The following is a 72,089-nucleotide window of genomic DNA, read 5'->3' as shown; positions in this document are numbered from 1 at the left end:
AATTGGATTAGGAAAAGGGATGACCGAGGCAACTAATGTCTCTCTCGATGCTAAACACAATCTGAGATGGTCACTGATTTTTTTCCATGATATGTCTTCCAATATATGGACTTCATCAGGATTCTAAAGCTACCAACCAGTGTTTGGCTAAGGATTGTGGCATTGCAAGGGCACACATAGTGAAACCAAACTTATTTGGTGGGGGTCCTAATTGCCTACAGCCTGCCTCTATACAGAGCTTGGGCATGCATGGATTTTGAGGGTTTCTCAGGCCAGCCTACTGTGCTGAGGAGGTACCCTGGAGCTAGGGGCCACCCTGCACCGCTGGGGCCTGTGTTATGCCACTGGGTTTACCCTTCGAGGGCTTGCTTCCTGGGCTACTGACTGAGACTGGGGTCTTTATAACCTCAGCCTATGACAAAGACCAGACCAGCAGCCTCCTCCTCCCTTCTCCTGCCACAGCAGACCTGATTCAGGACATAGGAAGCAAAGGCCTGATGTTGTCCATATCTACCTTTTGTAAAACTCAACGTCTAGCTTGTTATTGCACCTAATAATAGAGGTTTCACCTGCCCCTAAGTTTACCCAGCATTTCATGGGCAAAAACTCAGACTCCACCTTTATGCTTAGCAAACTGCACAGGCACTTTCTATCTCATTCGGATATGACCCGAAAGCCACATTTGTTCTCTATAAAGCATCAATTTAAAGAAAAAAGATGTATTCATTATTAATTGAAGATAATGATGTGCCCCTATTTAATCTGCAAGAGTGAAAGGGTGGAGAGGGTCAAGATTAGCAAAATCTGTAGTCTTGGGATATTAGTGTAAAAATAATACCATAGTTTTTGACTCTTAAAGATGACCTACATGACACCTTAACACCATTGATGGGATTTGAACCTTTGTACTGGAGGTATCTGTGATGCAAAAAAAGCTTAAGACCTTGACTCTTATCTACAGTTTCTGCTAGGTTTAGCCCAGTGCAGAAGACACCATCATCAACATACAGGACTTAGGCCCTGATTTAAGAAAAATAATGCACAACTGTACTAGCGCAGTTGTGCTTCAAAAAAATTAACTCCGGCTAACGCCATTCCTTAGCACCATATTTAAAAAATGACGCACCAAGGTGCTAAGGAAAGGGTAGCATAAAAAATTAATCTAACCATTGCGACATGCCGGAAAGAAAAATTACGCTAATGCTGTAAAAGTCGCATTAGAACGTTCTGCAGCAGGTTTTTGACGCTAAATGTATTAGCGCCACATTTAACAGCATTAGCGTAAAAAACAAAACTATCAAGCAAGAAAAAAAATTGGAAGACCAGATGGAGAATGCAGGCCAGGAGAGACCCCCAGAGAGATACCAATGAGCCCAGTACGAGCTCAGAGGGACCAAAAAAGTCCCAGGAGAAGGGGAAGAGGAAGCGGAAGTGTCACTTTAGTGAGAAGGAAAATTACATCTCGGTCAGAGAGGTGATGGAGCACCAACACCAGCTCTTCGTCACCTCCAAATTGCCAATGGGTTGGAGTGCAGGCAATAGTAGATATACGGCCAGATGTAGCAAAGGTTTTTACCCATTCTGTGTCTATGGGAAAAAGTGTTCGTACATATGGCCCATAGTCAACAGTGTGGCAGAGGTGAAGAGGACTGTCATCGACTGTAAGAAGCACTGGCACAATTGCAAGTGCAGAACTGAAGAGAAGCTGTCCAGGACCCGAAAGGCAGCCCTGCAGACTGGAAGTGGAGGTGGACATTCTGCACCCCAGAAAGCCCTGGATGAGCTGGAGGAAATGGTGGCAGCCAACTTCCTGAAGGAGCTGGTCACTGGAATTGCAAAACAGGACAGCGCAGACTACCGAGACCTGCCACAAAGGCAGAGTAAGCTGCAGGGGGGAACTATCTGGAATTTTACAAATGGCAGAAGGGGGGTGCACATAGGACACACTGAATACATGTAAAAGGATTTCATTGGGACACACAGTGCCAGAATCGAAAGGTCCCATCGCAACCAGAGCCTAACTATTAGTGATGCTGTGGTGGTGCTCTGCCATATACACAAAGTGATGTTAAGCCACTTACTGTGGCTTAAAACCACCTTGTAAGTATGGCCCCTTAACATGCAGCACTTTGCCTGGAAGGTACGTGCAATCAGTGTGGCTGTGGCCATGCCACAACAACACCCATTGCATTTTGTTGTTGCCCCAGATTTAAGACTAAGGGGGTTATTCTAACTTTGGAGGAGGTGTTAATCCGTCCCAAAAGTGACGGAAAAGTGACGGATTTACCACCAGCCGTATTACGAGTCCATTATATCCTATGGAACTCGTAATACGGCTGGTGGTATATCCGTCACTTTACCGTCACTTTTGGGACGGATTAACACTCCTCCAAAGTTAGAATAACCCCCAAAATGTAAACTTGAGGCTGCAACCAAATCCAGGGGTGGTGGTGTTAGGTTGGCACAGCAAGGCAAAATGCTTTCCTTCCGCCTCGTGTCATTGCCCTTCTTATGTATTTAGGAAAAGCAAAAGAACGAGGAGGAATAAAAGCATTCCTCCTCGATTAGCCATGCTAATGCTTCCCCTAGGGTGGAGTTAGTTTAGTTTTTGCTGGAGCCACAGATTTATGATTTCTCGTAAATCTGGGGCAACGTCAAAAACAAGGAGTGTTGCTATGGAATGCCCACTGCAGCACTCATAGCGCACCCCTCTGACGCAGAAACACCTCCTTGTAAATAAGGAGCAGTGAGAAGCGCACCTTTCAGTGATACTCCAGTGGTGCTAGGGCTTTTTAAATCTGGCCCTCAATGTGCAACATGTCCTAATCTAGTTGCACAGGGTGGTCCTATAACAACTCTCACGTGCCTCCATACGCCATTTGGGAATTGGCACAAAAGAGAACATGTACAACTTATGGGGCATGTCTGTGATCATCATTTGTGCTGCTGTACAAGTAGCTTCCATGTCACCATGTAACAGGGTTGCCTGTGTTGTGGGAATGGTGGACATTGCGCACAAAGGGACACCTTTATGCGTAATAACAGACACAACTGGCATCAATGTCTTACTATGGGCCCAATGTCTCTAGCCCGTAATGCAACAGTACAATCATACAAATAGTTGCCAATGTGGATCCAAGCTGCCCATTCCCCTCGTGCCAGATTAACAATTTCACAAATTGCATGCATTGATCCACATTGTACATCCTTACACCAACATATACCTGTGGCAGATATGCTGCATGCAGGGAGGGACAAACTAATTGGGCTGACAATCCATAAAGGTTGCACTGTGCCATCTAATTACCACGTGTGAGGCCTGCTAAAGGCAGATGACAAAGTGAAAAAGTGACACAAGCATGTAACCTGTGCTTTGCTGCACTAGTGGCATAATTCATGGTATCAATGCAGTAAAGCACCAAAATAGTGACAAAACTCAAGTAGACTACTGTGGGAATGTCCACCATGGTGAACAGGAATGTAAATGATGTGCTACCATGGTGCCAGTGGCTGGGGCAAGAGGCCTGCAAGGAATATGGTGGCGTGGGATCAATGCACCAAATACCTTGAAAAGTTGCCGTATGTGTGATGCACAATGCAACACGTAATCAACAACTACAACCTGGGGTCTGTAACATGTCACTGAGCCACCAGTAGCAAATAAATGATAAGCCATGTCAACAGCTGCTATATTCAGAGATTGACCTTGCACTATCCCATTGCAGAGGATGATGCCTTACCTCCCGCAGACCTGCCTGTCCTGGATTTTACAGATGACATGGATGACCAGCTACTGACCATCAATGAAGAGACTCTCCAGGATGTCCTAGGTTCCTTCCAGACACCACTTCCGGGGGGGGGGGTGAACACATAGCATTGCAGGGTCTCCACATGAACCACCCAACTACCAACACACAGCACCAACCAGTCCTGCCACAGCCCTTGACTTTGAGGACCCAGACATCACCTTTCAGAGGCCAGTGGCAGGCATGCAGTGGGAGCTAGCACAGCAGGTGTGGGTATGGATGGAGATCATAGCAGGCAGCCTACTGGGAGTGCAGAGGTGCCTCAGTCCGAATAAGGACAACTCAGTTGCCATCAAAGGCACCCACTACTCTGCTATGTGGACTCCAGCAGTCCCTTGCTGACATAGCTGCTGTCTTGAGCCAGAGGCTTGAACAATTGCCCTCCCAAAGTGGCAGCAGCATGTTAGATAACAGGCTAGTGGCTATACAGAATATCCTGGAGTCCATACAGCAGGAAGTGGCCTCCCTCAGGGAAAACATGGCTGCCTACCACCATGATGTAGCTGCGGTGTTGACAAATCAGCAGTTCCTCCTTGCTGCAGTTCCCACAAATGGCAGCTGCCAGGACTTTTGATTTCACATCTCCATCCCCTGATATGTGTGTGGCCTCCTCAACTTCAACAACAGCACCACCCATGGCACAGGAGCACCAACACATCAGAGGATGAAGATGTGGAAGAAACAACATTCACAAGGAAAACCACCCGTTAGCACCAGTCTGTGCCACATGGACAGTACCTCCTTATTTTTGTACTTAAGATCATGCCAGTGTTGTGACAGCTGGCAATGTGCCCTCTTCACTCACCCACTGTTGACTTATCTTCTATGGACTATCATTGTCTCTATTCACACCTATTGTCAATTTGTACACCTCCTCACTAATGCACAGTTCTCCTACACGTTGCATGACATGCCCCAAACCTTTGCAATCAAATGGCTTAGGATCTCTCATGAGGTCAGTGAACTGGACATTGTTCTGCATTGAAAACTAAACTGCTGCATGTAAATAATCACCATAACCACATGTATCATGCTCTTTTCTCAGTGTTTAGTCAACTCATATAAGTGTCTGCATTGTGTGAAGCAATATCAATGAGAATGTGGCTGCTGTGGTGGTGTTTGCGGTTGGTGTGGTGGTGCTTGTGGCACTTGGTGGCGGCGCTGTCATCTTCTAGGGGTACCAAGCTGTAGAAATAACACTTCCATGGTGTCCAGTTGCTTTCCAATGCTCCTTCTGTGTGTTTCCATTATGTTGAAGTGTGTGGGTTCCATTTTAACGCCTAACCAGACATTAAAATGTTGATGCTAATCGGACTTAGGGGGTCATTATGAACATGGCTGTAAACACCGTTGCCATAAACAGAATACCACCATTGGCGGTGAACAGAAACCCTCCATATAAAGATGCCGAAAACAGAATCAGCCAAAATTTCTGTTACCACCAGCCACCGTCAGGGCCTTGTCAGCGAAAAAGCTCCACATCCCACCCCGCCACCGCTGAGAATACAAATCTCCTGCGCTCAAAATAATGATGCACAAATCACCACGGCGGTCACTGGATGCCGAACGGCCAATGGCGATGCAGGCCGCCACGGCCAGCAATGGGACCCAACAGCAAGAAATGCACACATTGGCAAGTTTGAAACCCACACACCTGACATACTTCCACAACACTATAAAACACAACCACAGACACACCCCACAATCCTTTGCATCACCAATAGGAGAAGCCAGACTGCCAACACTACAAGCAGGCTCTGAATGCAACAGCACACAACTAACACACCGACCACACAACAGCAACCTCACCAATATCCACACAACACACCACCCACAACACACACCATGGCACCCCCCTAAGCACCCACGCTTCACAGAAAGGGAGATAAGAACAATGGTGGACGAGATACTCCAGGTCGAGCCACTAATATTTGAGGCACAGGTCCAGCACACACCCATCGCCAGGAAGATCGAGTTATGGCAGACAATAGTCAACAGGCTCAACCCAGTGGGAAACTGTCCACGCACAATGGACGACATCCGCAAGAGATGGAACGAACTGCGCGGGAAGGTGAGGTCCGTGGCATCCAGGCACCACATTGCTGTCCAGAAGACTGATGGAGGACCCCCACCCTCATCCCCCGAATACACTGACTGGGAGGAAAAGGTACTGGCCATCCTGCACCCTGAGGGCCTCACTGGAGTCACTGGAGGAATGGACTCGGGTAATTCATCTACAATTACCCCATATCCACCCACCAACAGGCCCACATCCCTAACCCTGTGCACAGCCACCTACACCTGCAAGGAATCACAATGGCACTACACCACCCACAATGCACCTCCACATCCCATGCTAAATGCAATGGCAACCCCACAATAGGTCCCTGCATGGCCCAACAGGGGAAAACCTGCACAAAATAGTCCTGCTCTGTGCACCCCATCTGAATATGTAAATGTAACATACATACCATTCCACCCCCCACAGGCACCACCCACCCATGCCACCTTGACGGAAAGGACAAGGAGTTCCTGTGCCCCACATGGAGACAGAGGCACCACTCAGGACAGCTGTGAGGGTAGTATGGACAGTGAGGAATACCCTGGCCCATCACACAGCCCTGGACTGTCACCATCTAGCATCCCCACCCAGGACACAACTGACACCCTTACCACCCATCCTCTAACATCAGCTCTGGCCAAAGGACCCCACACCAGTGTATCCACAGACTGGTGGAACACAAGGACAGAGGCCGCAGTCACCACCGACCAACAGGCAGGATGACGATGGCCCCAGTACAAGTGGTCCCGCCAGACCAGTGCAGGGGACACAGGCACAGGGGGCTAGGCCCAGTGGGAGGGCATCAGTTGGCCCGGGGGAGGCCAAAAGATGGATGCTGCAGCCCAGGAGGTGATCTCTGAGGTCCTGGGAGCATACCACCATACCTAGGACAGGATGGGCCAGATCGTGGCCACCCTGGAGCAGAATCAAAGGCCTGCAGCTAGCACACCACCAAGAGGCCATGGAGCAGTGGAAACAGCACAATGCCACCATGTCTGCCATTGCAGGGGCACTGCTGCACCACTTCCCAACCCGGCCTGAGACCCCCACAAACCAGGAAGCCCCTACTACAGACCACGATACAGACCAGCCATCAACATCAGTAGCAGCAACTGGACTGGTGCAACTATCTAAGGACACACAGGAGACCAGCACCCCTACCAGTACAGTCCAACAACAGGCACTCAAACGGTCCCTCAGGCCTAGATATGGTACTGGTACACCTGCCAAGACCAAGGCACAATCACAAACTGCCTCCTAAGTGTGCCACTAAACCACGATCCCCACCGGCCAATAACAACTCCACAACCTGCAAGGTACAGATGGACACATTACCACAGCCTCCAATCTGTGAGACCATGTAGCCAGTATAGACATCCACAATCAGCCCACTATCATCACTGTAGGGAGCACCATGTCATCCCTGACACCTATTAAAACACATGTACACCACTGTCAATGTCCCCTGTCATTATGTTGAATCAAATTAAAGTGTGAATGCATTTGCCTTTGAAATCAAATAATCAGACCTTTATTGCAGGAATGGCACCCCACACACAAAATGGTGTGGAGTTAACAGAAATGTCTAACTAGTTGTTCCTCATGTCACATAGCACTTGAATACCTTGTTACAGTGTAAATTTCTACAGACCCACCACCACTACAGAGAATAAGTCAGACCGACAGTATGCAGCACAGACAACAACATGTGCAAACAGAACCTCTTAGTCACTGGAAGTATAGTTGGATCCGTTGGTTCCTGAAGTGTACATCTTCCCCATCTTCAGAGGAAGCTGGTCTGGATATACAGCACCCTCCTCCTCCAAGAGGGGAATAGATTTCATCACAGCCACGTCGTGTAGCATGCAGCAGGTCACCACTATTCTACACACCTTCTCAGGGTCATAGCAAAGGGAACCCCCAGACAGATAGAGGCAACAAAATCTAGCCTTCAGGAGACCTATACTGTGCTCAATCACCCTCCTAGGAAGTCCATGGGCCTCATTGTAATTCCTCTCTGAATCAGTTCCAGGACTCCTCACTGGTGTCAGTAGCCAATGCATGTTGGGGTAGCCAGAATCTCCTGCAAAAGTGGGAAAACATAACTTTAACTAACTACCGTCAGTTGCAGATAGCCTGGCTGTCAGCAATGTACAGTAAAAATGTTAGCCACACTCACCTATGATCCATCCTCTGTCCCCTTGTAGTTGTTCCATCATGTCTGGCACACTGCTGTTCCTCAGCACAAATGAATCATGGACTGATCTGGGGAACATGACATTCACATGGGAGATGTACTGGTCTGCAGTAAACGCCAATTAAATGTTCATAGAGTGAAAGTTCTTCCTGTTTCTGTACACCTGTTCACTTATTCTTGGGGGCATGAGAGCTATGTGGGTGCCATCGATGGCGCCTATCACATGGGGAATGTTGGCAAAGGCATAAACATCAGACTTGATGGCAGGTAGTGCAGCACTTTGGGGAAACCTCACACATGACTGCAGGTGTTGTACGATTTCATCCAGGAATCTGGACAGGATGAGGCAAAACATTGGCTGTGAAAATCCTACACCCATGCCCACTGTCACCTGTAATGAGCCTGTGGCCAGGAAAGGGAGTACAGAGAGCACTTGCACTTCAGTAGGGAAGGCATGCTGATTCCGATTAGCCGGTCTCAGTGCTGGATCCAGTAATGCACAAAGTTCATAAGTTGTAGCATGAGTGAGTCTGTAAATGATAATGATGTGACGTTTCACCATGGTCTCCAAATCAACAAGTGGTCTGTACACAGATGGGGCCCTCCCTCGCCACATGGTTCTGTACCTAGGAGGAGTGGAGAACACATGTGAGGTACACACATTAATTTGCACAACATGTTGTGTAGATAACACTGCTGTCATACAAGTAGGGGACACATAAGCAATGTAGGATGTTAAACTGTAGTGACATGTCCTAACTGATTCATCTGGACTGTTATGGAGGGTAAATTCTCTTTTTGCCATGCGTTTTGGGGCTGGGGTCCAAAAGGGCCAGCATGGGGCCAATGACCAAATAATAATTGTGTATTTTTTTGCAAAATGTCAGCCCCCTGTCATCCAGATATGTAGCAGTGGAAGTGACCTCATACTGCTAGCGGTTGTCGTAATAACACAAGGCGGTGTTCACCGCTGTGCACTCATTCATTGATTAACATGGTTGTCAATGGGGAATAGTGGCCTATCATGATTTCCGCCAGCGGTGACGGTGCACACCACCGCGGAGCATACGCTATTTCGTCACCCCAGCTTCACTTGACTCCCGGATTCCGTGCATGCAAGTACTCCACTGAGTGTGTTGCTGCGTCCTGACTCTGGTCCTGGAAATGGCATGTGTCACAGGGGAAAGGGCCCACATACAAAGGCACACACAACAACATCAACATTCACTTCCCCCACTGTGTTCACCTCTTCTGCCTCCCTGTCTGTCACCTCTGCATGCATGCTCACAGGCACTGCACCTTCATTCACTGTTTCTGGCCCCATTCTTGCAGTCACCACAACATCAGAGATCCAATCATGCACCCCAGACACCACACCTGCACTCACCACAACGACTCTGCACTCACCACAACGACTCCGACTACCACTTGCATCACACTCACCAAATGTGCAGACATCCAGACAACATCCATTTACACTGGCAGCCTGTCTTGTCCCACTGTGTCCACCCCCCTCCTCCCAAAACAGTCAAACTTTCCCAGACACCCACCCAACACACATCCATCACACCTCAGCATACTTTACAGTCACCTGAATCCACGTCATGCACACCTACACCTGTTACGACCACTCCCTCTAACTCTACTCCCACACCTTCCTCCAGGTACACCCCAACTGCTCCTAAGAAACCTTTCCTATCCTGTGCAGACCTTTTTGAATCCACTGGCCCACCCCGTCTTGTCCCTAAACGAGCACATCTCCTTGCCCTGCCCACTCCTCCCACATCCAAATCTGCCCCTGTCTGCCCTTCCCATTCCCGTGCACCTTCCCCTGTGAGCAAGAGGCCCGTGCTGGCCCAGGTACATCTGCCGCCCCCAGTCCAAGCCCGCTCCCCCACCTTCCAAGGCTAAACCCAAACCCCCTCCACCTCCGAAACATAAGCCCAAGCACCCCGTCCCAGACGTAAGTCCCCACCCCCGCCATCCCCTGCCCCTGTTCCATGAGGTGCCTGGCTGCCCCATTGATGCCCCTTTATGGTGGAGTACCATGTGCACAGGTGGGAGTCAAGTTCGGCCCATTTGGGCCCATCTGCCTTTTTGTTATGAACTTGCTATTGGCCTAATGTGGACAATCTGTTGCTCCTGGAGCTTTATTAAAGTTTGTGTGGCCTGTGTTGGTGTTGGCCCATTCTGGATCTGTGGTTCCTTGTTCCATTGTGGGTGGGTGTTGTGCACATGTGGGTACTTTAGGCAGGTTGTCTTGGGCTTGTGCCGGGTAAGTATCTCTTGCTCAGGTGTGTATGGCTTGTGATGTTGTGAGGGGTTGTGGGTGCTTTGCGGGTTGGGTGGAGTGGGTGGGTATGTACCTGTGCCCTTTCTTCCCTTCTTTAGTAGGTTGAGTTACTTAAAGTCGGCGGCGGCGGTCTCGGTCGTGGAGGTATATGGCAAGGAGAAGCAATGGCATGATTTGCAACTCTCTCTCCATGTCTGCTTCGGCGTGTTGTGTGAGCCTCCGGTGAATGTTTCCTTTTAATTGGTTTGTTTCTGCCAGGCTTTGCATGGCAGTGGTTCCTGCCCCAGAACTGACGGCGGTCTAGTGCTTCATTATTTGTTGGGTGGGTAAGGCCTTTCTGTCGGCCTGTGGGCAGCCACTTCCGTCGTTGTCGACACTCCTCTGCTGGCTGTGGGTGTTTTTCAGGCTGCCTGATTTTCATGTGCTTCATTCTTTGGCAGCCCAGACTGCCTGACTGTTGGCAGTAGTTACCGCCACCGTCGGAGGTGCCGTCTTTCCCTCCGTGTTCATAATGAGTGTCATTTTTTGGACCCGGTACTTTGCGTGCTTCATTTTTCCATCAGGTTCTAAATTTGTCACTAGCTGCCTAGCGTCATTTTTTGGGAGGGAGCACCTACCTTGCATATCATTGTAATTTAAAGACGCAAGGTGGTGTTCCCACAAAATTATGCTAACTCTGATATTTTGATGCTAGACTGCTCTAATGTCAAAATATGTAAATATGCAGTTAAGTTAGGTCCGCTTTTGCATCAAAAAAATGGCGCAAACACAGCGCTAACTTTTCTTAAATCTGGGCCCAAGTGTCATTTCCTACAGGTCCCGTTGCCCATCAAAGAGGATGGCCATGATATAAGGAAGCTTTGACAGACTACTAACATGTAAGCCAGTGTGGCCAAGTGGGTAAGTTCCTGACTGCCAACCAGGAAGGGGTTGAGAGGAGCAACATTTGTGCATTAGGACACTGTTGCAAACAAACAGACTGGCTGAGATTACTCTTCTGTTTTCTCAAGTGAAAATAACATTACTAAATTTAAAAAATGCTAGAAATATTGGATGACCTAGATTACAGGATATAAACCTTCATATGGTGTTGGGGAAAATAGATATATCCATATGTATGTACTGCATGGTTATTTCCAATTCTCGAAGTTCGTACACTGTTCCAAGACAAAAGGCATGCAGAATAGAGGCGTACCAGTATTTACAGGAGAGCTCTGAAGCATCCACTAGGATGCTGAGCATCATCATTGGGCAATGTCAAATGGTCGCCCCTCCCATGGAAGAGAAAAGGCATCATAGGCGCACGTCAGTCTCAAACCAAAGAAGAATTATTGAGTCTTCCTTCGGTCCCACGTTGAACCTACCCGGAGACGCATGCCTGGAGATCACCATGGGAGGGGTGACCATTTGACAAACTGACGGTGACAAGTAGTCCTCGGTCAGTAAGTGACTTTCCAGCACTTGTTCTTTCATTTTTAGGAGAAGTAGTTGCTTAGGTCCTGATGAAGCGCCAAGGGATACATTTTTTTACCGTAGAGGCGCAAAACATGTTGACCACTTTATGTTAGGATTGGGTACTCTACCTTTTCTCCTTTCATGGCGTATAATGGGACATAGTTCCCTGTGTTTACTCCTCCAGTTTCCCTTTTTTAATCTTGGCCTGTGCCTTCTTTCTGAGTTATTAAAGTATGATGCCTAAGTCTCAGAGCCAATTTTAAATCTTTCATCTCTCCTACACTTTTTTCTGTTTTTCAATATTTTCCGCAGACCCATCCACATCTGCTGGATTATCCTCGGTTGAGTACCACCACCTTGATTGGGGTGGTCCGCCAGACATTGCAGTGCTGGTCTGACAAGGAGATTGCTCAATGATGATGCTCAGAATCCTGGTGGATGCTTGAGGGCTCTCCTGAAAATACTGGTACGCCTCTATTCTGCATGCCTTTTGTCTTGGAACAGTGTACTAACTTCGTTTATATGTTCAGGTTTTGGGAGATCGTACACTGGACCACAATTCTCCCAGTCCCTCTCTTTTTTGATAGTTGCAATTCTCACCTGCACTGTCTCAACCTACTGAGCTATCCCACTTCTTCCTGCACAAGCTGGCAGCCAGGTCCTCCGTGGCACAACCTCCTCTCCTTCTCAGAAAGTATTCCAGCCCTGGACCAAGGCTCCCACTGTCCCTGACTGACAGCTCCAGCAGCTATTGCAGACCACACTTAGAGGCTCCTCTCTCTTTATCGTACCATGCACATCTGGTACCAATTACTTCATAGACTGAAGAGAGGCAAAAGCATGTGCGATACTGAGAGGATGTAAATAGATGGCAAGAAGAAAGTTGTCTGGGGTCATGAAAGGGTTGAAAAGGGGTTGGTACAGTAGCGATGTTGGGGCATTTGGAGGAAACATTTGAAGGACAGAGCGATAGGGATACCAAGAGGTCAAAAGAGGTGTCAAAGGCACATTGGTATGGAGCACTTGGTCCAACAGAGTGTGGGTCAAAGGTGTCTACTAGAGTTAGATGTACCATCCTGACCATCTTTTCTGTAGCCTAGCACCATCTATATTTTCTTCTCCAGCCTTTTTGTATCCTGCAGATACCTGGAGCAAGTTCACAAATGTTTTCTTGGCCTCTACCCCCAGTGGAGTGCCTGAAAATGATCTTCTAAGGATATTATCAAAGGGTGTGCTGCTGTCCATTTAAGGAGACATGTGACACACTCATTTAACCTCTCAGCAAAGTTCATATGCTTTGACCCTATCATCTTGCTGTATCCCTTCCAAATGCCCCCCTTCACCGCAAATACAGGTAAATCATTCCTCCTTACTCATTCACTAAGTTGAGGCAGTCCGACACTCTGTAGGCCCACCAAAACCCACATGAGCAACAGGTATGCCAGCAAGCAGGATCAGACTGGCACAGAAAATAGATTCGAGCACCAAAATAAACGTGGCCCCGGTTAGTAAATTAGACAGCTAAAAAAGTGGCCTATGGTTTCAGATCTGGCCATTTTGAATTTGTAAAGATATGCTGTATAATGTGTTTTGGAAGTTATGGGAGACTGCATGCATTTGTGCTTTCTGCAGGCAACGTTTGCTGTAAATCAAGGAAATCAGCAGGAAAATCCAGCCCCCATACATTAAAACAAGCCCACAAACAGCCAAAAAATGGTCTGCAAACTGAACTATCAAACCAGCGGTTCGGGCACTGACTGACTGCCATATAGACCAGTCTGACCCTGGGCACGATTTGTCTGCGTCCCTTCCAGTCAGTACTGGGTCTACCACGCCTAATTTTCTTGATGCTTCATTTGCAATTTTCCCATAGGTGCTTCAAAGTTTTCAAATGGTCTTTCATCGGGAACTGTGCTGTAAATGGGAAGTGTACTTTACAACTGTGACCGAAATTCTGGAGTAAGAGTGCTGGAGTTATAATCATGTTTATGTTTTTCTCACTACTTGTTTGATCTCTTATATTGTCCCAACATTGAGGAACAGGTTTCAAAGAATAAAGGCCTGAAGTTGATGACAGCTTAAACAAACAACACCCGGATTGTGTGCACAGAAGCAACAAGCTTCTTTGCCAGACTGAGTATCTTCTAAATAAATAAATGGAGCTCAGAGGTTAACACTTACCTTCGGCTAGGCAGTTGACAACTTGGCAGTTATACATATCTTTGGATGGGCACCAACACTATTTTTTGCTATGATGTAGTAAACAACGATCCTGTGTGGTTTTGAGCCTGCTACAGGATGATTTCTTTTATTTTTAGCACTTATTCCATGCGTTCATTGTCAACTCAAGTACATCACATTAACTTATGTTGAAGTAGGGGATGATTTAAAAGGGGAAAAGCTAAAACTGCATCATTTTGTGCTTAAAACCATTGGAAATCTCCAGCCTAAACGAGGAGCGTCACCATCGCTTTGTGGGTCAGCTGTAGCAATCTGCCAGACCTCTTGTACATAAAGTACAAAAAGTGGACTTTGAGTCATTGTCCTTCATCAACTCATTGCATTGAGGGGGTCCACTTCAGCCACTGATTTGGGCCAGTGTCAGTTGCAGCTAGGATCAGCCCACAGGAGTATTTCTCTCTCACTGTTATGCAACTGGCCACTGAGTTCTTTATTCCAACTACTAGTGAGTGATTCCAATTTAATGCATAAGATGGATTGTTTTAGGAGCACTAAGAGCAGTCAGGAAATATTTGGTGAATGCAAAAGCCACTTCGAGAGAAAACTTCTCCCATTAAACGCAACACGTTGTGCAATTTAATGAAATGTTCATAATATATGAACTAGATAAGCAAATAAATGACCAATAATACGAGGGATTCTGTAATCCCTGCATAAATGTCAGTCTCTGATTTCTTTATAATCACCTACTTGTGATGCACCCCGTCGCCGATTATAGAGAAAAGATGTAAGAACTCGTCTATTATAGGTTAGTACGGTCAGGTTCTAAGGTGACAATGTCTGCTGCCACAGCCAGCAGCCGTGGTGAAAGGCAGGTCTGGTCACAGAGCATTATAGATGCAGCTGTTTAAAGCAACAAAAACAAAACATTGCTTTTCTTCTGCTCTATTTGAATAATTTACAATGACAAGTAAAGCGAACATTTTTACTTTTTGCACTAAGCTAGAATCTTTCTGCCTGTTTCTACACATTCCTGAGCTACTGTAGCTGTTTTTTTAATACACAAAACTGACTCCTGTTGAACTTTTTCTAATGTCTGTTTGCCACAAATATCTAACAGGTTTTGTATGTGTTTAATTTTGCACTAGAGGTTTTATTTTATTCTTCATGTGGAAGGTGATGGCGTGACCATGTATTATATGGGACAGAATACCCTCTGGCGTACATAATAAGGATATTGCAAGTCCTTATAAAGAAGCTCAGCCTTTGGTCTCATTCCTCTATATGGCTATGGAACTCTTCAGTGGCTTGCAATATCCTTGTAATGTATGGCAGGGTGTATGTCATCACTTATACAATGCTTGACAGTCCTATTTTCAAGAAAAACATGTTTATTTGCATGAAAGTAAATTGAATATAAAAAATGTTAAACATCGAGACCTGGCAAATATACTGTGTTTGCAAACTTGTATTGATCGTAAAGTAAATGTGCATTTCGTATTGTACTTGTGGTATTTTTAATAGTGAAATCCACTTTTCCATTATTGCTTCTGTGTTTTTTTAATTGCACTTCGTAGTCTCCGAGAGGAATATTTTGTCCCTTTGCTTTTAAGAGGCCGAGCCTTTAGGGGTCTTACTCCTATCCTGCTGTTAGGTTCCTGTATGTATGGTCAATCTTCGAGACCCTGAAGGAGCTTGAAATTGTAATCCTTTTTCTATATCTTACCCTCTTAGGAACCTAGAATTGTATTACTTCATCAAGCACAGAGGCTCTTTTCCAGATGGCTTTACAGAGCAAGGCGTTCAGCCATTTTGTAAAGTTATTTGTGATCAAATATTTTTTTCTGCAAAACCACTATATAAATAATAGAAAAGAGATGGCTTTAAAAAAAAAAGTCCTGACAATTATTATAGAGTGATTTATACTTTTCTTTATTTCACTTTAAGAAACAAGCTCTTTTCCAAGCGTTGCTCTCAGTGTTGGAAGTCAGATTTCTAAGAGTTCGGTGTTTCTGTTATTTGAACTTCACTCTGATCCCCCTTCTACATCGTCTGCCTTTTGTAATCCTACTATGTCTTCCTTCTCCTCTGCCTTGAACTTTGAAGCCTCATGTACTAAAGTTTTGTGGCTATTGAGCTTGTGAATCTGGCTTAGCGAGGGCAAACACGTTTTCACATTCCATAAAACCCATTTTATTAATTGAAAAAACCTTTCCCCCTTCTGTAAGTGGTAGTATGGCCATTTGAGAGTCATAAACAGGAGGGGGTTGTAGCTTCCTCTGCGCCTGAAGGTACACCTGGCTGGGTGCAATTGTTCTCACCGCCTTGTCTTCTTCTTCACCCTCAGCATCTCCTTGACTGGCTGGTGGACTGCAGTTGTGCACTCCGTAACCGGGGACCTTGAGGGACTACTTGACAATATATTCATGTGATGTGAGGCCAGATCAATCACAAAAACGAGAGTCTGCCATTGGTAACCTGGGGTACACTCTTCATCACATGCAATCACCGATATCTTGATAACTCCCACTGTTGATTTCTTTCATGACCTGCTAGTAAATTCAAATCCTTGCCATCTCTCTGGCTGGTGTCTTGGTGGCTCTACTTTGCTTGGGCTGATGTCGCCGGCCAAACACAGATCACAAGTGCCACCTAAACAAAGAAAAATTAATAAATACAGTCAGCCGTTTATCACTATGCTGAAGGCTGCAGAGACAATTACCACTTTAGAGATTGAAAAGTCACAACCTCAACAAGCCTCAACCTCAGGTATCCTCAAAAATAGCTGTCAAAACTGTTATGTTTGGGAGGCCTGGTGCATCCCATGTTGTTCATAATTAAAAGGGGTCACCAGCGTAGAGCGCTTACGAAGCGGTAACTTGTTGGTCCAGACCGCGATGTCAGGACTGATCAATAAAAGACAAAAGCTTCCCGCCAGGAAGTGTGTTGTGCATCTACCAAACTAAGGGCCAGATTTAAAGAAAAATGGCGCAGGGCGGTGCCGCTCTGCGTCACTTTAGCAATGCAGGGATGCTCTGTATTTAAGTGAATACGGCACACCCCTGTGTTGTCCCCTGCGCTGGTGCTAAATTTAGCTGCCAGCACCAATGCAGGCTTCCTTGCACGATGTCTGTGTAGGGGGTGTGATTGTTTATGTGTGGGAAGGTGTCACTGCACATAAATAATCACTAATGGTGCTTCGGCACTTCTGTGTGTGCTGCACAATGCAGCACACACAGAAGTGTCAAAGCGTCTTTTTCAAATGATTGTTTATGTGCAGGAAGGGACACCTTCTCGGACATAAACAATCATTTCTGGCATTTTGCTTTTTCTATGCGTGCAGCGGAATTCAGCATGCATAGAAAAAGCAAAAATCGAGGAGGAATAAAAGTATTCTTCCTCGTTACGCTTTCCCAACGCCACCCCTGGGGTGGCGTTCGATTTTGGCACAGCCTCAGGTTTACGAGATTTCATAAATCTGAGGCAGCGTCAAAATGCAATGGGTGTTACTGTGGCACGCCTACAATAACACCCATTGCGCGCTCCTTCCACGCACAGTGATATGTGGGAAGGGGCCGTATTTACAAGGTGGCTTAATGCCACCTTGTAAATACGACTCTGTGCTTAGCCCCACAGAAGCGCCATGAAAAGTGACGCTACTGTGGCGCTAGGGCCTATAAATACGGCCCTACGTGACTGGTGTCTCCTGTATCCAGCGCTGCCACATCCTGCACCTGCGTATGGCGCTGCCATAAGATTACTGGGGGCATACAATGTTACAAAAACCAAAGTCAGGGAGCTGGGGGCTGATGTAAGCTCCCTTAGGCAAGCTCTTTGGAACGTTCGCCAAGCTAGAAAACGCAATAAAGGAACTTCACTCCAAAGTAGCAAGCCTCTCGGCTGAATCCAAGGAATTTACCATTCGGGCAGAGGATGCAGAGGGCTGCTCTTGCAGAAACAACTTTTTTCAGAGAGGTCAGAGGGAGCCAATCCTAGACTTCTCCTGGCTACCTGGCTGCAAACCATTATACCACTGCAGGACTTGTTTTCAAATGGGTACACCAAGCCCAGCACAGCCCTCTACCAGAGTTCCCGCCTGCCCAATTGTCATCAGATTCCTCAACTTCCTGCATATGACAAGAACATGCTGTGATGTCAATTATGAATCCCATACCATAATGATATTCCCTGACTACACTAATTTTGTTCAAAAACAATGGAAAACATTTGGCTCTGTCAAACAAAAACTTAGAACAATGGAAATATAATATATGATCCTCTTTCCCATTAAACTCAAGGTTATTCACCAAACTAAGGCCCATATTTATACTTTTTTAGCGCTGCAATTGCGTCATTTATTGACGTAAAAGCAGCGCAAACTTACAAAATACAATTGTATTTTGTAAGTTTGCGCCAAAATTGCGTAAAAAAACAACGCAAATTTGGCGCTAAAAAAGTATAAATATGGGCCTAAATCCTTCTTCTTCGACTCCCTATAATTGTCTTGGAGATGAATAGAGTAATGACCGCTTTTGACAGGCAATCATCATTAAGGAAGAAGAGAAGCAGGGGATAATGTCTGCTCCTGAAGGATTGTTTGCAGACGGGCGCCCTATGCTCTCAGGTGAAAGAGAGATCGAAAGATCAAGAGATCGAGTTCCCTCATCTGAATCATCTGACAGAGACCACACACTCACAGTATACACAGAATCTGAATATGTGACAGACAGATCTCTGAGACACTCCTCTGGGTGAGCCTCATCATAACCATGTTTGGTGGCCGAGCTTGGCACTCCCGTGATACTAGCATGATACCAGTGATGACCACACCCCTTATAATCAGACCCATTCATATTGTATGCTATAGAATGGAGGAACCTCTCCACTCCCCAAGGATAAGGGTAATCAACCATGGGTTCATGTTCTTCCCATGGTGGGTGCGTCCTCGTTGAAGATCATTGTCACTAGGCACATGTAGACTTTGGGGCGAGTTGCTCCACTTCTCTAACATGTCATCAGAGCTATGATATCCCCCACCACAGGGCGTCATACTTGTATAATCTAGTATTTTTTGAATTAGGGGAGTTCTTTGTTTGGTTTGTTTATTTTAGTCTATGGATATTCTCAGCAGCAGGGCTGCTCCCATGCACCTTAAATCTGGGATATAGTTCAAGTTCCCACATGACAGTTATTTCTCTGTTCAAAGTATGAAGGGGTGGGGAGGTTCTGTTCATTGTTAATTGTTCTTAGCCGTAGTTCACATGCAGAACACATCGCTTTAACCTTGTAAGAACTAGCTTTACACCCTACCAATTGTACTCATGCATGACACAGCTAACCCCCTTTGATGTCTCACCTGGAACATTAACAGCCTCCTTAATAAAGTAATATGGGGCTCCGGGATCAAGGGGGGCAAACAATTAGGTATAGATATTCGTCTACTTCATAAAGCTCATCTAATGGGAAATTACTATTGATGACTTCGGCAATATGACTACACTAGTGCTGGCCATACGGGATCCCACAGAGATTGCAGGGGGATAGCAATGTTCATCAATATAAGCCTGCCCTTACAAGTGGGCCACATCAACGCTGATAGGATGAGTATATATCTATGGATAGTGCTCTGTTCAATATACAAATCACCCTCGCTAACACAAGTCATCTTGTCTCATTTGAGTGACAATCTTCTCTCTGCTCCTCCTGACCTTACATCTTAGGGGAGGGGACTTCTATGGCTTCAAAGATATCAGATTGGGTAGGGCTGGACTTCTGTTCTGTCTGCTCCTCCTGACCTTACATCTTAGGGGAACGGACTTCAATGGCTTCATAGATATCAGATTGGATAGGCTGGACTTCTGTTGGGGATTGTCCCTTCCCAGACTCTGCAAAAATCTTTAGGAATGACTCTCAGTTTGTGTGATATATGGCATCAGTACAACTCAGAAGCAGGGGGATACACTTTCTTCTCTATAGCAGACACATCCTTTTCTCAATTTTATTTTTACTTCTCCATACCTACTCTGATCATGCTGTGAATGCAACATTTCACACATAGGGCCTGTTGGACCACACTTTACTCAAGCGCAATATACAGAAATCATGCTGCCCTGTCCCACCAACCTTGGCTGCCCTATGCCTGGTCACTGACAAAACAAAAGTTCAGAGAGGGACTCGGGGAAACCTCCACACAATACTTCCAGTTTAACACAGGCTTGGTTGCATCACCGGGTACATTGTGGGACATTTGTGCAGTGATCAGAGGAGACCTGATATCCAAACCAACCTTTCACAAGAAAGAAAGATTACAGAAAATTGCCGCCTTGGGGGATGTAGACCGTGACGCAGAGCTCAAGCACTACTTAGATAATTCAGACTAATGTTTCCATGTGCTTACAGCAACAATACTGGAACTTAAACAAACCCAATTAGATGAGGCAAATGTAGTCTGGCAGGCCTCTCAATGCTAATTCTCTGAACATGTTGACAAAATGGGCAAACTACAACATTGGTTAGGCTGAAACAATAATAAATACAAACACATAAGTCAGATTTAAGATAAACATGGCATTTTTCATAAGACCCCTATTAAAATGGGGAAGGCCTTCCCAAGATGCTACGTCAAGCTTTCTACAAAATCCACACCCTCGCACATGTACAATATATGTGATTATGTTGCAGCACTCCAATGCCTGCGCCTCACACACGACCAAACATTTACCCTAGACAAGCCCACGCAAAGGGACAAAACTGTACAAACAATTGCCCAATTCCAGACTCATAAATCTTGGAACTCCTAATGGACTTTTAATAGACTTTTTGAAATGCCAAGCAGACAGACATACTCAACCACTTCAAGAACTATATAAAGCCAGAAATGTGGGTCATCTGGCACAAGACTTGGAGGAAACACACATCATAAAACTAATTACTACCTGACAAACCAGCACATAGTTGTGCGTCCTGCAGACACATTTTGCCCATTAACAGTGAAGTCAAAATAGTAGCCATAATCTTTGTTACATGTCTACTCACAGACACCACTGACTTAGTACATAAGGGTCAAAGCAGCTTTATGCCACATTATTCCACCAGGCAAAATGTTCGCAGGCTGCATAATGCACTAACATTGGCCACCTGGTTACAGGAACCCATTGCCATCTTACAAATCAACTTTGAAACAGCCTATAATAGCCTTTCATGGCAATACATGTTCTCCCTACTGTAACATTTGGGTTTTGGTCTACATGTATTGCTTATATCAAGCTCCTATACATGGGACCAAGGTCCTAGGTTAGGATGGGAGGGCTATGTCCCAGCTCTTACCAGTACACAGAGGCATGAGACAGGGGTGTCCACTCCCCCTTATTATTTGCGCTGGTTGTAGAACCGATGGCACACTTAATAAGAATGGATAATCACATGAGTTGCTTTACATATGAGGACAAGCTTTCCCTTTATGCTGATGATTTATGTCCTGTATGTGGGCCAACCAGAGGGATGTGGACCAGTGATAATAGAGACACTGGACACTTTTGGCAAGTATTCTGGTCTTAGGGTTAACTGGAACAAGATCCAGCTCTTTCCACTTGGGCAGCCGAGGGGCAACTCATGCTAGGGTGACTATCATTCACAGGCGGTTTTGGTACTTGGGAATATATGTAGCTGACAATGTAGTGCTATGTACCTGGCAATGTAGTGTGTGCCACACTAACTACAGTGTAGTGCTTCTTAGTTGGCACTGTAGTGTGAACCAGACCCTCCAACATCATGCCCCTGCTCACTGCTTTTTGAAGAGATGAGCTACACTCCTTCTCTCACTACCTTGCTCGCTAGCACGTACCAAGATGATACTCCCCCTCAAATGCCCATATATGCTACAAAATTAACCCTACTATCTACTAGACATCATAATTCCCTATTTTGTTTCTTATGGAGAACAGTCTATTGATTTTGTAACATGAAAAGCAAAACACATAGACAGACAGTACGTACCACTAGGTCATCACCCACCAATAGACAACCTGACTATCCATAATAGTTCCTTTTAATCATCTCCAGTGTAGCTGAAGTCCTCACCTCATCAGCAGGTTACTAACCAGAATCTGTGCCGCAGTCCATAATTTTCCTTGCAACCATCTTAGCCATTTCCTGGTAGGGCTCAAGAGGAATGCCTCTATATTGGCACCATTCGGCCCAAATGTTGTGGTTCTTCTGTGGGCACCCTCTGGCTAGATTTATGGCCACCTCTAAGCTCATTCGTGAATCTAAGCCTTTCTTCCACCCCTTGAATGACAGGGGTTCTATATCTTTCCATGATTTAGTAATGTCCCTTTTGGTCACAACCAGACTCATCCATAATAAAGCTAACATTATTACTGTTCATGTGAATCATGATGTGCAAAAGGACAACTTTAGGATCCTGGGGGAGAATCCAACCCAGTACCCGACCCAGGCATGCAAGTACTCCCTCCCAGATGAGGGCCAGCTTCCTGCAGGCTCAAACAGTATGCAGGAAGTCTCCCTGCTGAGTGTGGCATCAGGGTCAATCTGTGGAAGGCACCACAGCCATCTTCCACAGTCAATCACACGTGTAGCAAGCACTGTGTGGGTATTTAAATTTTATGGCCATGAACTGTGACGCAACCACAGATTCTCAAGGGAAAGCATGGGAGCCTCTCCAATCATCCTTTGCTAGGGTCCCATGCTTCCCATAGTTCATCAAAAGGGTCGAGTGACTTAAGCATTAGGGATCGATATACTGAAGATATTTTGTAGTCACTCAAGTTTTTCTTCAATAGTTTGATCTGCTGAGGGGTATAATCAGGGGAGTCATCTAGGTCCTCTTCATAAGGCAAAGGGGGAATACTGATAGTGCATATGCCTGAAGTATTGGGTGTTGTAGAGGTCATATACTGTTTAATGTTCTGAAAAGGATTTTAAGGTAACTATGGACATGACATCACCCAATTTTGAGACGCAATGATGTCCCACCTCTGAAGCCATGCCTGGTGTACAGCTGTACCAACCAGCATCTACATCACAGTGGAATCTATCCTGTTAAGCAAACTGTCCATCCTGGGGCACTTGGTGTCACCTCCTGTAGCTGGCGGAAGAGGGAAGTCAACACACCATAAAGGTGGTGGGATATCTGTACCCCCTACATTGCTCAATTCTCTGAGGTAAAGTCTGAGTCCCCATGGGAATCAAACCACCATTCATTAAAGTTTAAGTGAGACACTCTATAATATGACGTATTTTCAGGGGCCAATACACCACCCTCTGAGGTTGATTTGAAGTAGATGGCTAAGGCTACCCTTGGGGTATGGAAGTTTCATAGATACTTCGTCAATTACAATTTGATCTGGGTGAAAAAGGAACTGGTTAAGGTGTTTTACCCAACTGAAGCTGGCTTAGGGTTTCTTCTGGCTCCTCATTTGTGACCTCCACATTCAATAGCTCTCTCTTATCTTTGGCAAACACTAGGGTTGGAAGATCCGCTACGATCTCCACTGGGGCCGTTTTGTAAAACACATCTGCTCGAGAATAAAGGGCAGCATAGTATAACGCAAAGCAACCTGTTATGCTAGGCTTCCCCTTCACCATTTTACTGTCCTCCTCTAGCAGAAATACAGTAGGGTCAATAAGAGGCATAGTTGAGCAAAGTCGATGGAGGGTTTTGCTTGCCTTAGTTCCCCACTAACAAATTCGGCTTTGCATAACAACCATACATCATTTGCCTCCTCCAACATCTTTTTGAGGACAGCTTAGGTGTGCAGAGAATCCCTGAGAAGTCATGCTAAAAACGACACAGAGACCTGCCTTTCTACTTCTAATATGTGTGCTTTAAATGTTGCTTCTTTTTTGTTTCCATTAGTTTCTACCTATGTGATGACTAGTAGACTTCCCCTACAGAGTGACTGTAAAGGCTACTCAAAGTATTTTGTGTGAATTAATGGAGTCTGTGCTGGTGATGAAGTAACAGTTAATGGCAGTAAGTATTGGCAGCATTCGGAATTGGTTAGCTACCATGTGCTGTCTCCTCCCAAGCAAAGAAGTCTTGGCCCTAATCACAGATAAAGTGCCACTGACGAGTGATCAGACAAACCCCTCACAAGTAGAGCTACTTCTACCTCACAATGGCCCATATTTATACTTTTTGACGCACAACTGCATCAAAAATGTTACCGCCGGCTAATGCCATTCCAACGCGCCATGCGGGTGCCTTATTTATGGAATGAAGTTAGCCGGCGCTGCGGACTGGTGTGCGTAAAAAAAAATGACTCACACCAGGCAGCGCCGGCGTATGGGAAAATGGGGGTTGTGCATCAAAAAATGGGGCAAGTCAGATCTGAGGCAAAATTCAGGCCTCAAACCGGATTTGCGCCATTTTTTTTTGACGCACAACCTCCATTGACATGACTCCTGTCTTAGCAAAGGCAGGAGTCATGCCCCCTTGCCCAATGGCCATGCCCGGGGGACTTATGTCCCCTGGGCATGGTCATTGGGCATAGTGGCATGTAGGGGGGCCCAAATTGGGCCCCCCTATGCCACAAAAAAATCTGAAAAAAATACTAACCTTTCCTTCCCAGGGAAGGGTCACTCCATCCTTGGGTGTCCTCCTGGGGTGGGCAAGGGTGGCAGGGGGTGTCCCTGGGGGCAGGGGAGGGCACCTCTGGGCTCCTTCCGAGCCCACAGGTCCCTTAACGCCTGCCCTGACCCAGGTGTTAAAAAACGGCGCCCATCAGGATGTGCGTCGTTTTTTAAGGCCCACCCCCTCCTGTGCGTCAAAATGACGTCAGAGTATAAATATGGGGCACAGGCCTTAAAGTAATTTTTTTGGAGGGAACGCCTACCTTGCATATAATTAACACAAGGCTGGTTCCCCCTTCCAAAAAATGACGCACATGCTGGAATTTTGACGCCCGCGGGATCGGACGTCAAAGTATAAATATGGGGCAGGGTTTGCGCCGATTGTTCGTCAAAATTTCTTGACGCACATTTGGCGCAAACAGAGTATAAATATGCCCCAATGTGTTTTAATATGGATCATAATGAAGTAGTCAAGATGAAAGAAGTTACCATGAGCCCTTAGTAAAAACTATAATATTCCACTGTGGAATGTAGGTCTCGCCATACATCTGAGATTCACAACGTGTTTAGGAATTTGGTTAGAAGTGTTTGGACATGAATCCTCTCCAACCACCCCTTCGATCTGATGCCCACCCAAATCTCAGCCTGCTACTCAGTGTCCCAAGGGGAGTTAGGTCATCAGAGTCCCTGTGGTCTTTAGGAAGTCTACTGGCAAATATGGGAGGAGCGTAAACACTGACCAGAGATAGAGACTCTCTGTGAAGAAGCCGAGTTACAGCTACATACCCACCTGTGTTGTCATGCCAAGTCTGTGTCACCTTAAAAGGTACATATTACCGGATAGCGGATCAATATGGCCAACCCTGAACCGCACATATAACACCTAGAAAAACCCTTGTCGGTCACGGAAGGTAACTCTAGCACCCCCCAAGTGGGTCTCCTATAGAGGAGAATATCTACATCTATGAGCCTTCAGCACTGCCTCTCTTTTAACTCTGTATAATGAACTATTGATGTTTCATGTGTGGATCTTTATCTGGCCTCTTGTTTCCACATACATTTGCTCAGCCAATGACAAGAGTGTGTGCACCATCTGGTTGGTCAACATGAATTAATGCCTGTTGCGGGTCCAAGGAATAACACTATAGGAAATTGTCTAGCGCATGTCTGCTGCCAGCAAGCAACTATTTCGTACCCTTCTTACACTTTGTAAATAGGAAGTATCTGTTGAGAAATAAACTAGGGACATTCGCCAACAGGGCATACTAACTACAACCTTGTCCCATTGCATCTGAGTTATCATACTTTCCCCACAAAAGAAACCATCCAAAACAAAACTTAGTGAATCAGAATGTGGCCATAGAGTAGACCATGTCACTTAATAGTGCACAGAGAACACAGCCAAACTGAGCAGCTAAGGAGTCAAGGGCCTCGTCTCAGCTGAAGTGCCTCCCTCAGGTGACGGGCGTTGGTGTTTCAGACACATAAAAATGGTGGTACCTTCTAGAAATCCGAGTGAGGTGTGGCAGCTGTCTTCAAGGACAGTCAACATGTCATCTGTTGGAGTTCTCAACTTGGCCTGGACCATTTCAGATAAAGTTCAGTCTCTCCTCAACTCAGTCCCATGCACTATCCGAGGTACTTAATAAGAAGGTTTTTTCCCCAAAGATAACTTTAAGGCGGGCTTGATAGAGCAGCACATATTGGATTTGCATGGTCCACATCTTTTGTTTTTCTTTCTAGAAAGTGTGTCACTGTTCTTGAACCTTTAAGGTGTTGTCTGAACACCATGATCTGAGAGGATTCATATTGCAAATTCCAAACATCAAAGTTAAATATGTGAATAATAATGGGTCTTAGCAGGGCTATGGGGGTTGCTGGTGAGTGAGTGATCTGTGAGCCCTCTCAACCATAAAGTACACTGTATGTTCTTCCCCGAGGATCCTGGTCTGCTACCGCTGTGTGAAAAAACAGAGTGGAAGAGGGTCTATCTGCTCTTTCAAGGATGCCAACAAAGCTGATATTGTTCCAACTGGAGCATCCTCTATCCTGGCCTTAAACTGCTGCACTGATTTTTGCAGCCTGGAGATTGTTGACTGAACACAGTGTTGTATAAACCTTGATTTGGTAGTGTAAAATCGACCATGTGCTTCCTGTTTTTCCCTTGCAGGCACGAGCAAGAGTCCTGGATGGCTTGGAGGATCAAACCCACCTGGGCCTGTGGTGGGTCATGATCAATTCACTATCTTGGATCAAAGTAGGCTTAGTGAATTTATCGATTTTCGATTGCGAGGACTGCGCACCATGATATTTATCCTCCTCCATTGCGACAGATGAGCGCTGTAAAGAAGGTACTGGAGGGCCTCTCTTATGGTGCCAGTGGTGTACCTCTATGCCCATTGAGTTGAGTCAAGGGGAGCCTCTGTAACTCAATTGGGCAGCCACAAGTAGAGATACAGCCAGAGTCTGATTCTTGAATACTTCAGTGTCCCCCATGCTTCTACTACAGCCTAGAGTTCATTCTGGATTCTCTCGAGTGGGCTGCCCAGTGCCCCACCGATACCTCTCATTAGCCATAGCCACCCTGCAGTTAACAATCTCATGTGGGCTTTTGATTCTCCCATATCTGCAAGCATGTAACAATGTGCAATGGTTTGTTCCATGAATGCACTTTGTGTGATGCTCTTTTGTTATTGTTCGTTTATTGCTTGTTGTGTTCTGATCTGCATTCCAGACTCCAGTAGAGTTTTCTTATCTGAAATCTTGTTGAATCTTTTTGATCGCTATGGCAATTGACTTTGGACATCAACTGAGAAAGACTCTAGCTGGTTGTGGGCTTCTCATTTGAAGAGTAAATCTGAGATTTTTTTCCTGTTGGTCTTTGCTTCTCTTCACATTTAGCAACAAATGGATATGCAGAAGCCCACCAACACCTTTTACTTTCACTGTCCTTTAACTGCACTGGGTTAATACATGTAGCTGTTTCCGTATGAAAGCTGGAGACCAATTCTGATACTGGCTGTATACTGTTTCCATGGCATGATTTCAGGCAACTTCAGACCTGGTCATTCACACTGCATACAGACGTGTTGTTCTGGTGCCTGGATTAACTGATTTATGTTTGAACAGATTTAGGCAGCTATTTGTGTTGTCATTCTATGGCATTCACACCTCAGAACAACATCCCCTTTCATCCTGCTGCTCTGTTACTCAAACTGGTCTCAACATGACTGAGGGACTTGGGGACAAGGCACCTCCTTTCAGTGAGACTGAATTGAACATCTTAACTGAGGGTATGTGTATGATATGTACCCTCAGCTTTATTGGGGCCATGATGACCAGGTGAGCAATGCAGAGTACACCCATATCTGGGGAGATATTGTTGTGCGCTGCAGTGCAGTGGATGTATACCAGCGGCAGGGCAAGATATGCAGAACGAACTGAGAGGACTTGTGACGCTGGGCCTGTATTAAGGCCCAGGACATCATGAACATGTCCTCCAACCCCCACTCACAAAGGCCCAGCATTAGCCTACTGCCCTGGAGGGTCCTAAAGACAGCCTGACCGATCCTCCATGCTCAGCTGGAGGAGTATGAGCAACAGAGACCTGGTAAGTGCAAGAACTGCCTTATGTGTCTTGAAGTTTGATGTGAGTGGTGAAAGAGATCTACGTGTTCTATGTGCTTTGTCACCTTATCAGAGTAATAGCTGCAGTCTCTTTAAGGTCCCTGCACCAATGGAGCAAATGGATCCTGTATTCTGATGGCATTCTGGGACTTGTAGTGTTCTAAACACAATTGGCTAAATTGCCCTTATATTTGCATTTCTGTGAAAGAATGCACTTACATAATCATGATTAGTCAACTAAGGGCCTTATAATTGTTGTATGCTTTGGGGACTGAATGGCTTGGACAGTGTCTATTGTTGGTATGTGAGGGGTTTGGATGTTGTATGCTGTATCATGCATGACTTTTGTGTGTCTCTTATGTCACCTTTGACTTCATATGGATAATGGCTGCATTACTCATAAGGTCCATGCATCATTGGATCAAATGGAATGTTGTTTCTTGAAGACATTCTGGGACTTGTAGTGTTCTAAACACAACTGGCTAAATTATCTTTATATTTGCATTTCTGTGAAAAAGGCACTTATGACAGTGAACTAACGGCTTTATAACTATCTTATGATATGGGGAATGAATTGGTTGGACAATGTCTATTGTCAGTATGTGAGGGATTTGGGTGTTTTTTTCAAAATGACTATCACATTTTAGTGAAATGAAGTAAAGGCTGACATTGGGTTACTTGTCTCACTCAAATTTATACAAACATATCCAAGGTGTACAAAATACACATATAGGCCCTCATTACAACCCTGGTGGTCAGTGCTAAAGTGGCGGTAATACCTTGCAAAAGCATGGAAACAGGAATTGTAAGCAAAACCACTCATGACACTCAACAAAGAACAAGGCCGCCATGGATCCCGAGCTGCAGGTCCTGCCGATGCTAGTCTACCTCCTCATACAAGACGAATATCAAAGGCGGTGGCGACGACCACGGTGAGTACTGCACCTAGCAACACCCCCACCCCCAACACCATACACACAAACACTTGCAACAACAGTACATTGACACCCCGTTACCCCCTAGAAGAACGCAAGGACAAAAGGAAATGATTTAAATCAGTGTTATTTTGAATTATGCAGATATACTTAACGAATATAGAAAGACATTATATACAAATATTTATAAAATGTACAGAAGGCTGTACACTGTCCGTGGCAAATGTCCGTGGGCCACTGGGGCAAAAATCAGGGGCCAAGCCCACACTTGACTCCTGCCTCAATACGGAGAGAACACTGCAGGGGCATCAGGTCGTAAACACACAGGCACCTCAGGGGGACGGGGAAGGGGGGGCACCTCAGCCAGAAGATGGTACGCCACTGCTCCTCGAGGGGGCTCCATGCCCACTGCTTGGTCCTGGGGAGTGCAAAGCCACAGTCTCTCAAGTCTCTCAAGTGAGTGGGTTGCCCACTGCTTGGTCCTGGGGAGTGCAAAGCCACAGTCTCTCAAGTGGCTGGCTTCTCCACTGGTTTTGGAGGGGGCTTTGTGCCCAGTCTGCTTCATCCTGCCAAGGATAGGGGGAGTGGATGCATTTCTCCACTGGTTCTGGAGGAGGATAGGGGGAGTGGATGCATTTCTCCACTGGTTCTGGAGGGGGCTTTGTGTCCAGTCTGCTTCATCCTGCCAAGGATAGGGTGATTGGATGCATTTCTCCACTGGTTCTGGAGGGGGCTTTGTGCCCAGTGATGCAGCACCTGGGGTGTGGCAGTTCACATTCCCCCACCTGGGTGTCTGAGGCCTGGGTTTTGCAGGGAACAGGTTGCATGATACTCCATGGAGGAAGGGCCAAACTCCATCCTGTGGCGACTAAGGCTGCACACTGGTGGTAGTGCCGGTGCTGGTAGGGGTGCTGTCAGTGGTGGTGGGAGGTTCCAGTCCGTCTCCTGCAGCCTCGGACAAGTGTCCACTGGGGATGCTGCTGCTGTCAGTTGCTGTGGCAGCAGCGGGCAGGTGGCAGTGCAGGTGGCGGTGCTTGCGGCGGGGATCCTGGTGGTGCTGGCCGTGGTGCAGGTGCTGGTAGTGGTGGAGGGAGGCACCAGCCCGTCTCCTGCAGCCTCGGATGGCTGACCACTGGGGATGTTGCTGCTGACAGTTGTTGTGGCTGCAGCGGTGCAGGTGGCGCTGCAGGTGGCAGTGCTTGTGGCGGAGCTTGTGGCGGTGCTTGCCGCGGTACAGGTTGTGGGGCTGTCGGTCCTGATGGTGGCCACCAGGCCCTCACCTGGAGCCCCCGAGCTCTGAAGTGCCTTGCCTTGGCTTTTCTGCCCCTTCCTCATCTTGGCAGATGCTGCTGGGACCTTGGCACTGGCAGCTGGAGTTCTGGAGTAGGCCTTGCTAGGTTGGTTGTGCTCCTTGGCCGTGCAGCATGGTGGCCCATTCTTCAACTTGGCAGGTGGCGGAATGAGTTGGTCCTTTTCAGGGGTAGGTGGAACACTGGCTGTCCTGACGGGTGCCCCCTTTGATCCTCTTGGAGTTGCAGGAACCACAGCATCCGCTGACTTGGTGGCTGAGGTCCTGGCCTGGGATCTGGACACCCTGGCCCGAGGGGAAGGATGGGGGAGGCGTAGGGAAGAGGTCAATGTTAGCATGGAACAGTTTTTTTGACACACTGGGACGGGAAGATGAAGAGGGTTTGGGAGTGGAGGAAGAGGGAGTGGTTGTAGGAGGGATGTGTCAGCTGAGTTTGGGTGAAGGTGCATGGGCTGGATGCAGTTGTGAAGTGGTTGGATGTTTGGTGGGTGGGTGCCTTCGTTTGTGTACTTTGGGAGGAAGGGTCACAGACACACTGGGAGATGACCCGGGATGTGTGCATGGTTGTGGGGGTTGTGACTGCTCGTGAGGGATGTGTTGTGATGGGCTTGCTGGTGATGAAGGTAGTGGATGATGATGTAGTGCATGCAGGTGTGAGTGTAGACGCTACTGGGAGGGAGGTGGATGATGAGGAGGAGGGGGACACAGTGGAAGGCAGTGGATGTTGGTGTGTTTGCATGGGCATGGTGCTTGTGTGAGTGCCTGTGAGATGAAGTGTGGTGCTTATGTTTGCCTGAGCCACTTTTGTGTGGTGATTTGGGTGAATGCTGGTCTGAAGGTGTGCTTGGGATAGGCTGAGGTTGAGGGGATTGGGTCTGGGTATAGGAAGTTCAAGGGGACAAGGGCTGCCATCAGTGCTGAGGCCAGAGCCTGAAATGCTCTCTGTTGGGCCACCACGCCAGAGTGAATGCCTTCCAGGAATGCATTTGTTTGTTGCAAATGCCTCCTGACACCCTGGATGGCATTCAGAATGGTTGACTGCCCAACAGTGAGGGATCTCAGGAGGTCAATAGCCTCCTCACTGAGAGCAGCAGGGCTGACTGGGGCAGGACCTATGGTGCCTGGGGCGAAGGAGATGCCCACCCTTCTGGGTGAGTGGGCACGCGAAACATGCTGAGGGGCTGCTGGGAGGGCTGTGCTGGTAGGGGGGGTGGCAGCTGTGCCTGTTGTTGGGGTGGGCACAGAGGTGTCCCCCATTGCCAGGGAGTTTCCATCAGAGGAGGAGTCGCTGTCTGTGGTCTCCCCTCCTGTCCCCGTCGTGGTGCTCCCCTCACCCTCCGTCCCACTGGTGCCTTCACCCTCGGTGGATTCGGCCTCCAGGGCCATGTGGGATACAGCTCCCTCCATCACCTGTGCCTCTACTCCTCCGCCAGATGATGCTAATGTACACAAGGACAGGGTGACAAAACAAAAATGGAGGGGAAGAGACAGTGGATACACTGGTCAATGTCAGCAATAACACCACTGTTGGCCTACACTACACACAGGGATCAGCCCTTTGCACTAGGCCATGCCCAACCATTTATAGAAACAGTCACCAGCCCTTGGGGTACAATGCCTCACACCAGCATCTGCACACCAGATACCCACAGGACCCTTGCCAGTGGTAGATGGCTACTTACACCATTGGGGCAGGTGTGCTCCAGAGCCTACCCAACAAGGGACCTACACTGCCATGACCGCCCTGGCGTAGGGGCACCCAAAGCCCACATTGCCCACCCAGCTACCTCCTAATGAGTGCAAAGTCAGCTTTCTGAGTCTGTACTCACCCCCTTGTGGCTGCTGTGATGCCCTCAAGCGCCCATCCAACTCCGGATAGGCCACCGCCAGGATGCGGAACATCAGGGGGGTCATGGTGCAACAGGCACCCCTTCCATGGTGGGAGGCCAGCCCCAGCTGGGCTTCCGCATCTTCTTTGACCAGCGGCGCGGTTCCTCCCATCTCTTGCGGCAGTGGGTGCTCCACCTGTGAAAGCCCCCCAGGGACCGCACCTCCTTGGCGATGGCATGCCAAATACCTTTCTTCTGGTGGGCGCTGACACGGAGGAATAAGACAGCAGAAAAGTTATTTACTCACCTGCCCGGACCGTCATACTCATTGCCCACCAATTCCCACCCATGCCCTGATGCACATACACTGGCCACCTTACATGCTGCACTCTGGCCAGGACGCCTCAGCACCCTCCAACATGTGGCTTACATCCACAGCACTCCAAACATTCATGGCCCACGCATCAGACTCACAGTGTGCTCACCTGTTTGCCTGGAGGACCGTAGAGTAATGTGTACTACAGTAGGACCCCATCCACCAGTTTCTCCAACTCCTCCGCCGTGAAGGCAGGGGCCCTTTCCCCAGACACTCGAGCCATGGTCACTTCCAGACACAGGTCACAGCAGCATTTGCAGTGTAGGTCCTTTCCTGTTGAAGGTCAGGTAGCAAGTGAGCGAGTAGTTAGAAAATGTCTGTCACGTCCGCGGCGGTGCATACCGTCACCGCCGGCGTACATCGCAATTGGCTCCTGGAATCCATAGGGCCCAATGATAACCAATGCAAAGTGGGACGGCGTTGGCGCACAATGCCAGCGCATTTACCTCATTTCCACTTGTCCATCCTCACAGGTCTGGCAGCCGCCATTTCATGGGGGCACATGCCATGGCACCTAACTGCGTCACAGCAGACATTGGCACATCAACTGACTCTCGAGTTCATATACTGATTCTGTAAAGTAATTTAATCTACATTAGTGCAATAGATGTTTGAATATGAACCTCTGCTCACAGTTCTCTTTCATAGGCTTCAACTACGGAGGCAGAATATGAGATGGCGGCATCCTCCGCTGTACAGACCCCTGGTGGACCTTGCGACAATGGAGGACAGACACATTATCATCACATACAGACTTGATTGTGCCACAATCCTAGAACTGTGTGCCCAGTTGGAACCAGACCTGATGTCAGATATCCGCCAGCCTATAGGAATCCCCCCTATAGTGCAGGTCCTGTCAGTGCTCCATTTCCTGGCAAGTGGTTCCTTCCAGACAACAGTGGCCATGGCATCAGGGATGTCTCAGCCAATGTTCTCCAACGTGTTGACCAGAGTGTTGTCAGCGCTGCTGAAACGCATGCACAGCTACATCGTATTTCCCCAGGTGGATGATGATTTGGCCACACTGAAGCTGACATTTATGCCCTGGGACATATCCCCAACATCATTGGTTCCATTGATGGTACACATGTAGCATTTGTCCCCCCCCCCACCCTCCCCCAGAGAAATGAACAGGTTTACAGGAATAGAAAAAGCTATCACTCGAGGAATGTGCAGATAGTGTGTTTGACAGACCAGTACATCTCCCATGTAAATGCTAAATACCCTTGCTCTTTATATTGAGGAATAGCAGCATCCCATATGTGATGGGCCAACTCCAGAGGCACCGGGTGTGGCTAATAGGTGAGCCAGAGGTCCCCACTGAGTATATGTTGATGGCTGGGTATGGGATTGCCCCTAAGGGTTAGTGTGTGTCTAACAGTTGTCACCCCATATTTACAGGTGACTCTGGTTACCCCAACCTCTCATGGCTACTGACCCTAGTGAGGAATGTCAGGACAAGCCCAGAGGAACATTACAATGAGGCACATGGGCATACAAGGAGGATTACAGAAAGGACCTTCGGCCTCCTGAAACCCGGTTCCGGTGCCTCCATCTGACAGGTAGTTCCCTGTACTACTCACCCAAGAAGAAGGTGTGCCAGATCATCGTGGCATGCTGTATGTCGCACAACCTGGCCTTGAGATGCCAGGTACCTTTTCTGCAGGAGGATAGAGGCTGGAGATGGTCTTGTGGCAGCGGTGGAGCCTGTGGATAGTGACAAAGAGGAGGCAGAGGAAGAAGATGTGAACAACAGAACAAACATAATACAGCAGTACTTCCAGTGACACACAGGTAATAGACTGTAACTCCACTTAACATTTCAGTAATCTGTTGGACATTCTACAAGGCAGCCTCTTACCCTATGTCTATGGCCACTGACTGTTCCCTTTGGATTCTCTATTTTCAGATATCTGTGTCCCATTCTGGCTCCTGCTATATGTACTGCTGGCCAACAAAGCTCATCCTGTAGTATATTTCACTGGTCATATATGTTGCAATGCTTTCATAATGTTGTACTAATACATTTGTTGAATCATTAGACTGACTCCAGATTGGTATTTGTTTCAAGGGTGTTAATTGATGTGCTAATAAGTATAGGGGTATGTGCAAGGGGCTGGGGTGATGGTGGAGGAAAGTTCATGGTAGAGTCCTGTCTCTTGGTATCATAGGTGCATTGTCCAAGGGGGCAAAGCAAGGGGAGCAATGGCAGTTCAAGGTGGACAGGGTAACAGAGTGGGACAGAAGGGTAACTATCAGGAGAGTCCGATTTCCTGGTGGGGGTGCTGGCTATGTTCTCTGTCATCTGCCTGGATTGCAGGGACCAATTGGGGGATGGTTCTCCTTCTGCAGGGGGTGGGGTACTGGTGGCCTGTTGGTCCTGTGGCGGGGCCTCCTGTCCACTAGTACCGGCGGAGGTAGAAGGCTGTTCCTCGGTTTGGATAGTGTCAGGCACCCTTTGCTTTGCCACTGCCTCCCTCATGGTCTTGCCCATGTCAGCCAGCACCCCTGCAATGGTGACCAAGATGGTGTAGATTTTTGTGAGGTCATCCCTGATCCCCGGATAATGTCCCTCCTGCAGCCACTGGGTGTTCTGCAACTTGGCCAGTATCTGGCCCCAGGTCTTCTGGGAATGGTGGTATGCTCCCAGGATGTTTGACAGTGCCTCGTGGAGAGTGGGTTCCCTGGGCCTGGCCTCCCCCTGTCACACAGCAGTCCTCCCAGCATCCCTGTTGTCCTGTGCCTCTGTCCCCTGAACCGTGTGCCCACTGCCACTGACCCCAGGTACCTAATCGTCCTGTGTTTGTGTGGTTGCCTGGGGTCCCTGTAGTGGTGGGTGCTGTGCTAGTGTTTCCTGAGAGGGGAGGCTCTGTGGTGGTTTGAGATTGTGGCAGGGGAACCAACTGTCCAGAGGTCTCTTATGAGCCAGGTTGGTCATCCTGATCCGGGCGTGCAGAGCTGCTGTCGTCACTGTGGGCCTCTTCTGGGGGGGGGACTGGATGTAGCTGGCACCTCCTCTCCAGTGACATCGAGTATGGGTCCTGTGGGGGTGCAAATGCAGTGTTAGTGTATCAGCGTGTGCCATCTTGTGCATGGGTGTGTTTCCCTCTATGGTTGTTATTACCAAGGCAGCTTTGGCTTGTGTGAGTTTTGATTTGGTTGGCTAAGTGATTGTCACTAGTGTGAATGCTGTGGTGATGGTTGTCCATGCAGGTCTGTGATGGGGTCCATGCATTGGTGTTACATGCAGGGCTTGGTATTGGGATGGGTGGGTTGTGATAGTGGAGTATATGTGAGGTGGTGGGGTAATGGGGGTGAGGGTAGGGGTAGGAGTTTGCGATGGCATGCAGGTAGGGTGGAGGGGATAAAGTAGTAATGATTTGGCTTACCAGAGTCCAGTCCTCCTGCAACTCCTGTGAGGCCCTCAGGATGCATGTTTGCCAAGACTTGCTCCTCCCATGTTGTTAGTTGTGGGGGAGGAGGTGGGGTTCCACTGCAAGTCCTCTGTACAGCAATCTGGTGTCTTGGAACCAGGGAACGCACCTTCCCCGTAGGTCGTTCCACCTCTTCCTGATGTCATCCCTGGTTCTTGAGTGCTGTCCCACGACATTGACCCTGTCCCCGACTCCCCGCCATAGCTCCATCTTCCTTGCAATGGACGTCTGCTGCACCTGTAATCCAAATAGCTGTGGCTCTACCCAGATGATTTCCTCCACCATGACCCTTAACTCCTCCTCAGAAAACCAGGGGTATCTTTGGGGTGGCATGGATTTGGTGTGGGTGATATGTGTGAGGATGCGTGGGGTGATGTGTTGTGGTGTATGCTGTGATGTGCGTGGATGGTGTATGGGTGATGGTGTTCTGTGCCTCTGTTTGAGTGGGTGCTCCTTGCTTCTCTCTCTGTGTTTGCTCTCTTTTTTTTTGCTGTAAGGGGTTGTGGGTGTGTGGGTGGTTGTTTTATATTGGTTTGGGTGTGTGGTGTGTGTATGTGTGTCAGGTGTGTGTATTTTGAATTGTCCAATGTGGATGTAGTTTTGCAAATGTGTGTGTATTTTGAGGACAGCGGTGTGTACCACCAATGGTTTACCGTGTTTGAAGGACCGCTGCAATGATTCGTGGGTCGTGATACTGTGTGCGTATTCCTGTTGGCGCAACGGTGTGGGTTTTGCTATCGCCAGTTTATCACTGACCTTTGGTGTGGCAGACTTTTGTGAGTGTCTGTATAGTGGCAAATTTCTCTCTGTGGGTCATAATATCCATGGCGGATTTCCGCCACGCTCACGGTATGTTGGCAGCCCTCAGTACAGCGGTAGATGGTATTTACCGCCAGGGTTGTAATGAGGGCCATAATCTTAACAGTTGCACATATGTCATTTCAAACATGTAGGTAGCTGTTCTAAGAAACATGTGTATTTGCCAGTGTGCAGCACAAACGAAGTAGTCTTTTCATGCAAAATGTTGCCCTTGCCATGTTGAGTGTCTGATTATGTCAAAGAAAATGTAAAATATTAGAATCATAATTTAGCAAAGGTCACACCCAATGCATTGTTGACATATTTACACCCAATTTAGCATGTATTTTATGTTTCACTATGCTACATAACACAAGACAGTTGTTAGTGAGTGTACAACTGTTGAGACTGTGCATTACAGTATAAACCTGGATCCACTTTTAGGTGTGGAGATATCCCTCCAGAGTGTATACCATATAAACTTGTGAAATTACAGGGGAAGGTAGCTATGTGTAAATGTCAGGGATCTCACAGTGCACTAATGTTGAAGGTGGAGGTTAGTAAATACTGAACAGTATACAGACCAAAATTGAGAAACATATTAATGTGTAATTAATTTCTGGATATTAGAGTGACAGTACATCTACGTTTGGGTCCAACCATTATATTATTGGTTGGGAAGATCGAAGAAGTACAAAGTCAGCTCTTGCCTTTTGTAGTCTCAACCTTCATCATAATTGTATACCAACTATGGCCCTCATTCTGATCTTGGCGGTCTTTTCGCAAGACCGCCGAGTTACCGCCGCGGTGAAGACTGCCGACCGCGGCGGTATGCCGCTGTGCGTATTCCGACCGCTGGGAGCGTTGCGCCGGGAAACCGCCAGCAGCCACACTGGCGGTCGGCGGGAAAGTGGAGACTGGTCAACCTCCACCGCCACGCCAGCAGAACACCGCCCACAGAATTACGACCCACATATCTGTGTGGTGGTCTTCTGTTGGCGGTGTTCTGTTGGCGGTCACCTCCCCATGGCTCCCGTCGCCTCCCGGAGGACCAACGCACAAGGTAAGTTGATCGTCCGTTAGGGGAGGGGGTGGGGGGGTGTTGTGTGATGTGTGCGTGCATGGGGGTGTGCGTGTGAGTGTGTAGAGGGGGTGTGTGAGTGTGTGTATGCGGGCGGGGGGTGCTGCTGTGTCTATGGGTAATGTGTGCAGTTCGGCGGGTGCGCATGTCTGCATGTATGTGTGCGGGTATGTGTCCCCGTTGTGTATGTGTGTGTGTAGGGGGTGTGTGCATGTCGGGGTGCATGTATTTGCATGTCGGGGGTGGGGGTGGGGAGGGGGTTCGTACCACCTCTGGGTGGTGGCAGGGGGGTGGAGGGTGTGGGGGGAGGACTTGTGGTGGGTAGTGGGGGGTGGGGGAGACCCCTATCAGTGCCAGGGAAGGAATTCCCTGGCCCCGATAGTGCCTACCGCCATGGTTCGCATGGCGGTTCCCGACCGCCAGAAACCGCGGCGGTAAGCAGGGTCATGATACCGTTGGCGGTCTTGGGACGACCGCCGGGCCGGAGTGCGCAAACTCCAGCCCGGCGGTCATGACCGCCGTGGCGGTCGGAGTGGGGAAGTGGCAGTCGATCGCGGCGGGGACCGCCGCGGTCAGAATGCCATTTTTTTGACCGCTGGTCTGTTCGCGGTCCGACCGCCGCCTCTCCGCCGACCGCCAAGGTCAGAATGAGGGCCTATATGTCTTCATTTTTAGTGGACCAGGCTGGCAAAGGTTCATCTGGATAGGACCAGGGGCAGAGTAGGATATCTTCAGCTCGTCGGTAGGCATGCTCTCTGGATACAGCCAGTGAGGAGGAGAAGGGGGGAGACAAAGAAGCAGGTAGGGGTAGTGCACTCACGCAGACCGAACTAACATCAGTGATATAATCATCCTGGGCAGGGGCTAAGGATACTGAAGGGGGTTTCATTGAGAGGGACACCACCAGCCAAGGAGGAGAAGAATGTGGGTCTCCCCCTGGCCCACAAGAACCGGATGTTGAAATGGTGTACCCGGAGCAGGCCCAAACACCATTTAGGCCTGCCACAAACTCTTGAGGCCCCCCAGTCTATCGGGCTCTCTAGCTGCACCCCCTGCCACTACTCTCCCTCCAAGTACCTTCCCAGTTGAGCTGAGGGAGACATCTGCTCCTGACACCTCACACCCCTCACGTTCAAAAAAGCCCTCTGTGTTTTTTAGCTCCTGTGGTTGCTTCCTAAGAGGTGATGGTGGCATGTAAAGATGTCAGGACTGTGGTCTCTTGGGGCTTCTGGAGCTGAAGAATGAGATCTGGATCTTCTGAGAGGCAAAGACCAGACATTTTGGTGGTCATTATGACATTGGTGGTGAGTGATAAAGTGGCCGAAATACCGCCAACAGACTGGCGGTAATTACCACCAAATTAAGACCATGGTGGTGATAACTCCCATAGACAGCCAATGCACCACACCATCTGCCAGAGCGTTAACACCACAGCAGCCATCAACAGCCAGGCGGAAGACAAGGTACTGCCTACCATATCAGGACACTGCAATCCACCATGATTTCCGGGGCAGAACCAACACCATCAAAAGCCTGGCAGAACCACTGGACAGAAGACCAAAGACTCACCATTTGAGACACAGAGAAGAACAACGGCGCCATGGAACCGTAACTGCAAGTCTTCCCGATGTTCTTCTATGCCATGCTCCAGTTGGAACACCAACACTGACGAAGACGACTACGGTGAGTACAGCCACCTAGCACACAAGGGAGGGAGGGAGGAAAATGAGAGTAACACACACACACACACACACACAACACACACCAGACACACACACACCTTGCACACAAACAGCTGCAGATGAAAAACAATGGTACACAACACACAGCAGAATAATACAAGGACTAGACTACAGAAGTACTGAAAATGTATTTGCAAGGCAAAAGCTACCATATAAACCAATTGGAAAACAAAGAGATATGTTCAATTGTCCACAAAGGGCCAATGCCCAGTCCAAAGTACTAAGGGCTCACATGGCCACAGGCACAGTCCAAGGTCCAACTTGTTTCCAGACAACATCCGCACAGAACTGTGCTGGGGCATTATTATTGAAGTCGGCAGGCACCTCAGGGGGAAGAGGGGTGGGGGTACCTCAGCCGAAGTCAGGAACTTGTCCACTGGTTCTGGAGGGGGCTCCATGCCCATTTCTCACTGTTGGGGAGTGCAAGGTCACAGTCTCTGAGGTGGGGGAGTTGCCCACTGGTTCTGGAGGGGGCTTCTTGTACAGCAGTCCCTGGAGGGCCGCCTACATGTCTGTTGCTGGAGGTGAGGGCTGCACCGTCTCAGCTGGAGGTGAGGGTTCTGTGACCACTAGTGGTGTTGGTGCCCTGCCAGCCTCTGCTGGAGGTGAGGACTGCACCGTCTCAGCTGGTGAAAGTGCCTCCTGGGCAGCCTCTGCAGGAGGTGAGGGCTGCTGTGTCTCAGCTGGGGAAGGTGCCTCATGGGCAGCCTCTGCTGGAGGCGAGGGCTGCTGTGTCTCAGCAGGGGATGAGGGCTCCGTGACCACTAGTGGTGGTGGTGTTGGTGCCCTGCCAGCCTCTGCTGGAGGTGAGGGCTGCACCGTCTCAGCTGGTGAAAGTGCCTCCTGGGCAGCCTCTGCTGGAGGTGAGGGCTGCACTGTCTCAGCTGGTGAAAGTGCCTCCTGGGCAGCCTCTGCAGGAGGTGAGGGCTGCTGTGTCTCAGCTGGGGAAGGTGCCTCATGGGCAGCCTCTGCAGGAGGTGAGGGCTGCAGTGTCTCAGCAGGGGAAGGGGCCTGGTGGGAAGCCTCTGTTGGAGGCGAGGGCTGCTCTGTCTCAGCTGGAGGAGAGGGCTTCTTCCCTTTAATGGCAGGAGGTGAGAGCTTCCCTTTCATGACAGGAGGTGAGGGCTTCCTCCCTTTCATGGCAGGAGGTGAGGGCTTCTGCCCTTTCATGGCAGGAGGTGAGGGCTTCTTCCCTTTCCTGGCAGGAGGTGAGGGTTCCTTCCCCTTCCTGGAGGCAATGGATGTGGTTGTGTGTGCAACTGTCTGTTTTTTTCGTGAGTGCTTGTGAGCTGAAGTGTGGTGCCTGTGTTTGACTGTGCCACTCTTGTATATTGTCTTGTCTGCGTGCTCGTCTGTATGTGTGCATGGGATAGGTTGGGGTTGAGGAAACTGGGACTGGGAAGTGGTAGTTGAAGGGCGGACGGTAGGAACAGGGATAATAGCTGCCATCAGAGAGGAGGCCAGAGCTTGAATCGATCTCTGTTGGGCCACCAATCCACTGTGGATGCCTTCCAGGAATGCATTGCATTGCTGAATCTGGAATGCCAGCCCCTTGATGGCATTCACAAAGGTTGAATGCCCTACAGAGATGGATCTCAGGAGGTCAATAGCCTCCTCATTCAGGGCAGCAGGGCTCACTGGGGGAGGGCCTGAGATGCCTCGGGTGAAAGAAATGCCCGCCCTCCTGGGTGTCAAGAACCCCCTGAGTTGCAATGCTTTGACTCCTGTGAAAAGTGGGAGAACAGCAAAATATTTGCAATTCAAAAGGTTTCCACATTGGCAGAGACGGTGTCCTTATTGGAAAGTATTGTGTCGAGTTATATTACAGTTATTGCACAGAGAGAAGCATTCAAGATGGCCTTCAGGTTGTACCGGCGCAGGTTACTGTTCTAGTGTTGCTCTTCCACATTTGAGTTGTTAATAGGCACGCGCTGCTTAAGTGACGTGCATGTCAACTGAGTTCTGACTGGAGTCTGGAGGCAAAATATGAGAGCGCTTATCCTGAAGTAAAAGTCATCATCATAGGCACCATAGTTCACAAGAACCCTGAGGTAAAAGTTATCGGCGAAGACATTGTAGTCTATAAGACTAAAGCCCTTATTATGACATAGGCAGTAAATGCAGCCTACCGCCACGGCGATGGCCACCAAAAGACAGTCGCCTTGGCTACCAGCCAACCGCCAAATTATGACCGCAGCCGGGATTCCACCAGAAGGCTGGCGGAATTCCAGCTACGGTCATGGTGGCGGACGGCAGTAAGGTGGTGCTGCTGCCAGCTGCAGCGCCACGGCAGTAGACCACCACCGACCGTATCATGATCCATGTTATGGCCTGGCAGATGCTGTTGCTGGCAGCAGCGCCGCATCCCGTCTCCTCCCGTAGGACCCCCTGCAAGCAGGTAAGTTGGGTGCTTGTACAGGCGAGAGGGTGGGGGGTTTTGTGTGTGTGTGGGGGGGTGTGTGTGTGCGTATGTTTCTGTGTGCATGCATGCAGGTGTGGGGCATGTGGAATTCATGTGTGCATGAATGGATGTGAGTGTGCATGTATGTTGTGATGTGTAAATGAGTGTGTGGTTGTATGTATGTCAATGTGTGTGGATGTGTGTGCATGGATGTATGAATGCGTAGGTGAATGTGTGTATGCATGTGTATGTCTGTGCGTGTAGGTGTGTGTATGTGGGGGCTTTGGAAGGGGGAACGGGAGGGTGGAGGAGGACTTTGGGGAAGGGGGAAGACCCCTATCAGTGCCAGGGAAGGAATTCCCTGGCATTGATAGTGCATACCGCATTGGTCTTCATGGCGTTAAAAAAGCCACGGAAATCATCACGGGAGCGGGGTCATATTTCTGTGGGCTGTAGTCTCCAGCCCGGCGGTCGTTACTGCCGTGGTGGTCGGTGTGGTACTTTGGCGGTTTAAACCTCCAATGTCATAATTTGTCTGTATTTCCCACCAGCCTGTTGGCGGTACTACTACCACTATAACACTGACCACCGGGGTCATAATGAACCCCTAAGTCTCAGATAATTCTTGACAATGTAACGTCATCGAAGGTTTCGAGGCGGTTCACAGCGTCTTGAGAGTTCCGCTTGGAATCTATGTAAACACTTGATATGAGCAATACAAAAATACATCAGAGACCCTATTTATAACTATAGGTTGACAATACAGACTTCAAAGTAGTCAGCAGGGTGTGTCAGAAAAACATTTCGAAGACAACAAAGAAGGTGTTAACTATTTAGGTCCAGAGATATTCAAAGGTCTTGGTGATAACGTATCATAAGAAGAATCTAAAACAAAAAGCATTGTTATCTACAAAGGAACATGTAAAAGACAGTCAATAAGAATTCCAATTTTATATGTCATATGACAGTATTTAATTATATATTCATATAAATATATTACCACTATTTACAAAAGGAAATTAACCCCTTTGGTGCGGGCGTCGGCCACTGGCCGACGCCCACACACCCTCCCTGGTGCGGGTCAAGACCAGTGGCCGACACCAGGAAGGGCATTAATAAATCCTCGGGTGCGTCGCACCCGAGGATTTATTTATTTATTTTTTACTCCCCCCGGGAGACACGGAAGCTACCGTGTCTCCCCCCGCCCCCCACCCGCCCCTTTGTGACGTCAGCGCGCCGCGAGGCGCGCTGACGTTTCAAAGGTTTTTTCCCCATCAAAGCAGGAAGCAGCCTTGCGGCCGCTTCCTGCTTTGATGGGGAAAACGGCCTTTTCCACGATCGGGAAGGCCTCGTAAGAAAGGGGAGACACTCCCCTTTCTTACAAGGCCTTCCTGAAAGTGTTTCCTGGCCCCCGGTCGCAGCTGTGCTGCGATCGGGGGCCAGGAAACACTTTCAGGTTTCCTGGCCCCCCCCGATCGCAACACAGCTGCGATCGGGGGGGCCAGTAACAGTTTCAGAAGCCTTCTGAAGCGGTTTCCTGGCCCCCGATCGCAGCACAGCTGCGATCGGGGGCCAGGCAACCCCACTAGACACCAGAGATTTCACTTTTGGGGGGCGGCCCCCCCGGAAAACGCCCCCCCCCCCCCCCCCGGCATAATTTTTTTTTTTTAAAAGGTAGGTGCCCCCAGGGGATTTTTTTTTTTTCAAAAAAAAAAAAATGAAATGACAGGGGGTCGCCCGTGGGCAGGGTGATCCCCTGTGGGGGCAATTTTTTTTTAGATGTTGTAGGGTTTCCCTGGGGGCCATTTTGGCCCCCAAGGAAACCATACAACAACAAAAAAAAAAATATATGTATATATATATCTATATATATCTATGTACATAGATATATCTAGGTACATGGATATATCTATAGATATATCTATGTAGATATATATATATATATATATATATATATATATATATATATATATATATATAGAGGTAGATTTGTATCAAAGAGATTTATAAAGCGCGCTACTCACCTGTGAGGGTGTCAAGGCGCTGGGGGGGGGACGGGGGGAGGGAAAGGGGCTGGGAGGTTCACTGTTCAAAAAGCAAGGTTTTGAGGCCCTTCCTAAAAAGAAGTAGGTTTTGGGTCTTGCGAAGGTGGGTTGTGAGTGCGTTCCAGGTTTTGGGTGCAAGGTAGGAGAAGGATCTGCCCCCGGTGGTGGTGTGTTTGATGCGGGGGACAGAGGCGAGAGAGAGGTCAGCTGAGCGGACGTTTCGTGTAGGGGTGTGGAAGGTGACTCTCGTTGAGGTAGGCAGGGCCTGTGTTGTGGAGTGATTTGTGTGCGTGGATGAGGATCTTGAAGGTGATCCTTTTGTCAATGGGGAGCCAGTGGAGGGATTTGAGGTGTGGAGAGATGTGTTCGTGTCGGCGGAGGTCGAGGATGAGTCATGCTGCTGAGTTCTGGATGCGTGTAGTTTGCGCTTGAGTTTTAGAGTGGTGCCGGCATAGAGGGCGTTTCCGTAATCAAGCCTGCTGCTGATGAGTGCGTGAGTGACAGTTTTTCTGGTCTCTGTGGGGATCCATTTGAATGTTTTTCAGTATACGGAGTTTGTTGAAGCATGAGGAGGTAAGATCGTTGATTTGTTGGGTCATCGAGAGGGAGGAGTCTAGGATGATGCTGAGGTTGCGTGCGTGGTTGGCGGGGGTGGGTGCAGGGCCTAGTGTGGTGGGCCACCATGGGGGGTCCCAGGTGTTTTTGTGTGGGCCAAAGAGGATTATTTCGGTTTTGCTTGAGTTGAGTTTCAGGTGGTTGGCTGTCATATATATATATCACTTTTGTCAATATGTGTGTGGTTTCCCTGGGGGGAAAAGGGTCCGACTTGTCTAGTGGCAGTTTTAGTGCCATAAAGAAGCGCAGAAGGTTTATATGCCTACTGCAAAGACCACATCTGTATTTTATGTAAATAGCTGAGTACATTAGTAAAGTCTATGGAGAGATGAAGGGCACTTTTGCTGGGTGGTAATGAGGGAATCCGAGGAGGAGGGAGTGGGAGCACCAATAATGATTGTTGGACTGGGCGAAGGAGGTGCTAAAGACTGTGACGAATGGTATGTGACAAGGTGTTTTTTGAGTGTCTTGAAAGTACGTGCTGATTGAGGGAGGAAGCGCAGGTAAGGTGGCCTCTACTGTTGCACGCATCTCACACACACCATCGATTTTGTGACTGTCTACGTAGGCTAGTGTTTTAGAGCAACAGTTTAGCCAATAGCAGAGATGGCATCTTGATGGATGACTGCTGCCTGCACTCGGGTTATAGAGGACCGCTCTGACATAGGATCAGAGACTGAGACATCAGATACTGAGACAGCATCTGAGGGATAGGACAATGGCGCAGACTCTGGGAGTAATTTTTCAGTCAGAGGAGTCCCATTCGAAAACTCCTCTTCCAGTACAATATGAGGGAGGTGATGAGGACAGTCCTGCTGTCCCTTCGCAAGCTGTTCGTGCAACTGGGTATTAGTGGGTTAGGCCAACCCAGAGAGCAGGTGAATGCGGCGGCAAGCAGAGAGAGAGTGCTCTCTTGTTAGCTCCCCAATTTAGTTCAGCCCCAAATTCCACCACCCAAATCATATTGTGGAGACATCAAAATTGTCTATGGCAAAACAAACTGGTTTTGTAAGGCAGGCACCTGTGTTTTTGGTCCTGGATTCGGCGGCCATATAGAGAAACACACTAAACCTAAACATTTCTGGAAACTAGACATTCGGGGGAGTCCACAGAGGTGTGACTTGTGTGGATTCCCCAAAGTTTTCTTACCCAGAATACCCTGCAAAGCTGAAATGTTGAAAAAAAACTCTATTTTTCTCGCATTTCTGTCACACAAACTACAGGAATATGCTGGGATCCACAACATTCCTACCACCCAGTGACTCCTCACCTGTCCTGATAAAAACACTACCCCACTTGAGTGCCTACACCTAGTGCCTGTGTCAGGAATGTATCACCCCAGGGTCAACAGCTGTCTCACGTAAGGACCAACATTGACCGTTGTGTGATCTATTCCTGTCGCAGGCACCAGGCCTAACCACACAAGTGAGGTATCATATTTATCGGGAGACTTGGGGGAACGCTGGGTGGAAGGAAATTTGTGGCTCCTCTCAGATTCCAGAACTTTCTGTCACCGAAATGTGAGGAAAACGTGTTATTTTAGCCACATTTTGAGGTTTGCAAAGGATTCTGGGTAACAGAACCTGGTCCGAGCCCCACAAGTCACCTCATCTTGGATTCCCCTGGGTTTCTAGTTTTCAAAAATGTGCTGGTTTGCTAGGTTTCCCCAGGTGCCGGCTGAGCTAGAGGCCAAAATCCACAGGTAGGCACTGTTTTCTATGAAAAAATGTGATGTGTCCACGTTCTGTTTTGGGGCATTTCCTGTCGCGGGCGCTAGGCCTACCCACACAAGTGAGGTATCATTTTTATCGGGAGACTTGGGGGAACGCCGGGTGGAAGGAAATGTGTGGCTCCTCTCAGATTCCAGAACTTTCTGTCACCGAAATGTGATGAAAACTTGTTTTTTTAGCCACTTTTTGAGGTTTGCAAAGGATTCTGGGTAACAGAACCTGGTCCGAGCCACGCAAGTCACCCCTCCTTGGATTCCCCTAGGTCTCTAGTTTTCAGAAATGCACAGGTTTGGTAGGTTTCCCTAGGTGCCGGCTGAGCTAGAGGCCAAAATCTACAGTTAGGCACTTCTCAATAAACTCCTCTGTTTTCTTCAAAAAATTTGGATGTGTCCACGTTGCGCTTTGGGGCGTTTCCTGTCGCAGGCGCTAGGCCTACCCACACAAGTGAGGTATCATTTTTATCGGGAGACTTGGGGGAACGCCGGGTGGAAGGAAATGTGTGGCTTCTCTCAGATTTCAGAACTTTCTGTCACTGAAATGTGAGGAAAACTTGTTTTTTTAGCCACTTTTTGAGGTTTGCAAAGGATTCTGGGTAACAGAACCTAGTCCGAGCCCCGAAAGTCACCCCTCCTTGGATTCCCCTAGGTCTCTAGTTTTCAGAAATGCACAGGTTTGGTAGGTTTCCCTAGGTGCCGGCTGAGCTAGAGGCCAAAATCTACAGGTAGGCACTTCTCAAAAAACACTTCTGTTTTCTTCCAAAAATTTAGATGTGTCCACATTGCGCTTTGGGGCGTTTCCTGTCGCAGGCGCTAGGCCTACCCACACAAGTGAGGTATCATTTTTATCGGGAGACTTGGGGGAACGCCGGGTGGAAGAAAATTTGTGGCTCCTCTCAGATTCCAGAACTTTCTGTCACCGAAATGTGAGGAAAACTTGTTTTTTTAGCCACTTTTTGAGGTTTGCAAAGGATTCTGGGTAACAGAACCTGGTCCGAGCCCCGCAAGTCACCCCTCCTTGGATTCCCCTAGGTCTCTAGTTTTCAGAAATGCACAGGTTTGGTAGGTTTCCCTAGGTGCCGGCTGAGCTAGAGGCCAAAATCTACAGGTAGGCACTTCTCAAAAAACACCTCTGTTTTCTTCCAAAAATTTGGATGTGTCCACGTTGCGCTTTGGGGCGTTTCCTGTCGCAGGCGCTAGGCCTACCCACACAAGTGAGGTATCATTTTTATCGGGAGACTTGGGGGAACGCCGGGTGGAAGGAAATTTGTGGCTCCTCTCAGATTCCAGAACTTTCTGTCACCGAAATGTGAGGAAAACTTGTTTTTTTAGCCACTTTTTGAGGTTTGCAAAGGATTCTGGGTAACAGAACCTGGTCCGAGCCCCGCAAGTCACCCCTCCTTGGATTCCCCTAGGTCTCTAGTTTTCAGAAATGCACAGGTTTGGTAGGTTTCCCTAGGTGCCGGCTGAGCTAGAGGCAAAAATCTACAGGTAGGCACTTCTCAAAAAACACCTCTGTTTTCTTCCAAAGATTTGGATGTGTCCACGTTGCGCTTTGGGGCGTTTCCTGTCGCGGGCGCTAGGCCTACCCACACAAGTGAGGTATCATTTGTATCGGGAGACTTGGGGGAACGCAGGGTGGAAGGAAATTTGTGGCTCCTCTCAGATTCCAGAACTTTCTGTCACCGAAATGTGAGGAAAACTTGTTTTTTTAGCCACTTTTTGAGGTTTGCAAAGGATTCTGGGTAACAGAACCTGGTCCAAGCCCCGCAAGTCACCCCTCCTTGGATTCCCCTAGGTCTCTAGTTTTCAGAAATGCACAGGTTTGGTAGGTTTCCCTAGGTGCCGGCTGAGCTAGAGGCCAAAATCTACAGGTAGGCACTTCTCAAAAAACACCTCTGTTTTCTTCCAAAAATTTGGATGTGTCCACGTTGCGCTTTGGGGCGTTTCCTGTCGCAGGCGCTAGGCCTACCCACACAAGTGAGGTATCATTTTTATCGGGAGACTTGGGGGAACGCCGGGTGGAAGGAAATTTGTGGCTCCTCTCAGATTCCAGAACTTTCTGTCACCGAAATGTGAGGAAAACTTGTTTTTTTAGCCACTTTTTGAGGTTTGCAAAGGATTCTGGGTAACAGAACCTGGTCCGAGCCCCGCAAGTCACCCCTCCTTGGATTCCCCTAGGTCTCTAGTTTTCAGAAATGCACAGGTTTGGTAGGTTTCCCTAGGTGCCGGCTGAGCTAGAGGCAAAAATCTACAGGTAGGCACTTCTCAAAAAACACCTCTGTTTTCTTCCAAAGATTTGGATGTGTCCACGTTGCGCTTTGGGGCGTTTCCTGTCACGGGCGCTAGGCCTACCCACACAAGTGAGGTATCATTTGTATCGGGAGACTTGGGGGAACGCAGGGTGGAAGGAAATTTGTGGCTCCTCTCAGATTCCAGAACTTTCTGTCACCGAAATGTGAGGAAAACTTGTTTTTTTTGCCACTTTTTGAGGTTTGCAAAGGATTCTGGGTAACAGAACCTGGTCCAAGCCCCGCAAGTCACCCCTCCTTGGATTCCCCTAGGTCTCTAGTTTTCAGAAATGCACATGTTTGGTAGGTTTCCCTATGTGCCGGCTGAGCTAGAGGCCAAAACCTACTGGTAGGCACTTTGGAAAAAACAGCTGTGTTTTCTATAAAAAAAATAGGATGTCTCCATGTTGTGTTTTGGGGCATTTCCTGTCGCGGGAACTAGGCCTACCCACACAAGTGAGGTATCATTTTTATCGGGAGACTTGGGGGAACATAGAATAGCAAAACAAGTGTTATTGCCCCTTATCTTTCTCTACATTTTTTCCTTCCAAATATAAGAGAGTGTGTAAAAAAGACGTCTATTTGAGAAATGCCCTGCAATTCACATGCTAGTATGGGCACCTCGGAATTCAGCGATGTGCAAATAACCACTGCTCCTCAAAACCTTATCTTGATCCCATTTTGGAAATGCAAAGGTTTTCTTGATACCTCTTTTTCACTCTTCATATTTCAGCAAATGAATTGCTGTATACCCAGTATAGAATGAAAACCAACTGCAGGGTGCAGCTCATTTATTGGCTCTGGGTACCTAGGGTTCTTGATGAACCTACAAGCCCTTTATATCCCCACAACCAGAAGAGTCCAGCAGACAAAACGGTATATTGCTTTCAGAAATCTGACATTGCAGGAAAAAGTTACAGAGTAAAACATAAAGAAAAATGGCTGTTGTTTTCAGCTCAATTTCAATATTTGTTTATTTCAGCTGTTATTTTCTGTAGAAAAACCTTGTAGGATCTACACAAATGACCCCTTGCTGAATTCAGAATTTTGTCTAGTTTTCAGAAATGTTTAGCATTCCGGGATCCAGCATTGGTTTCACACCCATTCCTGTCACTAACTGGAAGGAGGCTGAAAGCACCAAATATAGTAGAAATGGGGTATGTCCCAGTAAAATGCCAAATTTGTGTTGAAAAATGTGGTTTTCTGATTCAAGTCTGCCCGTTCCTGAAAGGTGAGAAGATAGTGATTTCAGCACCAGAAACCCTTTGTTGATGGCATTTTCAGGGAAAAAACCACAAGCCTTCTTCGGCAGCCCTTTTTTCCACTTTAAAAAAAAAAAAAAAAAAAATCACTGTATTTTGGCTATTTTCTTGGTCTCCTCCAGGGGAAAGCACCAACTCTGGGTACCATTAGAATCCCTAGGATGTTGGAAAAAAGGACGCAAATTTGGCATGGTTAGCTTATGTGGACAAAAAGTTATGAAGCCCTAAGCGCGAACTACCCCAAACAGCCAAAAAAGGGCTCAGCACTGGGGGGGAAAAGGCCCAGCAGCTAAGGGGTTAAGGCAAGAAGGAGCTAATAATACATGCCTACAGAGAGAATGGTATTCAACAAGAAAACATCAAATCGACTATTATCTCAATCAAATATCAGATGGTCCTTCATGTAATTTATTTATTATAAATACTAATATATTCACTTGAGAGAATGAGAGAGGCAAATTCCTCAGAAAGTGCAGGTAAAGAGTGTGGAGTATAATAGAAGAAAAAACCTTATTAATTGTTGGTGATATAGGTGTTCAAGATAACAATGTGTCGCTAGTAATTTTGATTGTCATTTTTCAGATGTCGCTTCAAGATAAGTATAGTAGAGTCTAGCAGACTGAACAAAAGAAGAAGCTGAGGCAGTCTCTCTTATCCCATTCCCCTTTCCCCTTCCAGGGTGCTCAAAACAAGGAACTATTTGTCGCGAGTAGCTTGGCTTGAAAATTGAGGATTAGTCTTCTGCTCCTGAGAGAATCGAATCAAGGTACTCTGACAATGTGTGAGCGAGCATGGACAACTTGCTGAGGGGCTACTGGGAGGGCAGTACTGGTACGGGGTGGTGGCTATGCCTGCAGCGGGGATGGTCACAGATGTGTCCACCAGAGAGATTCCATTGGAGGAGGAATCTGAGTCAGTGTTTTCACCTCCTGTCTCCACCGTGGTGCTCCCCTCACCCTCCATCCCAATGGTTCCTTCAGCATCAGTGGACTCTGCCTCATGGGTCCTGTGGGATGCAGCTCCCTCTGTCGCCAGTGCCCCTGCTCCTCCTCCAGATGATGCTAATGCACACATGGAAGGATGACAAAAGAAAAAAGGGAGAGAGAGAGAGAAAGGGAACATTGGGTCAATTACAGCACCAACACCTCAGTTGGCACACACAGCACCGTCACTCACAGGGATCAGGATTGAGCACTATGCATTGCACTTACATTGATTTGGCTAGATGCCACAGCAAGATAAGGGCCAAACACCACTAACTGCACGCATCCTGGGACCCACAAAGCCCTGACTGACATGGAATGCAAATGAGCTAGGTAACCTGTGTTTGTCATACACCCATTACCCTTGAGCTGGATCATGCTGCAATGTCTGGCCCAGCATTAAGGATCACCCACTAACTCACATGCACCATCCGGATCACATGTCACCTACCAATTATTGTAGTAACGCCCAAGGTACTCAACCCCTTGTGGCTGCTGTGATGCCCTCAAGTGCCCATCCAGCTCTGGGTATGCCACTGCCAGTATGCAGGCCATCAGGGAGGTCAGGTTCCGATGGGCACCGCTTTCTTGTTGGGAGGCCATCCCCAGCTGGGCCTCCGCAGTCTTCCGTGCCCAGCGTGTCTGGTCCTCCCACTGTTTCATGCAGTGGGTGCTCCGCCTGCTGTAGACCTCCAGGGTTCGCACGTGCTTGGTGATGGGGCACCACAATCCCTTCTTTTGATGGGCTCTGACCTGCAGAGGGAATGCAGGTAGGAGGACACCATTACACACATGGTCCACCAATCTCTTTTCCATCACCATTGGCACACACATGGTCCGGCGCACCCACCATGTATACTACCACCAGACATTCCCCCCGATGACACGATGCTTGCACACACATTTCCATGCATCCTTCCCACATGCATCGTGCCCAGGGTGTACTCACCTGTTGGTCTGGAGGCCAATACAGAAGTCCATACTGGGGTAGGATCCAATCCACTAGTCGCTCCAACTCCTCCGAAGTGAAGGCAGGGGCCCTTTCCCCAGTCACACGGACGATGGTAGGTTCCAGACACAGGTTACAGCAGCACACGCAGTGTAGGTGTCGTCCTGTGGAAAGTCAGGAAACAAGTGAGGATTTAGATAAAAAATGGCAGTCATGTCTGCGGCGGTGTACACCGTCACCGCTGCCAATGATCCCAATTGGCCACGGTACTCCATAGAGCCCCATATTAGCCATTGAGGAATTGCACGGCGGTGCATGACCGCCTTCCACCTGGCCCAAGATACAGGACAGGCAGTCGCCATTTCAAGGTGGTGGACAACAATCAGATAAACCATAACTGCGTCATTGCCTAAAATTGCACATACATTGCCATTCCCACTGTCCCATCACAATGATGCTGAATGTACACTGAGGTTGTGTTTCCATTGTTCAAATTTTGGCACCCTACTCACTCTTGTGTCCGTTAGATACCTAGTACTGTGGATGAATAGGAGCAGGAGACAAACCCCCATTTACAGGCCCCTTGTGGACTTAGCTACACTGGAGGATAGGCACATTATACTCACCTATCGACTAGAAAGGGCCACAATCATAGAACTGTGTGCCCAATTGGAGCCTGACCTGATACCAGCCATCCGTCATCCCACTGGGATCCCCCTCTTGTGCAAGTGATATCAGTGCTCCATTTCCTGGCAACTGGTTCTTTCCAAGTGACAGCGGGCTTGGCAGCAGGAATGTCACAGCCAATGTTCTCAATCATGCTGAGAAGGGTTTTGTCTGCTCTGGTGAAACACATGTGCAGCTCACATTGTTTTCCCCCAGGTGGAAGATATGGCCACTGTGAAGGCAGGATTCTATGTAATGGGGCAAATCCCCAATATTATTGGGGCGATTGACTGTACACATATTGCATAGGTGTTCAGGAAACAGAAGAGTTTCCACTCAATTAATGTGCAAATGGTGTGCCTGGCGGACCAGTACATCTCCCACATCACTGGCAAGTATCCTGGGTCGGTGCATGACACCTTTGTCCTGAGAAATAGCAGCATCCCAAATGTGATGGCTCAACTACAGAGGCACAGGTTGTGGCTAATAGGTAAGCCAGAGTCCCCACCCACCGTATGTCAGTGTATGCCTTTAGGTGTTATCACCATGGCATTGTGTTAGGTTAATGTTTGTCCCTCAATACTTGCAAGTGACTCTGTCTATCCAAACCTATTATGGCTCCTGACCCCTTTGAGGAATGCCAGGACAGGGGCTGAGAACCGTTATAATGAGGCACATGGGTGAACCAGAAGAATAATCAAAAGGACCTTGGGCCTCCTGAAGGCCAAGTTCAGGTGCCTCCATCTGACAGGTGGATCCCTGTGCTACTCATCCGGGAAGGTCTGCCAGATAGTAGTGGCATGCTGTATGTTGCACAACTTGGCCCTCAGTTGGCATGTGCCTTTTCTTCAGGAGGAGGAGGAGACTGGAGATGCCCCTGTGGCAGCAGTGGACCCTGAGGACAATGAGGATGAGGAGGCAGAGGATGAGGATGGGGACACCAGAACATCAGTTATACGTTAATACTTCGAAAGACCCAGGTGAGACATTGGAGCTGATCATTGCTCTGACTATTGATTTAATCTGTGTGACTGTAACATGATGGCATTCTCTCCCTTTGCATCTCAACTTACTTGCACCTATAGCTTGTCATTTTACGGATGTTGGTGATATGACAACAGTGTCCTGATGTGATTACTACAGACAGTTACAGGTCATTAATTGTATGCTATGACAGTGTTCATATCATTTGCACCAGATGTGACTATTCCCCTGAATGCACATTCTCAACACATAAAAGTTGTGTTCAAGGGTGTTTATTGTGGTGCTATAAAAATGAGGGTAAAGTGCAATAGAATGGGGTGATGGTAGAGGAAAGTCCAAGGTATTGTGACAGTCTGTTTGTAGCACAGGTGCAGTGTTTAAGGGGCCATAGGAAGGGGAGCAAAGGCAGTTCAAAGCGGACAAGGTGACACAGTGGGACACAAGGGGGACAATCAGGAGAGTCTCATTTACTGGTGGTGGTCGTGGTCTTGGCAAGTGTCTCTGGCTTCTGTCTGCGTTGCAGGGAACATTTACGGGTGGTTCACCTTCTGCAGGGGAGGGGTGCTGGTGGCCTGTGGGTCCTGTGGCAGGGCCTCCTGCCCACCAGCTGCAGCGGAAGTGGTGGGCTGGTCAAAAGACTGGCTAGTGGTAGGAACCCTCTGATGTGCTGTTGATTCCCTCATGATGTTGGCCATGTCTGCAAGCACCCCTGCTATGGAGATCATGGTGGTGTTGAGGGTCTGTAAGTCCTCCCTGATCTCCTGATGGTGTTCCTCCTGCAGCTGCACATTTTCGAGGATCTGGCCCATCGTGTCCTGGGATTGGTGGTAGGCATCCAGGATCTTGGTGAATACCCCCTGGAGAGTAGGTTCCCTGGGCTTCTCCCCCCCCGGTGCACAGCTGTCCTCCCAGTGTCCCTGTTCCCCTGTCCCCTGAATGGTGTGCCCACAGCCACTGACCCGAGGTCCCTGATTGTCTTGGGTGTGAGGTGTGCACTGGGGTCCCTGTACAGGTGGCCACACTGCTGATTGACATGTCCAGGGGACAGAGGTGTGGGGATGCTGGGTGGGTGCTGTGGTGTTGGATACTGATGGAAGAGGTTGATTGGGTATCCATTCTGAGCACGCAAGTGTGTACCGCCAATGGTTTACCACCGTTGAATGTCCGCCGTAGTGATTCGTGGGTCATGATGTAGTGGGCATTGTTTTGTTGGCGTAACAGTATGGGTGTTGGTACAGACAGTTTAACACTGACCTTTGGGCTGGCGGATTTGTGTATGTGGCAGTATTCTGTTGGATTGGTGTGTGTGTGTGTCATAATATGGCAAATGGATATTCGCCACCGTGGCGGTATGTTGGTGGCCGTCACCTTGGCGGTAAGTTGAATTTTCCACCAATGTCATAATGAGGACCTTTGACAGCCTCACATCCTCCATCAATTCCTTGGATGCAGGCATATTTTTTGCGTTGGCCAAATGACCGGTCCAGATCACAGTTGTTGTGTCCCCAAGTACATCTTCCCTCTATGTTTTCTCTTGTACCCCGCATATCCCTCATGTTTCCTGTGCCTGTGGGGTGTCTAGCCCTGCGTCAGCCAGCCAGAGTGAGTCCACAGGATCAGTGGATTTGAACATTGTGGTGAAGGAGGAAAGTGAGGATGGCCAGTCACAGACCAATGTTTGGACTGTGGACATTTTATTTTACCCCTTGTACATAGAATGGTTTCCCTGACGCTTCCTGACGTGTTATATTTATTTTGCCCAACCCCCTCCAAGTTTCTTTGCCCTTTCTGTCAGAAGATTTTATTTGATTTCCTTTCTCCCTTTCCAACGAACAGTTTTTAAAAATGTTTAATTTATTTTCTTATATTTGTATATATATATATATATATATATATATATTTATTTTAAAAAAAATGCCCTCTACATTTTGTGTTTTTTCCTTGTACATGCTAGATTCAAAGAGTATAGAAGTCTATATCGGAAGGTGGTTAGCTATGCTTTTAACATGATACCTTGTTACACAGATGGTCTTCCAAAACTACATCTTCCATACACACATTTATGTCACATATATGACCTATAACCAGAGTCTCTGTGAGTAAGTGTGTTTACGGTGTAGGTGCTGATGTGTGGATGGGTGTGTTGCATCTGCCTATACAGTTGGTGGGTGTGCCTCTATGAGCGAGATGTGCCTTTATAGGTGGGGGCTGTGCCTGTACGTGTGCGTATGTGCCTGTACAGGTAGGGGATGTGACTGTGCAGAGGACACATGCCAGTAGTGGTGAAGTTTGTGCCTACGCAGATAAGGGATGTAACTGTGCAAAGAAAGAACATGCCTGTGTGGGGGGAGGCCATGACTGTGGGGAGGGGGGTGTCACTGTGCAGGGGAACAGGTGCTGAGGGGTGCCTGTGTACATGGAGGGGTGCCTGTGCAGGTTATGGTACAGGTGCTGGGTGGGGTGATATGCAGGTAGGTGTGTTTGGTTCCCTCCACATGATGACCATGAAGTAGGACTATGAGACGGTTTCAACCTGCACCCTTTCAACTTTATGGCCAAGTCATGGTGTCTTGCACTCTCTTCCCTATAGAATGATATGAAGTCACTTACCTTCTTGACATGTCTTGGCAAGATTTCTCAATCCTGTCCAAGACTTAGGTCTGTTCTGCTCTTCATGCAAATCATCCAAAGCACATGGGAGAATGTGGGGAGGAGATTCATGCATAAGGGATAACTTTTCCTCACAGTGTGTTAGGTCCCTTAGATGTTTGAGAGAAGGCCTGGGATGCACTGTCACAGGAGGAGTATGTATCAGAACCAACACGTCTCCATTGGACTTGAGGGCTGTGAGGAGGTGATGGTTGTGTTGGGAATGCTGTGGCTGGTTGGCTGACTACTGGGAATGAGCAATCCTCAGAGGTAAAGTGGGAGTTAAAATGCTGGCCAGACCTGAGGTAGGCTTCAGTGTTTTGGCCAGTGGGCCAATAATGTACTCCTCATAATCCAGGGTCTCTTCCGCAAACAGCACCTGCTCATCTTCTTCCTCCTCATCTTCTTCCTCCTCAGCCTCCTCTTTTTGAGCACTGCTGGCCATTGACATTGCTGCCTGGAGGAGGATCAGTTTCTTTCCCTGATTGCCAGCCACCGTCCACTTGTGGATGGTTCAGCTTCATGAAAACCCATTGCCCTCAGCACCTGAGAGACAGAGGTTGCAACATGATAAGAATTTTCCATTGCATATCGTGTGCTACAACACAAAGCTTGGGTCAAATATTCTCTGCATCCATATGATGTTCCACATGTGGTCCAGTTTGTGTAAACCTACACATGACAGCTCACACTGTAGCATTGACATGCTCAATGTAGATGTGCAATGCAAAATCAAACTCACCAGCCCCAACCAAATGTCTGTGTGGAATTGAGATCCCCCATAGTGTCAGCTGCTGAACCTAGCTCCTTGATTGAGGGCCGGAAGACACGGTCCTTGATCCAGCAGCTTCAGAAGGAAGTGACACTGTAATTAATGTTCAGCATGAACTATAAGTGAACATGCAAAATTAACACAGACATCACTGATTGTGTTGGGTACATATCACACACCAACATTAAAAAAGGGGCAATATCTACTAACAGGGATGAGGTTATTGTGCACTACTTGGGAATCAATAGTTTACAACACTATATGGCACACTTACCTTATGGACAGATGGCAGTGGGTCGGACTGCTGCAGCCAGAATGTCTCACAAGTCCCTGGGTAAGGTACTTTGGATGGCTGAAAAAGTCCTGACAGCAGATGCAATGTACCATACATATCCATATTTCAATACAAATGATGATTTGAATCATTTTGCATGTATATGTCAAAGGTACACACTTTTAAAGCAGTTGCGGCTACTCCTCTTAAATGAGACAATATAAGCAATTTGGTACATACATTTTACAATTTAAATGTAGAGTCATCCTTTCTATAGCCAATACATTTTGAAGCACTATACCCTTATGTAGGAAAGTATCCTCTTTCTTGCTTGTTTACCCCCACTTTTGGCCTGTTTGTCAGTGTGTTTGACTGTGTCTACTGGGATCGTACTAACCAGGACGTCAGTAGTTATTCTCTCTCTCTTACATTTGATAGTTGGTTACTGGTATCACAGTATTTCACCCACAATTGGCGTACTCGTGCCCCTTTATAAGTCCCTAGTATATGGTACATAGGTACCCACGGCATTGGAGCTCCAGGGATCCCTATGGGCTGCAGCATATCTTTTGCCACCTATAGGGAGCCCATGCAAAGGGTTCTGCAGGAGTGCCATTGCAGCCTGCGTGAAAAGGTGCATGCACCCTTTCACTGCCATTTACAGAGCACCAGGTCACTTAGAAGTCAGCCCTATAGGTGGCCCTTCAGCCCTGAGCGTAGGGTGCAAAGTACTTGTATGTGAGGGCACTCCTGCACTTCGTGAGTGCGGGGAAGCCATTTTACTACCTACCTATGTCCAACTACATAATGGTAACTCCAAACATAGGCATGTTTGGTATCAAACATGTTGGAATCATACCCCAAGGCTTTTTCAAGCATTGTTTGCATGATTCTATGCACTCTGGGGGCTCCCCAGTATTGCCATTTCACCCTTCGGAGGTTTTCCAGTCAGCCTAAGCCGCTGCCACCTCACAGATAGGTTTCTACCCTCCTGTTGCTTGAGAAGCTTGAGCCCACGAAGGCAGAAGAAAGAATTTACTTTGGGAGAGGGGTGTTACACCCTTTCTCTTTGGAAATAGGTGTTACAGGCTGGGGAGGGGTAGCCTCCCGAATCCACTGGAAATGCTTTGAAGGTCATATTTAGAGCCTTCCTTGCATAAACCAGTCTACACCGGTTCAGGGACTCCCCTATCCATCACCACCCCAGGGGTGGTGCTCAGAGCCCTTCCAGGGGGTCCCTGGTTTTGCCATCTTGGATTAAAGGTTGGCAGGGAACTCTGGGAGCATCTGAGTGGCCAGTGCCAGCAGGTGACATCAGAGCCCTCCCTGATAGGTGCTTACCTGGTTAGGTGACAAATCCTCCTTTTAGGGCTATTTAGGGTCTCTCCTTAGGGTGGTTCCTCAGATTCGGATTGCAAGAATCCAGCAGGAATCCTCTGCATCCTCCACTTCGACTTCTCCCTGAAGAAACTGCAACTGGACCCTCCAGGAACCTACAAGCTGCAACAAAGAAGCAAGACTCCTCCTGCAACATTGTATCTCCGGCTCCTGCCAGCAACTGCAACAGTTTCCCGGTCGTGCATCCTCTGAAGACAGCCCCATCTTCAGCCCGCATCAGAAGGAAGAAGGAATCTCCCTTGGGGTGAAGGTGTCACTCCCCTGCTTCCGCAGGCCCCAACTGCAACGATGAGTGGTTGCATTGATCCCCTCTCCTGCTGAGCTACGTGGATCCTGCATCACGGGTGGTAGACTGAAGTAATCCTGATGGTACTCTCTTCCAGCTGTCCCACTTTGGTGGAGGTAAGACCTTGCCTCCCCAAGCAAGACAGTACCCCTGTGCACCATGTCTTTTGCAGCTGCCAAAGCTTGTTGGCATCCTTCCTCCAAGTCTTTCATGCATCTTGTAGCTCCGGTCGCCAGCACTCTATCCTGTGACGCACAGCTTCCTGAGTGGTTCTCCAGCAGCGTGGGAGCCTTTGTCGTAGTGCTGTATGGGCCTCTTCTTCAACTTTCTTGTCTCCGTCCTGTGGGACGCCTGTGTGCTCTGCCTGGTGTTCCGTGGGCTCTCTGTGTTGCTGAGGGCCCCCTCTGGCTCCCCCTCCTGGGTAGAGTTCACCAGGTCCTTTCTGGTCCCCGGCAGCACCATTTTCCACTAACTGCGAGCTTTGCGTGTGCCAAGGCTTGTTGGCGGACTCCGAAGACGCAAACCTGACTGCAATCCTCCATCTGGTGTTGGACATCACTTGCACCCTCCAAGAACTCGACTTCATCTTCTTGGGTGCAGTACTGGCTTTTCTTCTCCACCAGTGATTCTCCTTTTGCACCTTCATCCGGGTTAGCAGCGGATCCTGCTCTTCCTGGACTCTTCTGTGCTTCTTGGACTTGGTCTCCTTGTTCCACAAGTCTTCTTGCCCATTAATCCACTGTTGGTATCTTGCAGTCTCTTCTGGGTTTTGCATAATTCTTCTTCTCGTTTCTATGTGTGTTCTGGGAAAGCTACTGTGATTTACTCCTGCTTTCCTGGTCACTGGGGTGGGTTGTGGTACTTACTTTTGGGCTTTTCTAGTACTCCCAGCTCCCCTCTACACACTACACTTGCCTAGGTGGGGGACCGATTTTCGCATTCCACTTTCTTAGTATATGGTTTGTGCTCCCCCCTGGCCCATTTCTAACTATTGTGATTTTCACTAATTGGACTGTTTTCTAACTGTTTTATGCCTATTTCTGCATACTAGTGAATATAATTTGTGTATTACTTACCTCCTAAGGGAGTATAGTCTCTATGGTATTTTTCGTATTTGTGTCACCTAAATAAAGTGCCTTTATTTTTGCAACACTAAGCGCTGCATTTGTGCCGCTTTTTGACACAAAAACGGCGCAAACTTAAAAATACAATTGTATTTTGCAAGTTTGCACCGCTTTTGCATAAAAAAATTACGCAAATGTGGCACTAAAAAAGTATAAATATGGGCCTAAGTATTTTCTTTCATGTGTGTGAGTACTGTGGGCTAGATTTATACTTTTTGATGCAAAACTGTGCAAAAGCAGTTTTGTGTCAAAAAGTTTAGCGCTGGCTAGCGCTATTTTTTAACGCCACCCAGGTGTCATATTTATAATATGACGCTGGGTGGCGCTAAAAACAGGTTAGATTCAAAGTGTTTGACATTAACCATAGTGCCTTGTCGTACGGCAAAATGACGTTAACGCCGGGAAAATGACTCTAACCTGTTTTACGACATGTAAACATGTCACAAAATGGAAATGCACCATTTTTACCAGCATTAGCGTCAAATACAGACGCTAATGCAGAAAACAGTGCAAAGGAAAAGCAAAATGGAGCCAGAAAGCCAGGAGAGACCCAAGGGTGACCCTAATCAACCAGGAACCAGCCAGGAGGATGCACACAAGACCCAAGGGAGGGAGAAGAAAAAGATAAAGGCGGTCATTGGCGGTAAAAGCCGCTTACCGCCGTGCAGAAGACTGCCAACACACCACCACGGCCGCAGAGTTCCGCCGCAGCTATTATGACCCACATTTCAGAATCCGCCAAAATTGAGACACCCACACAAGTCCGCCACACCAAAGGTCAGTGATAAACTGGCGAAAACAAAACCTCCGCCGTCACACCAACAGAAATACGCCCACACTATCGCGACACACGAATCCACGCGGCAGTCTTTCAACCGCGATATTCCATTGGCGGTACACACTGCTGTGCTCAAAATACACACACATCTCCAAAACACAGCCACATTGGACAATTCGAAATACACACACCTGATACACATACACACACCACTCTCACACACCCAATACAATATAAAACACACACCCACAACACCCACAAACCCGGACGACAAACAATTCCGAAAGAAGGCCAGAGAGAAAGCACCAGCAACCACAGGCACACAACACCATAACCCACAGAACTTCCACACACCTCACACAACACACCACTACATATCAGCACACATCACCACACACTCCATCCCACACATCACCTACACCACCCCATGGCACGGCAAAGACACCCCAGGTTCTCAGAGGAGGAGCTCAGGGTCATGGTGGAGGAAATCGTCAGGGTAGAGCCACAGCTATTCGGTTCACAGGTGCAGCACACCTCCATTGCAAGGAAGATGGAGCCATGGCGAAGAATAGTGGACAGGGTCAACGCAGTGGGACAGCACCCAAGAAATCGGGAAGACATCAGGAAGAGGTGGAATGACCTATGGGGGAAGGTGCGTTCCGTGGTCTCAAGACACCACCTGGCGGTTCAGCGGACTGGCGGCGGATCCCCACCTCCTCCCCCACAACTAACAACATGGGAGGAGCAGGGCTTTGAGATTCTGCATCCTGAGGGCCTCGCAGGAGTAGGTGGAGGAATGGACTCTGGTAAGTCAAATCTTAACTATTACAACCCCCACCCTACCTGCATGCTATCACATACCCCCACCCTCACCCTCACCCCCAGCACCCCAACTCATCACATATGTCCCAATATCACAAACCACCCATCCCAACACCAAGCCCTGCATGCAACAACAAAGGATGGACACCCATCACTAAAGCATGCCCACTGCACATACCCATACAACCCCCTAAACCATCCTCACACAAGGTCTCACACAGGAATGCAAGCACTGGGGTACACAGTCACCCACCCATTGCACACCATGACATACACAGATGTAATAACCTTCCTTTTATACCCCTGCAGGACCCCTACCCAACGTCACCGGACAGGAGGGTCCACACATGTCCACATCACTAACAGAAGAGGCCCACAGTGATGACAGCACTTCTGTCAAACTGGATCTAGATGACCAGCCCGGCCCATCGGGGACCTCGGAACAGTTGGTTCCCATCACCCAGTAGCAGGCCACTACAGACCTTCCACCCTCTGGAAGCACCAGCACAGCACACACCCAGCGGGCCCATACCTCTGTCCCCAGGACACGTCAATCAGCTGTATGTCCACCACTACAGGGAACCCAGGATAACCCACCACCCCAACAACAACAGGGACCTGGGGGCAGTGGTAGTGGGCACGCACACGGCCCAGGGGACGGAGGCCCAGGAACACAGGGGAACTGGGAGGTTGCTTTGCAACAGGGGGCGGACAGCCAAAGGGAACCCGCACTCCATGAGGTCCTCTCCTCGATCATGGGAGCCTACCACCATTCCCAGGAGACGATGGCAACGGTGCTGCCAAGTTTCAGGAGACCAAGCGCCTGCAGGAGGAACAGTATATGGGCTTCAGGGAGGAACTCAGAACCATTAGCTCCACCCTGGGCACCATCGAAGGGGTGCTGAAGGAACTTGTGAACACCAGGAGGGACACTGTGGCACTACAAGGGGCCCCTGACACTAGCATGGACGATGAACTGCCCACCACCTCCGCCGGCTCTAGTGGACAGGACGCCCCGCCACAGGACCACCATACCAGCACCCCACCCCCTGCAGAGGGAGAACTACCCCGCAAACGGTCCCTGAGATCCAGGACAAAGACAGAGCACAATGCCAAGACCCCCACCAAGAAATGAGACCACCCTGATTGTCATCCTACTGTCCCACTTTGTCACCCTGTCCATACTGAAACTGCCCCAGCTCCACTTCCATATGCCCATGTGGGCAATGCACCTGTGAGACTAATAGACTGGACTCTGCTATGGACATTCCTCCGCCATCCCCCTTCACCATTTCACTACCCCCTCCGATACTGAGCACTTAAATAAACACACTTAAAGCACAAAACAATCTGGAGTCTGTCTGTGATTTCGACATAGTGTATTAGCAGTTAAAGTGACAAAATGCTCTTTCAAGTTTAATGTCAACATACCTATGTCACACAGCTCTAGTCCATGAGGAATCTAAGCAGATGTCACACAGTGGGACCCACATCTGTGAAATCGTAAGGGAAAGTGACAACTCAGTGACCATACACTGGGTGAAAACGACACACAGTAGAGAGGTAGTAGTGTTAAAGTACATGTAGTAGGAAGGTTTGTATTCTTACCTGTGTCTCACTGGAAATATTGCTGGATCACTGAGTCCCTGTGGTGCATGTCTTCTTCTCCTGCTTCCTCGTCTTCACTGTCCACAGGCTCCACAGCTGCAATAACACCGCCATCTGGACCGTCCTCCTGCAGAAAAGGCACCTGTCGTCGCAAAGCCAAGTTATGAAGCATACAGCAGGCCACGATGATCTGGCACACCTTCTTTGGTGAGTAGAATAGGGATCCACCTGTCATACGGAGGCACCTGAACCTGGCCTTCAGGAGGCCGAAGGTCCGCTCGATCACCCTCCTAGTTCGCCCATGGGCCTCATTGTAGCGTTCCTCTGTCCTTGTCCTGGGATTCCTCACTGGGATCAGTAGCCATGACAGGTTGGGGTAACCAGAGTCACCTGCAAATGGTGAGGGACAACTGTTCGACACGGACTAACCTGGAGGGATATCCACAGACAACCATTCCCACTGACTTGCTTCCAGGTGCTCACTTAATAGCCACACACGGTGCCTCTGGAGTTGACCCATCACATAAGGGATGCTGCTATTCCGCAGGATGTAGGCGTCATGCCAGGGAACTTGGCATTCACATGGGAGATGTACTGGTCTGCCAAACATACCATCTGTACATTCATCGAATGATAACTCTTCCTGTTTCTGTACACCTGTTCACTCCTGTGGGGGGGGGGGTACCAAAGCCACATGTGTCCCATCAATGGCACCTATGATGTTGGGGATGTGTCCCAGGGCATAGAAATCCCCTTTCACAGCAGGCAAATCCTCCACCTGAGGGAAAATAATGTAGCTCCGCATGTGTTTCAGAAGGGCAGACAACACTCTGGACAATACGTTGGAAAACATAGGCTGGGACATCCCTGATGCCATGGCCACTGTTGTTTGAAAGGAACCACTTGCAAGGAAATGGAGCACTGACAGCACCTGCACTTGAGGGGGGATTCCTGTGGGATGGCGGATTGCTGACATCAGGTCTGGCTTCAACTGGGTACACAGTTCCTGGATTGTGGCACGGTCAAGCCTGTATGTGATAATCAAATGTTGCTCCTCCATTGTCGGCAGGTCCACCAACGGTCGGTACACCCGAGGATGCCGCCATCTCCTCACATGTCCCAGCGGACGGTGCCTATGAAGGACAACAGCGAGCATAGAGTCAAACAACTCAGAGGTACGTACCCACAGTTTACACAGAACATCTATCATACACAAAAGGTTGCCTGTATGTGTGTTGAGTCTAGGCCTAGGTATGAGTGACGCAGTTGGAAATGAAGCCATGTGGGCCCCTGAAATGGCGGCTGCCTGATCTGTAGAGTGGGACAATGGGATGTGAGGGAACTGCGCTGGCGTTGTACACCGTCGCGGTAGGTGGTCAAAGACCGCGGCGCAATGCTGCATTGGTTAACATTGGACCCTATGGGTCCCAGGAGCCAATGGCGATGTACGCCGGCAGTGACGGTACGCACTGCCGCAGACATGACTGCCATTTTGTATCACTTCAATCACTCGATACCTGATCTTCGACAGGAGAGGACCTACACTGCAAGTGCTGCTGTGACCTCAGTCTGGAAGAGACAATGGCTTGAGTGTCTGGGGAAAGGGCCCCGGCCTTCACATCGGAGGAGTTGGAGAAACTCATGGATGGGGTCCTCCCCCAGTACACGCTACTCTACGGTCCTCCAGACAAACAGGTAAGTACACTGGGAGCATGCTGTATGGGCTATGCCTGTGTGGAGAGGGCTGGATGTAAGAAGGAAGGGGGGAGAGTGCTGTGTGTATGAAAGACGGTGAATGCATGTGCCACATGCCAAGGTTAGGGATGGGGGCCAATCACTTCGACGGTGCAGTTGGTAATAACTTCTCCTTTTCCCCTGTACATTTCATGTAGGTCAGCGCCCACCAAAATAAAGATATTTGGCGTGCCATCGCCAAGGATGTCCGGACCCTGGGGGTCTACCACAGACGGAGCACCCACTGCCGGAAAAGATGGGAGGACATTCGCCGCTGGAGCAAGAAGACGGCGGAGGCTCAGCTGGGGATGGCCTCCCAACGTGGGAGGGGTGCCTGTCGCACCATGACCCCCCTGATGTTCAGGATCCTGGCAGTGGCCTACCCGGAGTTGGATGGGCGCTTGAGGGCATCACAGAAGCCACAAGGGGGTGAGTACACTCTCATTCTGCTGACTTTGGGCACAGTGGAGGTGTCTGGGTGGGGGAGGAGGGCTGTGGGTTTGCCTAGGCCAGGGTGAGTTCCGTAGGCAAGGCCCTTCCGTATGTCAGGCCATGTGGCACCCTAGCCCACCTCTGTAGAGTGCCAAGTACAGCTAGTCATGCCCCTGTGTCATTTATGTGTGCAGATGTCATCCATAGCCTTGTAGGCCATTTCCCAGAAATTGAACAGTGGAGCCCAAGAGGGCGGCGTAGTGCAGGGGGCTTCTGTGTCTATCGTGTCCGCCAACGGTAGCGGTAATGTATTCACTCAACATGTCTTTCTTCTGTCGTTCCCCCCCTTTTTGTGGTCTCCCTGTTCTTGTATGCATTAGCATCATCAGGCGGAGGAGCAGTGGCAACGGAGCACGAGGGAGCTGCATCCCACATGGCCCTGTAGGGCGACACTACAGAGTCTGAATTCACCAGTGGGACGGAGGCGAGGGGAGCTCCACGGCGGGGACAGGAGCTGACACCAGCGACACGGACTCATCCTCTGATGGGAGCTCCCTTGTGGTGGCAACAACATCTGTGCCCCCCGCATCTACAGGTACAGCCGCCACCCCCCCTACCAGCACCGCCCTCCCAGCAGCCCTCAGCCTTTGCTCCGTGCCCGCTCACCCAGGAGGGTGGGCATCACCTTTGCCCCAGGCACCTCAGGCCCTGCCCCAGTCACCCCTGTTGCCCTAAGTGAGAAGGCCATTGACCTCCTCAGGTCCCTCACTGTTGGGCAGTCTACCATTTTGAATGCCATCCAGGGTGTAGAGAGGCAGTTGCAACAAACCAATGCATTCCTGGAGGGCATTCATCCTGGTCAGACGGCCCTTCACCAAGCTTTTCAGACTCTGGCCTCAGCACTGATGGCAGCCATTGACCCCGTCTCTAGCCTCCCCCCTCCAACTTCCTCAACCCCGACCCAATCCCCTGTACCTCAGCCTATCCCAAGCACACCTACAGACCAACATGCACACACGTCAACACCCAAGGGAAGCTCAGGCAAACATAAGCACCACACATCCCACAGGCACTCAAGCAAGCATCACACACATGCAGACGCACCATCATCCACTGCCTCCACTGTTTCCCCCTCCTCCTCATCTCCCTCCTCCCTCCTAGTCTTGTCTACACTCACACCTGCATGCACTACTTCTACAGCCACTACGTCCCTCTCCAGCACACCCACCACCACACCCCGCTCACGTGCAGTCACCACCCCCACTACCATTCACACGTCCCCTGTGTCCTCTCCCAGTGTGTCTGTGATGCCCCCTCCCAAGATACACAAACGCAGGCACACACCAACCCAACAGTCATCCACCTCACGACAGTCTCCAGCGCATGCACCTTCACCCAAAGTCACCAAACATATACCTCCTACAACCACCACCTCTTCCTCCACTCCCAAACCCCCTCCAGCTACCCGTCCCAGTGTGTCCAAAAAACTTTTCCTGTCCAACCTTGACCTCTTTCCCACACCTCCCCCACCCCGTCCGTCTCCTAGTCCCGAACTAGCACCTCAGCCACAACACCTCCGGGACCAGTGGTGCCTGTAGTCACAGGAATGTGGAGTGCACCGGCCACCAGGGCAGCCAGTGTGGCACGGAGCCACAGCACAGACAGTCCCCCACCTGTGAAGCATCAGAAGTTGGCCAGTGCCCGGCAGGAGAGGGAGAAGACTCCAGCCACCAAAGCTGCTCCCAGGGGTCCCGTTGGGAGTCTGGAGTCAGCTGTGACACCTTCCAAGGTGGGGAAGGGCCACAAAAAACCCGGCAAGTCTGGGAAGAGCTGCATGGCGGAGAAGACTGCCATTCTCCCCGCTGCCCAGGAGGCCACCGCCAGCACCAGCCCAGCTGCCCAGGAGGCCACTGCCAGCACAAGCCCAGCTGCCCAGGAGGCCACCGCCAGCACAAGCCCAGCTGCCCAGGAGGCCACTGCCAGGACAAGCCCAGCTGGGCCATGAAGGACCGCCAGCAAAAGGCCCGCTGGGCCATGAAGGACCACCAGCAAAGGGCCCGTTGGGCCATGAAGGACAGCCAGCGCCAGCCCCGCTGGGTCATAAAGGACCGCCAGCAGCTGAGACCATGCAATGGAGACCGCCATCTGAAGCACCGCTGAACAGGGCACCGCCATTTCAAGCACCGCTGAACAGGGCACCGCCTGCCATCTCAAGCACCGCTGAACAGGGCACCGCCATCTCAAGCACCGCTGAACAGGGCATCGCCATCTCAAGCACTGCTGAACAGGGCATCGCCATCTGAAGACCACCATCTCAAGCACCGCTGAACAGGGCACCGGCATCTCAAGCACCGCTGAACAGGGCACCGCCATCTCAAGCACCGCTGAACAGGGCACCGGCATCTCAAGCACCGCTGAACAGGGCACCGCCATCTCAAGCACTGCTAGCTCATGAGCGGCAGAGGAACTGACGCAACTGAGTCCGTCAGGGGGTAAATGATGCACTCTGGGCACCATGCCCCCTCCAGAACCAGTGGAGACTGTCATCCACTAACTCTGTCCTTAACAGGATGAAGCACTCTGGGCACCATTCCCCCTCCAGAACCAGTGGAGACTGACATCCACTACCTCTGTCCTTAACAGGATGAAGCACTCTGGGCACCATGCCCCCTCCAGAACCAGTGGAGACTGACATCCACTAGATCTGTCCGAAGCCATCTGGGCACCATGCCCCCTCCAGAACCAGTGGAGACTGTCATCCACTTGTGAGACTGTGGCTTTGCACTCCCCAGGATTGAACAGTGGGCAGACCACCCACTGTAGAGACTTGAGAGACTGTGGCTTTGCACTCCCCAGGATTGAACAGTTGGCAGACCACCCACTGTAGAGACTTGAGAGACTGTGGCTAGAGACTGTGGCTTTGCACTCCCTAGGATGGAACAGTGGGCATGTGGCCCCTTGTGGATTTGGCGTCGTGCATTCAAGCGACTGAGGTGCCCCACCTTTCCCTCCCCCTGAGGTGCCTGTTTAGTCGCTCTCTGATGCCCCTGCAGTGTTCTCTCCGGCATGGTCGGGGATTTTATGTGGGCCTCTCCCATACCGTGTGGTCCCAGTGCTCCACGGACTATCTTAGTGCACTACCTGGACTACTATGCTTGGTATTTATTTTGTACATGGTGTATATATATATCTCTGCCTACTTGTTTTCAATATATTATAATGGTTACACTCATTTTCTATTGTCTTTGCATTCTTCCGGGGGGTTTGGGGGGTGTTACTGTGATGTATTGATATGCATTTGTGTGTGTTGTGGTGGGTGAGGGTGGGGGTGTTGCGTGTGTGTCTCCCTGTTTTTTCCCTCCCCTTCCCCTGTGTCGTAGGTGCAGTACTCACCGTGGTCTTCGCCGCCGGCATTCGTGCTCCTGGTAGAGGAGCAGTAAGACTATCGCAGGGAGAATTTGAAGTTCTGGGTCCATGGTGTCCTCGTTCCTCGTGGGGTGTGTAGAGGTGAGTTTTTTCCCTTCGAAATTCCTGTTTCTGCCGTGTTTTTATCCGCAGTGAATCCGCCCCGGAAAAGGTGGCGGATTGGCCTGTCATAATAGTGTGGGCGGTGCATTGTCTCCCGCCTGTCTGTTGGCGGTGACCGCCGCGCTGTTTGTTTGTACCGCCGTGGGGGTCGGAGTGTTAAAGTGGCTGTCTTTGTTGGCGGTTTCCGCCACGGTCGTAATTGCAATTTTTTTACTGCTGGCCTGTTGGCGGTAATCACCGTCCGCAGGGTTGTAATGACCACCAAAGTGTCGTTTCAGTGCGGAGGTGCATGAAATACTGGTGTGAGAGGTGACGGAGCATACACAACCTGGACATATATCAATAACCAGGGCCAAATACCTACATGTATATAAGCAGCACATGGGATGGATGGCATGTCTAATGACTGTGCCTCTGGTTGTGTAATCACAACATCCCTTGCATATAGTCAAATTAGCCCTACTAACACGACCAAGACATCAGAGACTCTGAAGTCAGTCAATACCATTTTTGGGGTTACATCATGATGGTGTCCCTTGCAGTAACACCTTGCAACTGCCTTGCCTCATTGCCCAAACAGATGTGTGCTGCATCTTACAGCACACAATTCATAGCAACCGTCCCAACAGTATCCAGACATGTGCAGTAGCACCACCACCCTGTACAGTAACAACAAATCCACATAAGGCAGCCACCACTCCATCATGCCGTGAGGATGTCCCCTGGGTGCAGGGAAAAATAATCTGAGCAGGCACTGGGGGAATAGTAGGGTGGTCCTGTATCATTGGATACATGCAACTAAACTGGTCATTTGTGCTGTGCAATGTAGCACACATACATATACATCAACATGAGGAGCTATCAAAGGAAACAACAGCATAGTGTCTTGGCAATGCCATCCCTGGGGTGCTGCAAGGTTTCAGTACCGCACAGGTTTATGTGAAACATGTAAGACTGGGACAGAGGCATATTGCCATGTGTGTTGCTGTGGCTTGACCACTGCAACAACCAATGTAATGCCCTACCATGCCAAGCCACGAAAAGGATATACATCACACCTAGTAGATCTGACACAGCCAATTGCGCCACCTAGGCTTTCCCTCATGTCACACTCAGGTGGGGTAAAAAGCTGATAGACTGCAACCATGATCTACAGGAACAATGTTTGGGAAGTAAGATGGCAATGAGCCTCCAATAGCAAGTCAGTGACTTGACATGTCAACTGCCAAAACACAGAAAGATAGATGTTACACTATCTTATTGCAGAGGGTGATGGCTCTCCTGCTGATCTGCCTGTCCTGGAGTAACCGATAACCTGGATGACCAGCTGACAACCATCAACCAGGAGACCCTCCAAGAAGTCCTGGTATCCCTCCATACACCACCTCTAGTTGCAAGGAGGACAAATAATGTAGACACCATCCCAGATGCCCCACCCAACACCCCAATAGTATGACCTGCCAGCACCAACATAGATGAGGACTCCGAGGACCCGGGGACCAGCTTTGAGAGGACAGTGGTAGGAGTCCAGCGGGAGCTGGCCAAGGAGGTGCGGGTGGGGATGGAGACTGTGGCAGCCAGCCTAGAGGGTATGCGTATGTGCCTCATTACGGCCATATTGCAGTCAAACAAGGCACATTCCCCACTGCATGGATTCTGGCGGTGTCTGAGGGATATGGCTGCTGCCATGAGGGAGAGGCCACAACAACTGCAATCCCAAACTGGCAGTAGCATGATTGAGAACAAGCTGGACTCCATGCACCGGAAAGTGTCCTCCTTCAGGGCAGGCATGTTACTGCTATCCTTAAAAATCAGCAGCTCCTCCTTGCTGCAGTGATGCAATATGTTGTTCCACAGATGGCAGCTGCAGTGATTTGGGATTCCACATCTCCAACCACTGAAGTGTGTGTGGCCCCCTCTAGCTCCCTACCGCCACCATCAAGAGCAGAGGAGACACCACACAGTTTGGAGGATGAAGATGTAGAACAAATCATCTTCATTCATAAGAGTTCCTGGTAGCACCAGCCCATGCCACATGGGCAGTGTTTTCCTTTGTCCTGTGCTTGAGATCATGCCAGAGTTAGTACAGTTGGATATGTGCACTCTTAATTGACACACTGTTGCCCTGTCTGCTATGGACTGTCATTGTCTCTCACTTACCAATTGGCAATTCTTGCCCCTCCGCACTTAACAACACTACACCCAAGCATGTCACATGAAATGTCCCTCAACCCTGGACTTGTGTCACAATTGTATGGATTTCACAAATGGAGTCACTGACCTGGACATTGTAAATACTGCACTATGACACTTGTAAATAAACACCCCCCACACAAACAGCATGTCTTTGTGTACTGTGACATATCCACCACGCTTAGGAATTGTGATGTGGGTAACCATGTCATTAGTCACAGAGGGGCATATTTATACTCTGTTTGCGCCGGATTTGCATCATTTTGTTTCACGCAAATCCGGCCAAACTTAACTCCATATTTATATTTTGATGCTAGACATGTCTAGCGCCAAAATATTGGAGTAAAGTCTTTTTTTGCCTGCGTAAAACTACCTTGCGTCAATGAGATGCAAGGTAGGTGTTCCAGGGCAAACAATGACTCAAAGGGCCTAGCTCCTTATTTATCCTCCCTTGCAAAACTCATGTACGGGAGGAAGAAGGCCTTAAATAATGGCGCTAAGCCTGCTTAGTACCATTATTTCACGCCTGGGTCAGGGCAGGCGTTAGGGGAACTGTGGTCCTTTTTCCATGGTCAGATACCATGGAAACAGGCAACAGGTGCCTTTCCCTGCCCCAAGGACACCCCCACCACATCCACACTTGGTGGACATTTAAGGATGGGAGGACCCATCCTAAGAAAGTCCAGGTAAGTATTTTTATTTGTTTTGCAATGTTCCAGAAGGGGCCTAACTTGGGTCCCCCACATGACATTGTGCCCAATGGCCATGCTCAGGGGACTTAAGTCCCCTGGGTATGCCCATTAGGTTGGGGGGCATGACTTCTGTCTTTACTTAGACAGGAGTCATGTCCA

Source organism: Pleurodeles waltl, chromosome 12, assembly GCF_031143425.1.
Source record: "Pleurodeles waltl isolate 20211129_DDA chromosome 12, aPleWal1.hap1.20221129, whole genome shotgun sequence".
Taxonomy (NCBI): domain Eukaryota; kingdom Metazoa; phylum Chordata; class Amphibia; order Caudata; family Salamandridae; genus Pleurodeles; species Pleurodeles waltl.
Note: the sequence above shows the minus strand (reverse complement) of the source record.